This window comes from Somniosus microcephalus, chromosome 11, assembly GCF_052327205.1.
Source record: "Somniosus microcephalus isolate GS21.2 chromosome 11, FLI_Smic_1.0, whole genome shotgun sequence".
NCBI lineage: Eukaryota > Metazoa > Chordata > Chondrichthyes > Squaliformes > Somniosidae > Somniosus > Somniosus microcephalus.
This window is the reverse complement of record NC_140997.1, coordinates 62,973,818-63,045,906: the sequence shown is the minus strand read 5'-3', so window position 1 is coordinate 63,045,906 and position 72,089 is coordinate 62,973,818. Positions and strand designations below refer to the sequence as shown.

Sequence of the window (72,089 nt, the reverse complement as noted above, 5' to 3'; positions counted from 1 at the left end):
AAGTTATTGGGAAAGTTGTTCAATGTAAGAACAAGTTCAGCCAGGCGGAGGAGGATGGTGGGCGGAGATTGGCTGGGCCGCGGTTTAAGAAAGAAGCAGAGGGCTCATAGACTGTCCTGGTTGGGGCGGGGGGGGTCAGAGGCATAGAGGGACTGAATGTTCATAGTGGAAATGAGACGGTTAGTGCCAGGTTAAGAGGAAATAGGTTCTGTGTGGCAGTAGCAAGCTTTCTGGCGATGGCCACCACTTCTGGGATTTTTCGGCAGAAGTAAAGGCTGGTGTGGAATATGTCCACCTATATTTGATGGGCGTATTCAAATGATAGCGGATTGAGGAGAATGATGGGAATATGAGAATACGTCATCCAATATATTTTCCATTTCTAACACTGTAGCAATGCTGGGAATCAGGAATATCATTGTGCACCTGGAGTTCAATGTTGCTAAGGCAGTGGAGGTTCATCTGTAATATCTTCCAGTTCTAACAAAAGGTCATAAATCCTTAAACATCAACCTTTCTCCTCTGTCCACAGATGCTGCCTGTTCTGCTGAATATTTCCAGCATTTTCTGTTTCAATTCAGATTCCCAGCATCTGCAGCATTTTACTGCTGAAGGTATGAGCTGGTTCAGTGGATCAGAAGACTGTCCTTTCACTTTTAGGATCTGTAATTCAGCTTGTGATTTTCAAAACTGTTTTGAAAAGTCAAGCCGATTTTTGATTTCAGCCAACATCGGGCGGGTGGTGTGTGGACTGTTTGGGACACCCACCTGATGCCACCGGTGAGATAACCGACCAATGTTCATGATCTTGCCTCATTACCATTGTTTGTACATTCGGAGCAGCTCACTAATTGGTATCCTAGTGTTATCATAGAACCCCAATTTGCTCGGGTGAAGCCTGGACATCACAGATATGGGGCAGTGAGTTCTGCTCTGTGATTAGCAGCACACAACCTCCCTGCTCTGCCTAGCAGCAAAGCCAACAGTCGCCTCCGGTGTTTTTAAATCGGGCTCGGGAGCTGCTGGCCACGCTACGCCTGTGGCAGGACTTTTCCTGACCATACCCGAGGCATGTGACCCAGCAGCTTCACAGATATTTCCAGGAGCCCACCATCAAAATTTAAATGAGTCTGAAGATCTGTCAGTGTCGGTGCTGACAGGAATGGGTGGGCAATAAGCCTACCCTACCCAACCACCAACCCTAGGAAACAGTTTCCTAGGACACCCCTGTGCTCACTGACCTACATGGACTCCCGGTCCAGCAACACCCAAAATTTAAAATGGTCACCCTTGTGTTCAAATCCCTCCATGTCCTCACCCCTCCCTGTCTCTGTAACCCCCTCCAGCTCTACTATACTCGGAGATCTCTGCGCTCCTCCAATTCTGTCCTCTTGTGCATGCCCAATTTTCATCACTCCACCATTGGTGGTCGAGCCTTGAGTTGCCTAGGACCTAAGCTCTGGAATTCCCTCCCTAAACCTCTCTGCCTCTCTACCAATGTTCCCTAAGAACATAAGAATTAGGAGCAGGAGTAGGCCATATGGTCCTTCAATCCTGCTCCCTCATTCTATAAGCTCATGGCTGATCTTCGACCTCAACTCCACTTTCCCGCCTGATCCCCATATCCCTTGATTCCCCTAGAGTCCAAAAATCTGACTATCTCAGCCTTGAACATAGTCAATGACTCAGCATCCACAGCCCTTTGGGGTAGAGAATTCCAATGATTCACAACCCTCTGAGTGAAGAAATTCCTCCTCATCTCAGTCCTAAATGAGCGACCCCTTACCCTGAGACTGCGACCCCCTGGTTCTAGACTCTCCAGCCATGGCAAAGATCATCGACCTGAAACGGTAACTCTGTTTCTCTCTCCACAGATGCTGCCTGACCTGCTGAGTATTTCCAGCATTTACTGTTATTCTTTCAGATTTCCAGCATCCGCAGTATTTTGCTTTTGTAGTATAGAAAGGCAAGTTGTTGTCGTTGTTTTATGGGTGTAAAATGGGTACAATGATGGCCAATTTCAGGCATCAATGTCCCACACCCAAAAGACATCCAACCCAATGTTTTTCCAGGCATCCCTGGTGGCCACCTAAAACTGACTTTAGGCCCCTGACATATGTATCTGAGGGGCTTAACCTAGGAACATAGAAACAGCAGTAGGCCATTCAGGCCCTCGAGCCTGTTACATCATTCAATGAGATCATGGCTAATCTGTATCCTAACTCCATCCACCTACCTTGGCTCCATATCCCTTAATACCCTTGGCTAACAAAAATCTATCATAGAGTCATAGGGCAGGATTTTCATTGGGCTGTGGAGGTGGGATTGGAGGCGTGTGGGGGGTTAAAATCCCGAAATCGGGGGGCATGAACCCATCCCACCCCCAACCCGCCTCCATGCCAGTTTCAAAGGAGGCGGGTACCCGACCCGCACTGGGACCCGCCTCCCCGAGGCGGGAAGGGGATTAGTGCCAATTAACTGCCTGTTAACAGGTAGTTAACAGGCAGTTTTTAGCCTAATCCCTATTTTTAATGTTGAAGTGTGGGATTCCCAATGGCTCCAAACCACGCCAGGTTAGAGGAGGCGGACCATCGGGATGAAGGGCTTGGAGGGGTCGAGATGTCCGGTGTTCAGATGAGTGATGGGCGCATGGGTGCAAAGGTAAGTGTGTTTGGTGTGTGTAAAGTGTTTAAAGAAGTTTTACATACCTTTACTTACCTTTACAGCCTTCCTTCCTTCAGGTCTCGGGAGTCCCTCATCTCACCGGCACAGAAAGCAGAATGGCTGCGAGCTGTCAAAAATTGCAGCATTCAGCTTTCTGTTCTGGTGAGATCTCTAAATCATCCTGAGAGGAAGGGATTAACCTGGAGTACAGATTGTCAGTGTTTGACAGCTTTAAACAGCTGTGAAACGCTGATATTTCATCTGTCAAAGGGTCTTGACAGATTAAATATCAATCTGTGACGTCACCTGTTGCCGGGTGGTCCTTAATTGGCCTGCTGAGCCCGCTGGGCGGGCTCAACAAGGTCAATCAAGTCAAAATCGCGTGGGTTAGCTAGAACTCGATGCAAGCGGGTCTACAACCCCGAAAGTTGTAATCCTGCCTCCTGCCCGACTCCTCAATGAACATCCAGCCCATAGAGTCATAGAGTTATACAGCACAGAAAGAGGCCGTTCGGCACATCGTGTCAGCGCCGGCCATCAAGCCCTGTCTATTCTAATCCCATTTTCCAGCACTTGGTCCGTAGCCTTGTATGCTATGGTGTTTCAAGTGCTCATCTAAATGCATCTTGAATGTTGTGAGGGTTCCTGCCTCTACCACCCTTTCAGGCAGTGAGTTCCAGATCCCAACCACCCGCTGGGTTAAAAAGTTTTTCCTCAAAAACCCTCTAAACCTCCTGCCCCTTACCCTGAAACTATGCCCCCTGGTTATTGACCCCTCTACTAAGGGGAAAAGTTACTTTCTATCTACCCTATCTATGCCCCTCATAATTTTGTACACCTCAATCAGGTCCCCCCTCAGCCTTCTCTGCTCTAAGGAAAACAACCCCAGCCTGTCCAGTCTCTCTTCATAGCTGAAACGCTCCAGTTCAGGTAACATTCTGGTGAATCTCCTCTGCACCCTCTCCAATGCAATCACATCCTTTCTATGGTGTGGCGACCAGAACTGCACACAGTATTCCAGCTGTGGCCTAACTAGCGCTTTGTACAGCTCCATCATAACCTCCCTGCTCTTATATTCTATGCCTCGGCTAATGAAGGCAAGTATCCCATATGCCTTTTTAACCACCTTATCTACCTGCCCTGCTGCCTTCAGGGATCTATGTACTGTACATGCACACCAAGGTCCCTCTGATCCTCTGTCCTTCCTAGGGTCCTACCATTCATTGTTTATTCCCTTGCCTTGTTAGTCCTCCCAAAATGTATCACCTCACACTTTTCAGGGTTAAATTCCATTTGCCACTGTTCTGCCCATCTGACCAACCCATCTATATCGTCCTGTAGCCTGAGGTTTCCTTCCTTGCTATTTACCATTCCACCAATTTTTGTGTCATCTGCCAACTTACTGATCATACCTCCTACATTCATATCTAAATCATTAATGTACACTACAAACAGCCAAGGACCCAGCACCGATCCCTGCGGTACACCACTGGGCACAGGCGTCCAGTCACAAAAACAACCTTCGACCATCACCCTCTGCCTCCTGCCACTAAGCCAATGTTGGATCCATTGTGCCAAATTGCCCTGGATCCCATGGGCTCTTACCTTCTTGACCAGTCTCCCATGCGGGACTTTGTCAAAAGCCTTACTGAAGTCCGTGTAGAATACATCAACTGCACTACCCTCATCCACACACCTAGTCACCCCCTCGAAAAATTCAATCAAATTGGTTAGACATGATCTCCCCCTGACAAAGCCATGCTGACTATCCTTGATTAATCCCTGCCTCTCCAAGTGGAGACTAATTCTGTCCCTCAGAATTTTTTCCAATAATCTCCCTACCACTGATGTTAGGCTCACTGGCCTGTAATTCCCTGGTTTATCCCTACTACCCTTCTTGAATAATGATCTCAGATTTAAAATTATTAATTGAAATAGTATCTACTGCTTTTTGTGGAAGAGAGTTCCACACTTTTTTTTGTTCGTTAATGGGATCTGGGCGTCGCTGGCAAAGCCAGCATTTATTGCCCATCCGTAATTGCCCTTGAGAAGATTAAGCTGCCTTCTTGAACCGCTGCAGTCCATGCGGTGAAGGTACTCCCACAGTGCTGTTAGGTAGGGAGTTCCAGGACTTTGACCCAGCGACGATGAAGGAACAGTGTTATACTTCCAAGTCAGGATGGTGTGTGACTTGGAGGGGAACTTGGAGGTGGTGGTGTTCCCATGCGCCTGCTGCCCTTGTCCTTCTAGGTGGTAGAGGTCGCGGGTTTGGGAGGTGCTGCTGAAGGAGCCTTGTTGAGTTGCTGCAGTGCAAATTGTAGATGGTACACACTACAGCCATGGTACGCCAGCGGTAGAGGGAGTGAATGTTTAAGCTGGTGGATAGGGTGCCAATGAAGCAGGCTGCATTGTCCTGGATGGTGTCGAGCTTCCTGAGTGTTGTTAGAGCTGCACTCATCCAGCCAATTGAAGAGTATTCCATCACACTCCTTACTTGTGCCTTGTAGATGGCGGAAAGGCTTTGAGGAGTCAGGAGGTGAGACACTCGCCGCAGAATACGTAGCCACTGACCTGCTCTTGTTGCCACAGTATTTATGTGGCTGGTCCAGTTAGGTTTCTGGTCAATGGTGACCCCCAGGATGTAGATGGTGGGGGATTCGGTGATGGTAATGTCACTGAATATCAAGGGACGGTGGTTAGACTCTCGCTTGTTGTAGATCGTCATTGTCTGGCACTTGTATGGCGCGAATGTTACCTGCCACTTATCAGCCCAAGCCTGAATATCATCCAGGTCTTGTTGCATGCGGGCATGGACTGCTTCATTATCTGAGGAGTTGTGAATGGCACTGAACATTGTGCAGTCATCAGCGAACATCCCCATTTTTGACCATATGTTGGAGGGAAGGTGATTGATGAAGCAGCTGAAGATGGTTGGGCCTAGGACACTGCCCTGAGGAACTCCTGCAGCGATGTCCTGGGACTGTGATGATTGCCCACCAACCACCACAACCATCTTCCTTTGTGCTAGGTATGACTCCAGCCAGTGGAAAGTTTTCCCCCCGATTCCCATTGAGTTCAGCTTTACTAGGGCTTCTTGATGCTACACTCGGTCAAATGCTGCCTTGATGTCAGGGGCAGTCACTCTCACCTCACCTCTGGAATTCAACTCTTTTGTCCATGTTTGGACCAAGGCTGTAATGAGGTCTGGAGCTGAGTGGTCCTGGCGGAACCCAAACTGTGCATCAGTGAGCAGATTATTAGTGAGTAAGTGCCGCTTGCTAGCACTGTCAACGACACCTTCCATCACTTTGCTGATGATTGAGAGTAGACTGATAGGGCGGTAATTGGTTGGATTAGATTTGTCCTACTTTTTGTGGACAGGACATACCTGGGCAGCTTTCCACATTGTCGGATAGATGCCAATGTTTTAGCTGTACTGGAGCAGTTTGGCTAGAGGCGTGGCTAGTTCTGGAGCACAAGTCTTCAGCACGATAGCCGGTATGTTGTCGGGGCCCATAGCCTTAGCTGTTTCCAGTGCGCTCAGCCGTTTCTTCATATCACGTGGAGTGAATCGAATTGGCTGAAGACTGGCTTCTGTGATGGTGGGGAGCTCAGGAGGAGGCCGATATGGATCATCCACTCGGCACTTCTGGCTGAAGATGGTCGCAAGCGCTTCAGCCTTGTCTTTTGCATTCATGTGCTGGGCTCCACCATCATTGAGGATGGGAATATTCATGGAGCCTCCTCTTTCTGTTAATTGTTTAATGGTCCACTACCATTCATAACTTCTACCACCCTTAGGGTGAAGAAGTTTTTCCTAACTTCTCTCCTGAATGGCCTGGCTCTGATTTTACGGTTATGACCCAAAACTCTCAACAGCGGAAAAAGTTTTTCTCGATCTACCCTATCAATTCCTTTCAAAATCATAACAACTTCAATCAAATTACCCCCTTAACGTTCTATATTCCAGGAAATACAGTCCCTTATGTATGTCTTCTGGAAGTCCATATAAAGTATATCCATAGACATTCTGGCGAGTGGGTCAATAACCAGAGGTCATCGATTTAAAATAATTGGATAAAGATCAAAAGGGGAGATGAGGAGGAATTTTTTCACCGAGTTGTCGGGATCTGGAACTCTCTACCTGAAAAGGTGGTGGAAGCCGATTCCATAAATAATTTTAAAAGGGAGTTGGACAGGTACTTGAGGATGAGGAACTTACAGGGTTAGGGACAAAAAGCGGGAATGTGGGACTAAGCACGACTGCTCTTTCAAAGAGCCAGCACAGGCACGATGGGCCGAATGGCCTCCTTGTGTGCTGTAAGTTTCTATGATTCAATGATTCTATGGTTCATCTGTCTACTACTTTAGTTACTGTAATGATATCAGCAAATAGTGATGTTATTTGCCTGTTTGATTATCATGCCTTACCAGCATAATTGCATGTATTGATTACTTATGCCTGACCAGCAGAGGGCATGTGACAGAGACAAGCAGTTTAGTTTTAGTTTCGCTTCAGATGGATTTCTAGCATGATGTCTCCTGTAAATGCTGTTAACCAGAGTTGAACAAACTTTAGATTAAAAGACATTCTCTTTCATAAATGTCTTGTCATTGAACCCACAAAGAAATCAATACATGGTGTCAGAAGTGGCTGAAAGAGATGAAGAGAAAAAATCTGAAGTTAAATCAGCTCTCCACAAATTATCAAGCCAAAAGAGAACATCGTTGCTTACCATTGGAGAATAGCAAACGAAGTGAAAAAATGGAAGGTTTACACCCACTGGCGAAGCTTCAGTTGACAGGTAATGTGGCTGAAAATTGGAGGAGATTCAAACAACGTTTGGAGTTGTTTTTATCAGCAATCGGAGCTGACGAGAAAAGTGATAAACAGAAATCGTCAGTGTTCTTACATGTCGTGGGTGACGAAGCGCTGGAGGTGTATAATAACTTCACATTCGCTGCTGATGGAGACAAAATGAAGTTGGATAAAATAATGGAACAGTTTGAGGCCTACTGCATACCTAAACGTAACGTGACGTTTGAGAGGCACAGATTTTTCACATGTGTACAGAAAACGGGTGAGACTATTGATCAGTATGTGACTGAACTGAGAAACAGAAGCAAATCGTGTGAATTTGGGGGACTGACAGACTCGCTGATAAAAGACAGACTGGTGTGTGGTATTCCGAATAATGGTCTAAGGGAAAGACTGCTAAGAGAGCAAAATCTAGACCTGGGAAAAGCCATAGCACTGAGTAGGGCTACAGAGACTGTGAAGTCGCAGGCAAAGGAGCTGTTCAGTGACAGCAGCTGCAACGTGGATGCAGTGAGAAAGAACGGATACAAACCCTTTAACAAAAAGAGCACCAATGTGAAAAAAGAGGCGTGGCCAGCGAACAAAAATGAAAGGGACAATCGAAAGTCATGTAGTTGATGCGATACACAACATACACCAAGAAAGTGTCCAGCATATGGTAAAACATGCAATAGTTGCAACAAAAACAACCATTATGCCCGTTGCTGCAAGAACCAAGCGCAACAAAGCAAGGTCCATGCAGTAGATGAAAGCGAGATAGAGGAGTTCAATGTAGATGTTGTGTCTGAAAAAAAAAGAAGGAAGAGACTGGATGTTGACACTAAAAGTGAATGACATACACATTCCATTTAAATTGGATACTGGAGCACAAGTTAATGTGATATCAGAGACTGATTTTAAGAAAATTAGACCCAGACCAAAGATACATGGAATAAAAGTGAAAGTGACAGGATACTCAGGTACTGATATACCAGTGAAAGGAAGATGCATTGTCAAAGTGACACACAAGGACAGAGAGCACACGCTAGCATTAATCGTGGTGCCAAAGGATGTGCAAGCCATACTAGGTTTAAAAGCCTGTGAGAGACTGAACCTGGTAAAGAGAGTCCTCGTTGTGGAAAGTGAAGGAGAGACAGTCTATGATGAACTCATGAAAGAGTACAAAGACCTATTTAAGGGTCTAGGCTGCCTTCCAGGAGAACACACGATCAGGGTAGATAAAAGTATGCCACCAGTTATACATCCATGCAGAAAAGTTCCGTTTGCTCTTCAAAAGCAACTGAAGGCAGAGTTGGACAGGATGGAAAGCCTGAACGTGATACAGAAGATAGATGAGCCAACTGAGTGGGTGAGTTCACTCGTCATTGTGGACAAAAAGAATGGAAAGCTCAGAATTTGCCTGGATCCAAGAGATCTAAACAGAGCAATAAAGAGAGAGCACTTCAAGCTTCCTACATGTGAGGAAATCATGTCACAGTTTGCAAATGCAAAGTATTTCAGTAAGTTAGATGCATCATCAGGATTTTGGCAGATGAAATTGGACGAGGCAAGTTCAAGACTGTGCACGTTCAACAGTCCATTTGGCAGATACAGATTCCTAAGGTTACCATTTGGCATTGCCTCAGCTCCTGAAGTGTATCACAAAACTATCCATATGATCTATGAGCATCTGGAGGGAGTTGATACATCAATGGATGACATCATAGTATGGGGAACCATGAGAACTGAGCATGACGAGAGACTGAAAAAAGTGCTGGAAGCAACAAGGAAAACAAACCTAAAGCTGAATCGAGAGAAATGCCAGCTCGGGGTAACAGAACTGACATTCGTGGGAGATATCCTTAGCAGTGAGGGCATCAGACCAGATCCCAGAAAGGTGTCTGCCATTGAGAATATGCCAAAGCCACAATGCAAAAAGGACGTGCAGAGGTTTAATGGAATGATCAACTACATGGGTAAATTCATATCCAACTTCTCAGAAAAGATGGCGCCACTGAGAAGACTAACTGAAAAGAACATAGAATGGGAATGGAATCATGAGCATGAGAAGTCATGGAGCGATCTAAAGAAACTGCTCACAGAGGAACCAGTTCTGAGGTTTTATGACCCAACGAGACCCATCAAGATATCATCAGATGCATCGCAGAGTGGGCTCGGTGCCGTTCTTCTGCAAAAATATGACTACTGGCAACTGAGTGCATATGCGTCGCGCTCAATGACAGACGCGGAGACGCGATATGCTCAAATAGAAAAGGAGCTGCTCAGCATCACATACGCCTGTGAAAGATTTCACCAGTTTGTGGCAGGACAAGCAATCAGTGTAGAGACTGACCATAAGCCCTTGATTGCATTGTTCCAAAAGCCACTAAATAGCTGTCCGCTTAGAAAACAAAGAATGATGATCAGGCTGCAACGCTATACACTGAATGTTGCATACACACCGGGTAAGCTGATGTATACAGCAGACACGTTGTCCAGAGCTGTTGACCCAAGTGAGCCCGCAAACACCACAATGGATGAAAAAGTGAACGCCTACGTGGACATGATCACAAGTGCACTGCCCATAGCAGATGCAAAAATGGAGCTCATAAAGACTGAGACAAACAATGATGAAACAATGAGACGACTGAGGAAAAGCATCTTGGATGGATGGCCCAACATGAAGCAAGACTGCTCACCTGACATAGCAGAGTACTGGAACTGCAGGGCGGAACTATCACTGGTCGAAGACATCATCTACAAAGGAAGTAAAATAGTTATCCCAAAGAGTCTGAGAAAAGAGATGCTAAAAAGGATCCATGGAGGACATCTGGGAATCGAAAAGTGTAAGAAAAGAGCACAAGAGGTGATGTACTGGCCACAAATCAACCAAGATGTGACAAATGAGGTGTCAAACTGCATAATATGCCTGAAATATCGAGCAAGCAATCCAGTAGAACCACTGGTAGAACCACACTCAGCGCCAGACAGACCTTACCAGAAGGTAGGTGCTGACCTATTCGTATGTCAAGGGAAGGACTATCTTGTAGTCACAGACTATTACTCCCTGTATGCAGAGGTTTGTAGACTGCACACCACCACTGCAGATGCTGTGATAACATGTATGAAAGCCATATTCTCCAGACATGGCGTGGCAAGCGAGGTCTTCACAGACAACGGACCTCAGTTTTACAATGCAAGTTTCCGACACTTTGCCAAAGAGTGGGACTTTGTCCACACAACGTCAAGTCCTCACTTTCCACAGTCCAATGGTCTAGTGGAAAAATCGGTCCAGACAGTGAAAAGACTGATGTACAAGGCAAAAGATGGTGGAACTGACTTCTACCAGAGCATGCTTGTATACCGCACAACGCCGCTCGAGTGTGGTATGTCACCAGCCCAACTCCTTATGGGACGTCGGCTAAGGTCAAACCTACCCATCCCGGAGAAACTCCTGAAAACAAAAGAGGGGGAGAAAGTGAGGAAGTTCAAAGAGCAACAGAAAGAAAAGCAAAAGTACTACTATGACAGAGGAACACAAAACCTACCTGAACTCCACACTGGTGACCAAGTAAGGTTCAAAGACAAAACAACACATGGACTCAGAAGGGAACTGTCCTGAGTGAAGTTCAACCAAGATCATACACCATTCATACAGATGAGGGTGCTGTTCTGAGAAGAAATCGTCGAGATCTTCTCATGGGACCAGCCACAGCAGGTCAAAAGACTGATACTGTTGAACAACCTGATCACACAGCAGGTCAAAAGACTGATACTGTTGAACAACCTGATCACACAGCTGAGAAATCATCATCTGAGGCAACAACTCAGATTCAAGGACAATCAATCAGAAAATCCTCAAGACACGTGAAGCCTCCTGAGAGACTCATTGAGCAAATTTAAGGACTCTTGTTATAGAAGGAAGTAATGTTATCTTATTCTTTCTTCAAGTTCTAGTGTATTTACATATTTCATGTGAACACACAAAGCAAGGTTAAAAAACCTTGATAATGATAATGTTAATGTAAGTTCATTAAGTGTTACAGTTAAAATGCAGATTAATACAAAGAAAACGTGTTGTTAGTTAAAAGTAAAATACTTTTGTTTTAAGAAAGGGAGATGTAATGATATCAGCAAATAGTGATGTTATTTGCCTGTTTGATTATCATGCCTTACCAGCATAATTGCATGTATTGATTACTTATGCCTGACCAGCAGAGGGCATGTGACAGAGACAAGCAGTTTAGTTTTAGTTTTGCTTTAGATGGATTTCTAGCATGATGTCTCCTGTAAATGCTGTTAACCAGAGTTGAACAAACTTTAGATTAAAAGACATTCTCTTTCATAAATGTCTCGTCATTGAACCCACAAAGAAATCAATACAGTTACTTCCTCAAAAAATTCAATTAGGTTCATTGGACATGACCTACCCTTTACAAATCCATGTTGGCTAAGTGCTCAGTGACTCTGTCCTTAATTATAGATTCCAATAACTTCCCTATAGCAGCTATTAGACTAACAGGCCTATAATTTCCTGGTTTCTCTCTCTCTCACTTTTCTTAAATAATTAAGTTACATTTGCAATTTTCCAATCCAAAGTGACAGTTCCTGAATCGAGGGAGCTTTGGAAGATTATGGCTAAAGCGTCTGTAATTTCCTCACCTACTTCCTTTAAAACCTTAGAGTGGAATCCATCAGGTCCTGAGGATTTGTCAGTCTTTAGTGCCATTAGTTTTTCTAATTTACATTTACTAATGATTGATTCCCCCTGTTGCTGCTCCACCTGCCCCGGAGTCACCTTCAGGCCGCTGTTGGTGAGGCAAGCTGTCCCCCATTCATCATTTTAAAATGGACAAGCTGCCTGTGGTGGTGCGACAGGTGGCAGCAGCTCTCCCAAGTAATGCTAATGTGGCCTGAGGCACAATTTTGGGCTGGGCTTGGGCCTCCTGGTTGGGCCGTGCGCTCTATGCACGGCATTGATTTTAGGCCCGAAAGCAAGCCTAAAGGAATTTCCACTCCACCATTGCCACAGATATCAGAAGTATATGGGGGAAAAATTCAGTTGTTTGCGCCTCCCGTTAGCGCCTTAAGAGGGCACTAATAGGGCGCAAAGCAACTAGCGCCCGGGTGCAGTGATGTTTGCGCTGCTCGCGAAATTAACTAGACATTTTGCGGCAGCGCTAAACACTACCACCATGATCTCCTGCGCCGGCAGATTGTGACGTCAGTCGAGTGCGCAACGCCCCATTAGCGCCCCAGACCGGATAGTGAGTGGCACCCCCTGCCTTACCGCCTGCCGCTAGCAACGACAGGTTGAGGGGAACGTTTTGCTGTCAGGAGGGGACTGGGGGAGCGCTATTTAAAGGTGCCCGCTTCCTGCCATTTTTTGTCGGTGACATTTTTGCACCACGCATTCTGAGAGAGAGAGAGAGAGACTTCTGGAGAGATTCAACGCTGTGTGAAGGAGTTTTGAGTACTGAGCAGCACTTTGCAGGTTTATTTTGATTTGCCCTTCCTTGCTTCGCCAGCGCTCTGAGGTAGCACCTCGCTCCTCGGCCTTTGCGCCTTAAGACAGGTGTGAAGCGCCTGATTAGCGCTCCAATCACCTCCAGGGGCGATAAAAGCCAAGTTTGCTGTCGGAGACGATAATTAGCGCCAGGCGCTAAACTTTGCGCACGGCCGATAATGGTGTCCCAAATGGGGCGATACTGAATTTTTCCTCCTATATTTTTTTAATTTTAACATAAATCTTATTGCTCCATTTTCTTAAATTCTCCATGCCACAAATCATTCCCTGGGTGATAGGGGAGGCAGGTATTTCTGGTGTTACTATAGAGCCTGTCACTAATGCATAGTGACAGCAATCTGAATTAGCTTACTCATTAACTCTCCTCGGAGGTGAAATTGGGTGCCTTTGTGCCTCCCGTTAACGCCCACGGGGGTGCTCACGGGGCGCAAATGGCTTTGCGACTGGGCGCAGTGCTGACATCAACTCCACATTTGGCGGGAGCTTTGCAGCGGCACTACGGCGTTGTGCCCCGATCTCCTTCGCCCGGAGATCGTGACGTCATCGTCGTTCGCATTGCACTGCTGGTGCCATGGACCTGAAATTGACTTCCGCCCCCTGCAGCAGCGCTGGTCGAAAACACCAACAGCTGCAGGAGGCATGCATCGGGCAGCCGGCCGCTTCGGGGGTGATGATTAAAGGCGAGGTGGCCGAGGTAAGTGAAAAAAAACTTACCTTTCCTGTTCTAGTTTTTTCCGCCGGTTTCTACCCGCGATCGATCAGCCCGGCATTCTGCTTGAGTGCTGGGCTGATCGCGTGGGATCGCGGCTGCCTTGCTGGTCCAGGTAGGTATTTTTTAAATTGCAGAGCCTGCAGCGATGGCCCTTCCCTTTAAGGGAGAGAAGGAGCCTTTGAATGCGGCAGTGCTGCTCGGCCCAGTGAGCACGCTGCTGGAGTCTCCACCCCGCTCTCCGACGTTAGCGCCCTAAGAAGATTGTGTAGCGTGTGATTTAACGCTCCACTTCCCTCTTGGGGCACTAAAACTCAATTTTGGGGCCAGCCCCCAGGCGACGTTAGTGCCCCAAAATGGTCGATACTGAATTTTTGCCCCCGGGAGAAAGTTAATGAGTGAACTATGTGACACAGGACAGTTTGGGATACCACCATGTGGGCAATTCGAAGTGCATTTTTATTTTGCACAAATGTGAAATTCCTGAAAATATTCAATTTACTCAACTACATCCTGCTGATGACAACATGGCTGCCACAGATGACAGGCAGAGAGCCAGCCTTTACTTTTCACCAATCATGGTTACCATGACGGTATGTGGATATTTAACAAAGAATTATTTGTGTTTGGTATTTTTAGAGTTCAGAATGATTCAGCCAGTCTCAGGAATAACCTCTTTAGGGATTTTGATTGGCAGACAATGTGGTGGAGGGGAGGAGAGGGGGGGAGAAAAGAAACGATGGTCCTTTCATGCACAGCTTGCTGGAAAAATCAAGGCTATAAATATATCTGCCTATGAACCTCGTCCCCTCTGGGCCCAGCTCCGCGAGTCTGTTTTCTCTAGTTAGTGTAATAAACCCAGCCAAGCTCAAGCTTTGGGCTCGGCCTTGAGACTGGCTGGTGAATATTTATGGCTAAATTAATTAGCTACTTCAGCATAAAGTAACTCGTGAATTGCTTCATAGGTAGCCTGAGGTGTATTATATAAAATGAAAGTAAATTAGCTATTAACCACTGACTGTAACTCCTAGACCTTTCTCAAGGCTTGAAGCTTTCTGAGCTATAATAGAATCATAGAATCATAGAATGGTTACAGCACAGAAGGAGGCCATTCAGGCAGTGGCCAGAGTGCGACCACCGCCCACCCGATGTCATCGGCAAAACACCCAAGTTTTTTTTCATAGTCAAGCCTCATTAACATGCCGTTGGTGAACTGCCCGCACGTTTGGAGCATGGACAAGTAACTTGCTGATTGAGGGGGTGGTGGAGAGGAAAATCCAGCAGCTCCTTTGTGGAGCCAAGCCAGCCAAATTACATTAGGAGGGGGACAGGCAATAGCGCGGAGAGGGGTTATGACTGGACTAGCAGTGGGTGGGATGATTTTTATAAGGCCAGGAGGAGAACGAGAGCACACCACCCCTTCCTCAGTCTCCCTCTCTCCCCATCACCCAACCCCATTCCTCAATCTCCCTCTCTCCTCCATCGCCCAACCCCCATCCCTCAGCCTCCCTCTCTCCCCATCACCCAACCCCCATTCCTCAGTCTCCCTCTCCCCATCACCCAACCCCATTCCTCAATCTCCCTCTCTCCTCCATCACCCAACCCCATCCCTCAGTCTCCCTCTCTCCCCATCACCCAACCCCATCCCTCAGTCTCTCTCTCTCCCCCTTCACCCAACCCCCATCCCTCAGTCTCCCTCTCTCCCCCATCACCCGACCCCCATTCCTCAGTCTCCCTCTCTCCCCATCACCCAATCCCATTCCTCAGTCTCCCTCTCTCCCCACCACCCGACCCCCATTCCTCAGTCTCCCTCTCTCCCCATCACCCAATCCCATTCCTCAGTCTCCCTCTCTCCCCCATCACCCGACCCCATTCCTCGGTCTCCCTCTCTCCCCATCACCCGACCCCCATTCCTCAGTCTCCCTCTCTCCCCCATCACCCGACCCCCATTCCTCAGTCTCCCTCTCTCCCCCATCACCCGTCCCCCATCCTTCAGTCTCCCTCTCTCCCCCATCACCCGTCCCCCATTCCTCAGTCTCCCTCTCTCCCCCATCACCCGTCCCCCATCCTTCAGTCTCCCTCTCTCCCCATCACCCGACCCCCATCCCTCAGTCTCCCTCTCTCCCCATCACCCAATCCCATTCCTCAGTCTCCCTCTCTCCCCCATCACCTGACCCCCATTCCTCAGTCTCCCTCTCTCCCCATCACCCGTCCCCCATCCTTCAGTCTGCCTCTCTCCCCCATCACCCGTCCCCCATCCTTCAGTCTCCCTCTCTCCCCATCACCCGTCCCCCATCCCTCAGTCTCCCTCTCTCCTCATCACCCAACCCCCATTCCTCAGTCTCCCTCTTTCCCCCATCACCCGTCCCCCATCCTTCAGTCTCCCTCTCTCCCCATCACCCAATCCCATTCCTCGGTCTCCCTCTCTCCCCATCACCCGACCCCATTCCTCAGTCTCCCTCTCTCCCCCATCACCTGACCCCCATCCCTCAGTCTCCCTCTCTCCCCATCACCCAATCCCATTCCTCAGTCTCCCTCTCTCCCCATCACCCGACCCCCATTCCTCAGTCTCCCTCTCTCCCCATCACCTGACCCCATCCCTCAGTCTCCCTCTCTCCCCATCACCCAATCCCATTCCTCAGTCTCCCTCTTTCCCCCATCACCCGTCCCCCATCCTTCAGTCTCCCACCCTCCCCATCACCTGACCCCCATTCCTCAGTCTCCCTCTCTCCCCATCACCCAACCCCATTCCTCGGTCTCCCTCTCTCCCCATCACCCAACCCCATTCCTCAGTCTCCCTCTCTCCCTCATCACCCGACCCCATTCCTCAGTCTCCCTCTCTCCCTCATCACCCGACCCCATTCCTCAGTCTCCCTCTCTCCCCATCACCCAACCCCATTTCTCAGTCTCCCTCTCTCCCTCATCACCCGACCCCATTTCTCAGTCTCCCTCTCTCCCCATCACCCAACCCCATTCCTCAGTCTCCCTCTCTCCCCATCACCCAACCCCATTTCTCAGACTCCCTCTCTCCCCATCACCCAACCCCATTCCTCAGTCTCCCTCTCTCCCCATCACCCGACCCCATTTCTCAGTCTCCCTCTCTCCCCATCACCCAACCCCCATTCCTCAGTCTCCCTTTCTCCCCCATCACCCGACCCCCATTCCTCAGTCTCCCTCTGTCCCCATCACCCGACCCCCACTCCTCAGTCTCCCTCTCTCCCCATCACCCAACCCCATTCCTCAGTCTCCCCCTCTCCCCATCACCCAATCCCATTCCTCAGTCCCCCTCTCTCCCCATCACCTGACCCCCATTCCTCAGTTTCCCTCTCTCCCCATCACCCAACCCCATTCCTCAGACTCCCTCTCTCCCCATCACCCGACCCCATTCCTCAGTCTCCCTCTCTCCCCCATCACCCGACACCCATTCCTCAGTCTCCCTCTCTCCCCCATCACCCGACACCCATTCTTCAGTCTCCCTCTTGCCCCCATCATTTTACCCCCATTCCTCAGTCTCCCTCTTTCCCCCATCACCCGACCCCCATCCCTCAGTAGCAGCAGCCCCCAGGAGATCCATGCCCAATTCCAGGAGACACCCAGGCAATACAGGAGGGTTGGCAATTCTACACTCAGGAGAAGCCTAAAATTGCACCAGGGTCCTATGTGCATCATAGGATCCCAATATACATGGGAGCCCACAAAATGGCCACTGTCCGGACGTCAGCAGAATGGGAGCAGTAAGGTGCTGTGCCACAACTTGCAGTGAGCTACCGACCCGTTCCTATCCAGTGGAGGGGATAAAAATTGGCCTCCCAGTGGCCTCTTACGATATGAAAACATCTGCTGATGTTTTTCAATGAACTTTCACCGTGAGCAAAGCAAACCTCACGCCCAGGTTGTACTGTCTGGTTTTGGAGAAAACAAAGTGCCATTCCTAAGCTTCAGCCTTGATCTAGGGCCTAAGAATTTGGATGAATAATATTAAGCGAAACATAGGATTGTGCAGCTTGCATTTTTCCCGCAGATGAGTACGTGTTAGATCCTATGTGGAAAACAAAGTAAATTAACTCCTGCAGCACATTAGCAGTCGGGGCAAACACACCCAGTGACTCATCGGAATGTAGTCCAATTGTTTGGCACAATTTCTGGGTCCAGAGTCAGGCATACAGGTCCCAGAAATACTTATACAAAAGGCAAAGTACTGCAGATGCTGGAAATCTGAAATATAAACAGAGAATGTTGGAAATACTCAACAGGTCAGACAGCATCTGTGGAGAGAGAAAGAGAGTTAACATTTCAGGCCTGTGACCTTTTGTCAGAACTGGAAAATGTTACAGATGTAATAGGTTTTAAGCAAGTACAGATAGGGAAAGTGGGGGTGCGGGGTGGGGAAGGGGAGGAAAGAACACATCCCAGAAACACACACCTGATTTAAAGCCAAAAATGAGCAGCAATACCTGCCTAAAGAATGTAAAATGCCAAAAAGGACAAAATTCTAGGGCCTGGCTCCTAAAGCGGGGATGGCCTCCCATGGGGAAATATTGTTGGGGTGAATTGCAAAGCAGTAGAGCCAAGTAAACAGCAGAAGCAGCATGCTGTAGACAGAGCTAAGCGATCCTACAACCAATGGTTCGGATCAAAGCTCTGCAGTCCTGCCACATCCAGTCATGAATGGTGGTGGACAGTTAAACAAATAACTGGAGGAGGAGGCTCCATGAACATCCTCAACGATAGTGGAGCCCAGCACATGAGTGCAAAAGACAAGGCTGAAGCGTTCATAACCATCTTCAGTCAGAAGTGCCAAATGGAACATTCAGGCTTGGGCTGATAAGTGGCAAGTAACATTCGAGCCACACAAGTGCCAGGCAATGACCACTTCCAACAAGAGAGAGTCTAACCACCTACCCTTAACATTCAATGGCATTAGCATTATCAAATCCCCCACCATTAACATCCTGGGGGGTCACCATTAACCAGAAACTTAACTGGGCCAGCCACATAAATACAAGAGCAGGTCAGAGGCTAGGTATTCTGCGGCGAGTGTCTCACCTCCTGACACCCCAAAGCCTTTCCACAACCTACAAGGCACAAGTCAGGAATGTGATGGAATACTCTCCACTTGCCTGGATGAGTGCAGCTCCAACAGCACTCAAGAAGCTCGACACCATCCAGGACAAAGCAGCCTGCTTGATTGGCATCCCATCCACCACCTTAAGCATTCACTCCCTCCACCACTGGCGCACCGTGGCTGCAGTGTGTACCATCTACAAGATGCACTGCAGCAACTCGCCAAGGCTTCTTCAACAGCACCTCTCAAACCCACAACCTCTACCACCTAGAAGGACAAGGGCAGCAGGTGCATGGGAGTAACACCACCTTAAGTTGCTCTCCAAGTCACGCTCCATCCTGACTTGGACACATATCGCCTTTCCTTCATTGTTGCTGGGTCAAAATCCTGGAACTCCCTCCCAACAGTACTGTGGGAGTGCCTTCACCACACAGAATGCAGCGGTTCAAAAATGCAGCCCAAATTTTGCGGGAGGCGTTAGCGGCACCGCACCAGGGTGCTAGTTGCTTTGCGTCCCATTGGTGCCCCGTGAACGAATACATTTTAAAAAGCACTGAAATGAAAGTGGTAAAGATTTCAAAGCAATAGCAACTTTGTTAGCCGATTGTCATGAATCTTATCATGACCCATGGAGTAACACTGGGCGGCCAGCTGGTGGCGCTGTCCAAGGAGTATAAATACTCGGGCATGGGCCCAGCTTGCTCAGGATGTTTCTGTAACCAGGAACTAGTGATGTAACTAGAAATCTCATGGTTTTGAAACAGTTGATTAAAGCCTTGTTTAATACTCAAACCAAGTGCTCAGTAGTCTTTTTACATCACCTATGCTGCTTCCAAAGTTCCTAGCCCTGGGCATTTGGCAGGGGCTGTCTGGCATACACCCACCTTTTGGGTTTTGAATACAGGGAGATAAAGACAAAGACACAGGCGGTCAGGTTTTTAAACAGAAAGCTGTGAGAGAATGTTTCTGTCAGGCTCAGAAGGAGAATGCAGGAATGAGTAGTTCTAAGTTACTTTGTTTAAGTCAAAAGAAAGAAAGACTTGCATTTACATAGCGCCTTTCATGACCACCGGACGTCTCAAAGCACTTTACAGCCAATGAAGTACTTTTTGAAGTGGAGTCACTGTTGTAATGTCAAACAACAGTAATGTGGGGAATTGTAGTGCTTTTGTTGTTTTATATTATTGCTTGAATACAAGTTGCACTGATTGCATTAAATGAGTCTGATCATTACTGTTGCCCAGTATGTTTCCTTGCTGTGAAATAAAGCAGCTTAATGATTTGGATCTGTCCCTGACTTACTAAGTGATTCTTCATTCCGCCCCTGAAAAGATTAGAAAGGGCCATGGGTACATGTGCAAAAGGCAGATATATTCAATTCAAATTCCAAAGGGATACTATGGTTATACACCTGTATTATGTTTTATAAGATATTGGGCAGTTTGGGCATACTCCTAAATGTGAGATGCTTAAGTGGTGACTATAAGCACACTACCCGAGAGAATATCTGAGGCAAAATAACTGGGCAATGCAACACATGTAAAATTTATGTTTTGAAGACTTTAGTTCAGTTGTGATCAATGTAGCAATGCTAAATAATTATTTTAAGGGTTTGCAGAAGTGATTCTCGCAACTATAATGGCGGTGGGTATTAGTCGGGGTCATGTGATATTAGGGGTCATTTCAGTTCATGGTACAAGGCCTGTCTCATTTTACTTAGAAAGAATTCCAGTTTTGTGAATAACTGCAGCTAAAAAAGCTGCTTTATGATATACAGCTAGATTTTAACTAAAATCTAATATTTAAAACAATCTACTGATTAGATATGAATAACAAAGTGAAATTTGTCAAATACCTTGACCAAGGACTTTGGTAATCCATCATATTAATGTGTTAGGAACCAAGCATATGGGAACACAACACTTCACTAATGCTTTTCATCAGCATTTTGTTTAACATGGACTTTCGCTTCACTTCATTGACACATTGATCCTCCCTTAGGCACAAAGGCCAGCAACCTGTCTCTCAAAATCACTCACCAGTTGGAGTAGAGGTCCAGTTACAAGCTGGCCTTTCTTTCCTATTTACAGCACGTTAACAAGGTTATTGGTGTGAGTAACATTAAACAATTGGAACATGCGCATCTAGTCCTAGAGTAAACCTCCCCAAACTAATGACCAGCCAAGGTGAATAAAATCAATGAGATGGTTTATTGATTCTGTTTGGAATTAAGTTATCTGCAAATATCTTGTGATAATCAGGGAGTCAGGGGGAGTTGAAAGTCAAAGGGAGTCGAGGAGGAGAGTGTGGAGAGGACTCGAGAGTCTGAAATTGGTGGGCTCGGGAAACGAGGGGAGAGGGAGACTGGAGAATGGAGATGGTGGGAGAGGGAGACTGGGGAATGCAGTTGGGGGATAAGGGAGCGAGAGAGACTGGCAATGGGGAGAGAGGAAAACTGGGGAATGGGGGTCGGAACTGGTTGGAGAGAGGAAGACTAGGGAGTGGAGATGGTGGGAGAGGGAAGACTGGGGGATAGGGTCGGGGATAAGGGAGAGAGGGAGACTGGGAATGGGGATCGGGGGATGAAGTAGAGAGGAAGACGGGATTGGAGGTTGGTGGATGGGGAGAGAGGGAGAATGGGGAATGGAGGTTGGTGGATGGGAAGACAGGGAGACTGGGGAATGGAGGTTGGTGGACGGGGAGAGAGGGAGACTGGGGAATGGAGGTTGGGAATGGGGAGAGAGGAAGACTGGAGAATGGGGTGGACATGGGGACCAGCATTTTTTGTAGTGCTGGGAACAACAGCAGCAGCAACGTAGTAGTGAAGGGGTGGGTGAAACCTGGGACCTTACTGTGGGCGAATGGGGAACAAGTGGATGGAGACCGAAGATTCTCATTGCAAGAATCAAGGGGCAAGGGAGAAGGAATGTTCTGGAACTGAGAGCTTTTAGCCGATGGGATGCTTCACCACCAGTGGCTATTGAGGTAGTGACTAGAACATCATTTGAAAGGGAACGGGATAAATATGTTAAAAGGGGGAATATAAAATGATCTGGGCGGAATGGAATTACAGGAGAGAGCGACAGCACTGGCACAGGCACCGGGGGTTGAATGGCCTCCTCCTGTGTTGTAATTTTTCTCATTCTATGAAAAATCTCTGTTCTTAAGTCCGAGCCCAGGGACTTCCAGAAAATGCCTCCAAACAGAGGAGGCAACCCGAGAAAGGCCTTGGAAATCCATAGGCAACTCAAAGGGCTGGAGACTCAGTGTTACCAGTGTCCGGTCCCTTTTTCCAGACCTTTGCACCTGGGCAATGGGTGCTCATTGGGGGCAAAGGTCAAGACATCGGCCCAAATGTTTAAAAAAAAACTTTATCTGCTTTTAAAAATGCTTATTTCCCATGTTAAAAAGAGCCTTAAAATGCAGTGTTTGTGGGACCAACTGTGTTATTTTATCAGCAATACTTTGCGCCGTACACATTTGAAATGGTCCAGCAGGATTCTTTAAAACCCTGTAAGGCAGGAAAGCAAGAGCCAGTTGAGAAGGGTTAGTTAGTAAACTGCCACCCGTTGTTTCTCAATGTAATGTGCTACAGATGCTGTGGCTCTCCAGTTGGCAGGGGCCGCTAGTTGTGCTAACTTGATTCAATAGCTCAACAGGACAGGCCTCGCGCTGCACCTCGAGCAGCAAACCACTCGGAATTTTCTAAAGAGCAGCAACACAAGCACGGCGCTGGTGCACAATCAGACAGCCCACTCAGCTCCTCCACACACACACCATCAGCTCAGCAGATATATGTGTCAACCACAGTCGACGCAACAGAGACACTGTCAAAAGCAACATGGTGAACGTCCAGTGCAAGTTTGAGAAATCTCGCGGCTCTTCATCTCCTGTGGGCTATTTCACCTGTCTAGTGCGACGGGAGGGTAGAGAACAATTTTGGAAGGGGAACCTGCACCCAGGTTGTTGGCCTAGTGTTTCTTTTTTTTTGGTGGGGGGGGTGGGTGGGCTGGTGGATTGACTGTGTATCTAACATTTTTCTATTTTTCCTTTAGATCTCTTTCATCAGCAAGTTTCTTTTCCTCCAATATCCCCCATTTTCTTGCCTTTTTCTTTGTGACCACCTCTCCCATGCCTCTTCACTATTTGCAGATTCTTTTAACTGTGCATTCCATGCATGCAAAGCATTGACCCCATAGCCTCCCCCTCAAAGCCACTTGTATTCAAATCCCTCCATGGCCTTGACCCTCCCTATCTCTGTAACCTCCACCAGCCCTACAATCCGATTTCCTTCGCTCCACCATTGGCAGCTGTGCCGTCAGCTGCCTGGGCTATAACCTCTGGAATTCCCTCTCTAAACCTCACCGCCTCTTTACCTCTCTCTCCTCCTTTAAGTTGTTTTTTAAAACCTATCTCTATCAACCTCAGCTGGTGCCTGGGAGTGAGGAAGCAAGTGCCGCAAATGATGATTTGTCAGGGGCTGGGCCAGGGGAAGACTGGGCAGGTTGAAGCAGCTGGACAGGGAAGGATTCTCAGTTCTTAGACTTCTCTTTCTCATTATTAACATCATTGTCATATGGGACGAAGGAGAAATAACTCCCCAGATCCTCCTCCTCTTCAGCATCATCTGAATTCCAGGGGTGAGGTGAGAGCGACTGCCCTTGACATCAAGGCAGCATTTGACCGAGTCTGACATCAAGGAGCCCTAGTAAAACTGAAGTCAATGGGAATCGGGGGGAAAACTCTCCACTGGCTGGAGTCATACCTAGCACAAAGAAAGCTGGTTGTGGTGTTTGGAGCACAATCATCACAGCCCCAGGACATCACTGCAGAGCCCCAGGACATCGCTGCAGGAGGTCCTAAGGGCAGTGTACTAGGCCCAACCATCTTCAACTGCTTCATCAATGACGTTCCCTCCAACATAAGGTCAAAAATGGGGATGTTCGCTGATGACTGCACAGTGTTCAGTACCATTCACAACTCCTCAGATAATGAAGCAGTCCATGCTCGCATGCAATAAGACCTGGACAACGTTAGTGGCAAGTAACATTCGCGCCACACAAGTGCCAGACAATGACTATCTCCAACAAGCAAGAGTCTAACCAAAGCCCCTTGACATTCAACGGCATTACCATCGCCAAATCCCCCACCATCACCATTCTGGGGGTTACCATTGACCAGAAACTTAACTGCACTAGCCACATAAATACTGTGGCAACAAAAACAGATCAGAGGCTGGGTATTCTGTGGTGGTGTCTCACCTCCTGACTCCCCAAAGCCTTTCCACCATCTACAAGGCACAAGTAAGGAGTGTGATGGAATACTCTCCACTTGCCTGGATGAGTGCAGCTCCAACAACTCTCAAGAAAATCAACACCACCTAGGACAAAGCAACCACTTGATTGGCTCCCCATCCACCACCTTAAACATTCACTCCCTCCACCACCAGTGCACCGTGGCTGCAGTGTGTACCATCTACAAGATGCACTGCAGCAACTCGCCAAGGCTTCTTCGGCAGCACCTCCCAAACCGCGACCTCTACCACCTAGAAGGACAAGGGCAGCAGGCGCATGGGAACACCACCACCTCCAAGTTCCCCTCCAAGTCACACACTATCCTGACTTAGAAGTATATCACCGATCCTTCATTGTCGCTGGGTCAAAATCCTGGAACTCCCTCCCGAACAACACTGTGGGAGTGCCTTCACCTCACGGACTGCAGCGGTTCAAGAAGGCGGCTCACCACCACCTTCTCAAGGGCAATTAGGGATGCGCAATAAATGCTGGCCTTGCCAGCGGCGCCCATATCCCATGAACAAATGAAAAAAAAATCTTCCTCCTCTGCCTCCTGTTGCTGTGGTGGATCTAAGGAAAGAATGGTAGAGGGTAAGAATGGGTGAGCCTTACTCCCTTGGGATTAAGGAGACAGAGAAAGTGTTTGGAATGTTATTTCTTTGTGGTGCTTCACAGGGATGCCAGAGTGATGCAGCTGCTTAGTCACTTTAGCCTGGCAACTCCCCCTCCCTGCCCCACCACCCACTCCCTGCAACTAAGATACCATTGAACTCACCTTCTCCCATGGTACGAGCTTAGTGAGTGCCTACTAGGCGGTGAGGGGTTTAAAGACAGGGTTGCTTCTCTAGTGGCATGCATTGTGTGCCAACCTGTCCTACAACAAGATAAAATAAGTAAGGGTAAGGCAAACATTTGAGGAGTGTGTGCCAAGAGGCATGGAGAGGTGAAGTAAGCAATGTGGGGCTATGAGGCTGTTAAAGTTTTTGGGTTGTGCATGCCAGTTATTGGTGTTAGTGGAGGTGTGCAACCATAGTGCAGGGGACAGAGTTAGAGCCACCTTTAACCAGAGAGCAATGTGAAGGGTTAGTTGTGCAAATGTTGCTTTAAATGTGCTGGTGTCCAGAATGGGCAAGGAAAAAAAGAAAAGAGTGCCCAGTGTGTTACTTTGCCAGCCCTGGTGATCCCAAACAACCCGTCCTGCCTGTTCCATATCTCCATTAGGATACTGTTAGCAGTCAACCTTCTTCCTCCTCTGATTCACAACAACACGTTTCGAGTAAGCACAAGACACTTCATAGTGTAGTATACGGAACAGACATTATGGATACACAGTACAGGTGATCAGCGTAACTCTACACAGAGAGTGGCTTTTCGGCTTCAATTCTATCTTTCAAGCCCTCCAAAGAAATGTTGAAAACCATGCTCCGTTGTACACCATATTTTGCCTATATTAAAGGTAAATGTCATAGATAAGATTTCATGACGTATCTATTCCCAAATCCTTTGACGATATTCCATTCATGCAAACACTTGTATTGTTTACTCCAGATCTCCTTCCCTTAAACAAGACTTCCTGATGTAACTACAGGTATTACTAACATCTTTGAAGAATAGTCTTTAACTACTGTTATCTTTCCATATTATAGCTAAGGGATACCTCTACCGATGTTTATTTCCCTAGCCCCTAAAGTTACACTTTAATCACTCATGGCTGATGTCATTACTGTCATGTATTTCATTACAAAAGCACTTTTTGCATTAGAAGACAAGCTATGCTTTCCTCTCACAACACTTCAAAGCCATCTTGTTTATATTGGAAAATCTATTGCTCCATGAAACAAAGAAGTTCGACTGTTAATTCTTTAACTCTTCATGATGTCCAACAGAGATATATAGGTTTGGCTCCCTGATGGTTGGTGATCATAACGTCAATGTGGCTGTCACTGTTGTTGCAAAAGGTTGCTTGTTTTTTCCAGTGATGCCATCGCCTGTTAAATAACAGCAGCAATTTTTTTATCTCTGCAGCTCCTCCAGGTATTTCCTGACCCCATTGCTCCTTTTAAGTATTTTCCAACGCTCCCATCTTCATGGTTCATTTAGGGCCTCATTTTCCTATTTTCCACCCCCAGCGTATCTGCGGTGCTGCAGGCTGTATTTACGCAATCTGCACCTAGCTCACTGCCTGTATTTAAATGAGATGACCTCACAGTTTATGGCAGGGTCAATCCCATGACCTGAAGGAGGGCAGATGTTCTGCTCCACCTTGGTTCCAATGAAAGATTTCGGGCTCATAATATTTATCCAGCCCTTGGGTAAATCGACACATGCTTCTGGAGAGTGTCAAATCCATACATCTACCATTGCATGGAGGGAAAAATTATTTCAACCTCTAGTCTTGTTTGAGGCTTGGCCATCTCCCATTTCAAGTTAAATAGTTGGCCTCATCCAACTCCTCACCCATTCTGCTGAGGATTCTAGGGTTATCCCATCTAGTTTGCATTCCATGTAGACATTCCTGCAGCTTTATCATAGCATACACTTGGGCCGTAATTTGCGAGCCCGACGGGTGCTTACGAGGTGTGTATGCACCCGTAGGGGCCGCGCAAGTTCCGGGTTTAGGCATGCAAAGCGCATGCGCGAAAACACAGAACTTGCGATCTGTCAAGAATCTTCTTGACAGATCCAGCGCATCCCCGGGAAAAAGGCCTCTGCGGGCGGAGAGTTGCGCTATTTGCCCAACTTCTGCCCAGCGAACGCCCATAAAACTCTTACACCTGGTAAAAGCAGACGTATGGCCTGTTTTGAAAAATAGAAAGATAAAATTTTATCACTCTTTTATACATTAAAATCCCTGTCCAATAAGGTAAGTTTATTTTTAGCCCCATTAAAACATATAGGGGGAGAAATTTGGTATCGCCCAGTTTGGGGCGCAATTATCGGCCGGGCGCAAAGTTTAGCGCCTGGCGCTAATTATCGCCTCTGACTGCAAACTTGGCTTCCATCGCCCCTGGAGGTGATTGGAGCGCTAAATCAGGCGCTACACAGCTCTCTTAAGGCGCTAATGCTGAGGAGCGAGGCGCTACCTCAGAGCGCTGGCGAAGCTCATGTGATGTCAGTCAGCAATGGAACATAGACACACGGCCAGTTCTCAAAGGGGAGGGTCAATCTTGCTCTCCATCCACACCCTGCTCATTGCAGCCTTGAATCTCGGCCTGGAGAGACCTGTACATCAAATCTGTTGGAAAGAACAATGGAGAGACCCAGGGAAAGAGCTCAGAGTGCAGCCCCCATTGTCTCTTCTAAATCGATGCAAGGAAGATCAAATCAAAAAGAACCTGCAAATTGCTGCTCAGCACCCAAAACTCCTCAACACAACTTTGAATATCTCCAAAAGTCTCTGGCCTAGAAATTCAGTTGCGTTCGCCAGCCGTTAACGCCATAAGAGGGGTAGATTTCCAGCGCTAGGCACTTAGCGCCCGGGCACAGGCCGGTCTGCGCCAACGCCCAACTTCAGTTGACATTTAGCGCCGGGGCAAAGTGTTTGCGCCCGCTCAGCTGCGCGCGCAGCTTATGACGTCATTTCGTCGTGCAACGCTGCTTGTGCGCCCCAAACCGGAAATTCAGTGGCGCTCGCCCAATGTGGGCGTGGCGCTGTTAAGAACTGTGAAGTGGAACGCAGCAGAGGCCCTGCGGGCCTCGGGGAGCGCTAATTAAAGGGCACTTACACTGAACTATAAAGGCCAGCCATTTTGCTGCAATGACTTTAGTGCTTTGGATTTCTGGACAGAGACCAAGGAACAGACCTTACTGATTTGGGACAACATAGGAGAGGTATTTTTGGCTTCTGGCCAGAGCTTGGAAATTTGACTCTTTGTGATTTCACTGTTTGCAAGTTTATTATGGGGGCTGCATGGGGTTCCAACCCTCAGCTCCAGCATTATGTGCGAAGGGCTCGCAGATGCTGTGTGAGAGGGCCAGCCATGCCTAGACGCAGAGGGGCCATCAGGCGTCGGCAACGTAGGCCTTACCCACTCAGGGAATACCGGCAGCAGGTGTCCTATCTCACCATGACTGCCGCGCATTGTGTTAAGAGGCTGCGCTTCAGAAGGGAGGTGGTTGCAGAGATCTGCCAGCTGCTTCACAGAGATCTGCGTCCACAGCTGATGTGCAGGACGTCTCTGTCGGTGGAAGTGAAGGTCACGGTGGCTCTGAACTTTTATGCAAGCGGCTCCTTCCAAGCCGCTGCTGGGGACATAGCGAACATCTCCCAGTTCGCCGTGCATCGCTGCATCTGGCAGGTCACCGATGCCCTTTTCGCAAGGAGACACCAATTCATCTCCTTCCCCATGACCCTAGAGAGGCAGGAGCAGCGTGCAGTCGGATTTGCCAGGATCGCCGACTTCCCCATGGTGCAGGGTGCCATTGACTGCACGCATGTGGCTATGCGGGCACCTATCCACAATGCCGAGGATTACCGCAACCGGAAGGGCTACCATTCCCTCAATGTACAGCTGGTGTGTGACCACAGGCAGCGCATCCTAGCTGTCAATGCCCGCTTTCCAGGAAGCAGCCACGATGCATTTATCCTGCGCCAGACTACTGTGGCTGACATGTTCGAGGCACAGCCTCCACCAAGGGGATGGCTTATTGGGGACAAGGGCTACCCTTTGTGCACATGGCTCATGACCCCGCTCCGCGCAACCAGGACCCCTGCGGAGGAGGCATACAGCGAAAGCCATCAAGCCACAAGGAACATCATAGAGCAAACGATTGGCGTCCTGAAGCAACGGTTCCGCTGCCCGGATCGATCTGGCGGATCTCTACAGTATTCGCCGGATAGAGTCTCCCAGTTCATCGTCGTTTGCTGCATGCTGCACAACCTGGCTATCCGCAGGACTCAGGCACTGCCACCTCACATTGGGCCACCACCTCAGGAGGACGAGCAGGAGGACCATGAGGAGGAGGAGGAGGAGGAGTACCAGCCCAGAAGGGAGCCACAAGGTCCAAGGGCCGTCCGCCGGCGGCTTATTGAATTACACTTCTAGGCCCCCTGTCAGGGAATGGCTTGTGGCAATGAACACACCTGAATGCAGCCGCTCCGCAAGCCCTCAGCCGGTTAACGCAACAACCACTTGAAACATGACACCTGGACAAGCTGAATAAATAAAAAGCTTTATTTAACAAACTCAGGGCCCTTCCCACATGAAACAGAAAAACAGACAAGACCCCCAAAAAACAGTGAAAAACATATCTCACTCCCACAACCTGGGGAGGAATAACAAAACTTGTCAATCCAATTGGCCTTCATCTTCGGCCTTTCCAAAATAAGCCCCCCCCCTCCAGAACACAAACACCCCCATATAAAAAAAACAGTTGCCGACACCCTCTACTTGGTGTGCCGAGAGGGCGAGTCCTTGTGCAGGCTTCTCCGGCCCCTGCCCGACCTGCTGCTCTGCCTCAACCTGGGCCCTGTGGGTGTTGGAAGGCTGGGGAAAGGCTCCTGAGGGCCGCAATGCGTAACGGCAGATGCCCTTGGGGGTCGGCCTAGACGAGGTCCGGCCCTGGAGGGGCCGGCTGCTGACTGCTGCAGCTGTGGCTGGGCAGCATCAGTCTCTGCAGCAGCTCGTCGCACCTTGGCTGGGGGAGTGGCAGTGGCGGCTGCAGCAATGGGGGCAAGCTGGCTGATGCCAGGCGCTCGCTGGTCGCCAGAGACATTGGCACTCGGCCGGGCTGGCACTGCAGCAAGCGCAGCAATCTGGTGGAGGCCAGACCGCTGTGCTGCAGCAGGGCGGCGGGTGCCCTGTCGATGCTTCCGTGACACAGTGAGTGTGGCAGAAGTGAGTGCCCGAACTGCCCTGTTCTGTGCCCTCATCAGATCAGCCAGTGTCTGCACGGCACCACTCATGAACTCGCGACTCGTGTCCTGTGCTGCCGCGAGTTGGTCGACACCCCTGGCCTGTGCTGCCGCGAGTTGCTCGACACCCCTGGCCTGTGAGTCCCCGAAAGCGGCCACACTATGAGCCAGGGACTCAATGGCCTGAGGCAACTGTCCCACAACCCCCATGAACTCGTTGTGGTGCCGCTCGGAGGCCGCGGACATTTCATCAAGGAGGCGCACCTCCTGGGCGAGGACCGTCTCCGGACTGGAGGGCGGACTCTCCATCTGGGGAGAAGGCCGCCGAGCTGCCCGAGCCTTCCCGCGTGCCTGGACGCCACTGGGCCCAGGAGCTGCACCCCCCTGCAACACTTCCCCCTGGCTCTCCTCCAGGCAAGACGTGTCCCCTCCATTGCCATCCCCTGGCGTGGATGAGGGTTCCCCCGATGTGCCGCCTTCCTCTTGGTCCTCGTCGTCCTCCTCTTCCGAGGGACTGGCACTCTCAGCTTCATGGACCTCCTCCTCACCAGCTGAAAGCAGGAAGGCACAAGAGTAGCTTTAGAGTGAGGACAGGGCGTCAGCGAGGGAGGCATGAGTGGTGGCATTATGCGCATTGGTCGGACAGTGGCAAAGGATGTAGATCTGAAGCGCAAGGGGAACGAGAGATGTCCAAACGGTCATGTCCTTACCATTGGGGCCCAGCACAGGGTCGGCATCTCCAATAGCAACGGGGCCAACCACCCGGCCACGCATGAGTCGAGCCACGCGCTCCTCCAGGTCACTGAGCTCCTGGAACTGGCCACGGCCTCCCCCGGTGACATTCCAGCTCTTCATATTCTTGGCCAGCTTGGCCTGCAAGAGAAAGGACGGCCTCTAAGTACAGTGTGTTGCCCTGTTGTTGTCTGCACTGCCTCCCATGGTCGATTAGCATGGCCAGTGTGGTGCCCTGTTGTTGTGTGCACTGCCTCCCATGGTCGAATAGCATGGCCAGTGTGGTGCCCTGTTGTTGTGTGCACTGCCTCCCATGGTCGAATAGCTTTGCCAGTGTGTAAAGTGCAGAAAGTGCTATTGATGATCATGCCAGTGCCATAGCTGCGGGAGGAGGGATGGCCATTAGGCCTTTGAGGTCCCTTTGCCCATAATGTGAGGTGCACATGCAAGGATGAGGAGGACACTGGAAAGGGTACTCACCCTGACCATCCGAGTGAGGTCGTTGTACTTCTTGCGGCATTGGTCCGCACTCCTGGGGACATCGCTGGTGGATGACACCCTGTGGGCGATTTCCCTCCAGGCTCTCCTGTACTGCCTCCTGGGAGCCTTCTTGCCACTGTCTGGGCACAAGATCTCTCTTCTCTTTTCAAAAGCCTTAAGCAGCACCCTCAAAGCATGCTCTGAGAAGCGCTGCGCTCGTTCACGGGCCTTCTGCATGGCTTCAGGCGCTATTTGGGTCCACCAGCAGTGTTCAGGCCTAGCTGCAGGGCTCCACTATCCAGGGCGTGGCAGCAGACAAAGTCGACCCTTCCCCCTTTAAGAGCTGGCCGGCGTCAGGGTGTCTGCTGTCAATCAAAACATGACCGCACCTGCGCTGCGCCCGGCCTCGGCGTTATCAGTCCGCACCGCCGGCTTAGCGCCTAAAGATAGGAGTGCAACGCCAGTTTCAGCGCTCGCCCAAACTCCTTGGCCAAATCTACTGAATTTCGGCGAAGTGGCCTACACTTTCCGGCGGGCGCTAACTTTAGCGCCCGCCCAACTTTAGCGCCCCAGAAGTGTCGCGACTGAATTTCTAGGCCTCTCTCTATCACTCAGAATGTGTGGTGCAAAAATTTCGCCGGCAAAAAAGGCAGGAAGCGGTCGCCTTTAAATAGCGCTCCCCTAGTCCCTTCCCGACTGCAAAACGCTCCCCTCAACCTGTCGTTGCTAGCGGCAGGCGGTAAGACAGGGGGCGCCACTCAATATCCAGTCCGGGGTGCTACCGGTGCATTGTACGCTCGACTGACGTCACGACCTGTGGGCGCAGGAGATCGTGTCGGTAGTGTTTAGCACCGCCGCAAAATGTCTAGTCAATTTCGCCGCTAACAGGAGGTGCAAACCAACCAAATTTTTTCCCCATGCTTTTATCTCCCCCAAAATTAAATTTTTGTTCAAAATATTTAATTAAATGGCACTTTAATTAATTTTAAATATGTAATTTTTTTTTTACTTATTTCATGTTTTGGTGTATTTTTTAAGTGATCCATACATATGGAATCCCCATAAGTATGAATGGGGTTTCCCCTTCTTTCATTGTTTTGGCTGGCCCACGTGATCCCAGGGGCTGGGATTCTTACACTTCTATCCGCGGGTACCTGGAGAGGCCCAGCAGCGCGAATCTATGAACCTCCCGGACCACCAGGTAAATTTGTAGGTATTTTGCAAGTCGGATATATCTGCCTGCAGGAAGCCTCCGATCGCAAATTTTGGGCCACTGTGTTCTATTGAAGGGTCTCACCCCAAAACAATGTCCTGTCTTTCCTTTTTTCAAATGCTGGGCGTACATGCTGTGCACTTCCAATATTTTCTGTTTTTATTTCCATGTAGGGCCAATATCACTTCACCCACCCCTTAATTAAATTCCTCTGATAAAATTACAGAAATGTTAAAAGTGATGGAATATATGGAAAACGCACTACAGATGATTCCTTTGTGCTTCACATTTCTCAAAGGTTGCCCATCCCTCAACATATTCATCTCAGCAATTTAAAAACATGGGTCATTTTCCCACTTGAATTTTCTCCAATGAATCACAGAATTATAGAATGATACAGCACAGAAGGAGGCCATTCACCCATCCTGTCTGTGCCAGCTCTCTGGTAGAGCTATCCAATTAGTCCCTCTCCCTTGCTCGTTCCCCATAGTCCTGCAATTTTATTCCCTTCAAGTTTTTATCCAATTTCTTTTTGCAAGTTACTATTGAGTCTGCTTCCACTAACCTTTCAGGCAGTGCATTCCAGATCATAACAACTCGTTGCGTGGTTTCCTTATCTCAGCTCTGGTTCTTTTATCAAACATCTCAAATCTGTGTCCTCTGGTTACCGATTATCCTGCCTCTGAAAACAGTTTCTCCTTATTTACTCTATCAAAACCGTTCATGGTTTTGAACACCTCTATTAAATCTCCTCTTAACCTTTTATGCTCTCAGGGGAACAACCTCATCTTCTCCAGTCTCTTCACCTGAAGTCCCTCATTCTAGTAAATCTCTTCTGCACCCTCTCTAAAGCCTTGACATCCTTCCTAAAGTGTGGTGCCCAGAATTGAACACAATACTCCAGCTGAGGCCTAGTCAGTGTTTTACAAAGGTTCAGCACAACTTCCTTGTTTTTGTACTCTATTCCTCTATTAATAAAGTCAAGGATTCCATATACGTTCTTTAACAGCCTTCTCAACTTGTACTACCACCTTCAAAGACTTGTGTACATACACCCCCAGGTCTCTCTGTTCTTGCACCCCCGTTAAAATTGTACCATTTAGTTTATATTGCCTCTCCTCATTCTTCCTCCCAAAATGAATCACTTCACATTTCTCTGTGTTAAATTCCATCTGCCATGTGTCTGCCCATTTCACCAGTCTGTCTATGCCCTCCTGAAGTCTGTCACTGTCATTCTCATTGTTTATTACATTTCCAAGTTTCATGTCATCTGCAACCTTTGAAATTATGCCCTGTATACCCAAGTCCAGATCATTAATATACATCAAAAAGAGCAGTGGTTCTAATACACATGGGAAACACCACTTTATACTTTCCTCCAGTCTGAAAAAACTATCTTTCACCACTACTCTTTGTTTTTTATCCCTTAGCCAATTTTGTATCCACGCTGCCACTGTCCCTTTAAGCCCATGGGCAATTTTGCTAACAAATCTTTTATGTGGTACTTTATCAAACACCTTAAAATGTCCACCAAAATTTTCACACAATGACCCCGCTGTGATCTGCATCTGGCCACCCCAAACTTGCCCCACCGCATGTATATGAAGGCGGGGGGCGTAGCTTCATAGTATCTAGCATTTCTGTCTCCTTCCAACCAGTTTCCACCCCCAGGAAGCAGCACCATGATAAATCTGGTGATGCTGGAACCAGTGCAGCATCCCAGCGACAGGAAAGCATTGTGAATGTCAGAGGTCACTGAATTCAGCAATCCTGCTGGAAAGCAAAAAAGAAAGCCTTGCATTTATATAGAGCCTTTCATGACCTCAGGATGTTCCAATGCGTTTTACAGCCAATTAAGTACTTTTTTGACGTGCAGTCACTATACAAATGTCGGAAATGCGGCAGCCAATTTGTGCCCAGCAAGCTCCCACAAACAGAAATGTGATAATGACCAGATAATCTGTTTTAGTGATGTTGGTTGAGGGATAAATATTGGGAGAACTCCCCTTCTCTTCTCAAATTTGTGCCATGAAATCTTTTACATCCACCTGAGAGGACTGTGAAGCTGGGAAGTGACCTATATACAAATTACAACACTGACAGAGGCTTTCGACCCAACCAGTTGGTGTTGGTGTTGATCCTCCATGCGAGCAATAGTCCTAATCTCATGTGCCCATCCTGTTCCTATATCCCTTCATTTCCCTTTCCTTCAACTACCTATTTAACCTATTTTATATATTGGCATAGGGGCCATTTTTAATTACAGCGCACATTAGGCAGCTGGTGGGCGGAAGAATTGCACTGTTCACCCGATGGTACCAGCCAAAGGCCTGAACCATTTTCATTTGAATTTGCAAGTGCTCAACGGGCTAGAAAGTAGTATTTGCACAGGCAATGCTCCTAGGGTTGCCAACCCTGCAGGATTGCCCTGGAGTCTTCAGGAATTGAAGATTAATCTCCAGGACACTTCTGGGAACAACCCGGGAGCAAAATCATAGGGGCATTGAAAAATATCACTCTCTTTCAACACTTTGGTTTATTAATTAGTAGTTGGTGAAGAAAAAGCTGTTTAACTGACAGTCAATCGGGTAATGAAGAGTCAGTTCACTTTCCAATTGGCCCTGTGAGAATGGACATGTTGGGTGACCAATGGCGGGAGCGTGGGGGCGGGGCAGTTTGACGGAGGAGGTCATGTGATAAAACCTCCAGGATCACATCCAGCCAGTGTTGAACATTCTCATTGATCCCGCTGCTAAATTCATGGAGACCAGTTTTTAGGTGTCCCATTCGGAACCTTAAATATGTTAATGAGGGGGCAGAGGGCAGGGGTGGGGACCAGAAAGAGCTCACAGGTTTCAGTTGAATTTTAAAATGTATATATGGACTATGACTGATCTGCTTTTTCTTCAAAGAGACATGTAAGTGAGCACATGGCTAAATCAATGTTTGAGTTTTTTTAAACCACAATGGTGTAGGGGGGCATCCTTTAGCTGGTTTACGGTAATTTACCTGGTCAGGCAGCCTTTTCCCACTGCACTGTGACCAATTCCAATCAGCGGTTTCGAATCACTAAACCCCTCCTTCCAGTTCTGACTGGAGGAACTTAAAATTAATGATATATTAAAACGGACAAATGGTCTGGATGCAAGAAAGTCAAACTTTATTAAAAACTAAGAAACTAGACCACACAATCAAAGTAATCATGGTAAAATTGCTTAAATAGGGGAGGAAAAACAGACACAACGAGGGAAATCGACTGAAATACAATTCTAACGAAATCCCCACTTTACTCCCACCCCTAAGCCTATCCTAAGTTGCCTTATGGAAGGCCAGAAAAATATATGCTCACCACTGCAATGCCAGCTCCGTGTCCCACGAGATCTTCACTGCCCTGAAGTAAAGAAACACCCCAGTGTTTTAAAAGTAAACTGCTGGTGTTTTACTTCTTCAGACAGACTCCACACTGTAGAGGGCACACGGAGGCAAGCCAGAGAGAGAGAGATGCTCCTGAGAAGCTATCTCTTATACCCCAATTTTGGGGCTAAAATGTTCCCGCCCAGATCCAGAAGTTTCTGGGCTAGAACAAAAGGGATCCAACTGTCCCCATTGTCCAGTAATGGGTGATTCAAACCCATTCAATTTTAAACTGTTTCTTTTCTCAGTTTGAGTGTCTCTTTTCAAATATCTGTGCTGAGCCTTTTCTCAGTTTGAGTGTCTCTTTTCAAATGTCTGTGCTGAGCCTTCGAACCATCTCCATTCACCCTGATGCGTTTTGAATGGAGTTGTAATACTATGTAAACAGAAACCCATTATCTTGTGGTCACTGAAACCGCAGTCAAGTGGTTTAATCCCTTGTGCAAGCATCCTTGTAGCAGTTTCTGTAAACAAATTGATTGTCTCTGCAGGGAGGGAACTTCCCTTTGATTGACAGATTTGAATACCATCTTTGATCTTCCCCTTTTCACAGACATACACGAGCTGCTTCCAAGTCCTTTGTCCTTGGCCATGCTTTCTGATGGCCATTTTTATCCCTGGGCAATTTAAACCGCTCAAAACTCAAGAGTACATCCTTTAATAAAATGTACAATCTTAAAGTGTGCGATTTTCACAAAGTTCTCTGATTCCAGTATCCAAGCGCTGCCCAGCCCACGAGCTTTTAACGCAGCCTTTTTCTGCAGTTCTGGGTATGTTTTAAAACACTGTCCAACCCAGAGACAATTTAAATCGCACAAGTCTTCGTCCATGATGTGGATTAATATTTCCCGATCTTCGGGGGCTGAGGGGATTTTGCGAACCCCTACATTCCCCCCTTGGATACTTCCAACTTGCTTGTAGAAGTGAGCAAAATTTTCTGACCCCCGTCAAACAACCATCCCCTGTATTTACCTATAGCTACCTATCACTGATTCCCCGACCCGTCTATTCCCCTCAAATCCGAGAAAAACCGTGGTATGGTAGGCATCTACAGATACATCAATTACAAAATGTTACAATAAGGGGTCTCATACCCCTGCACCACTTGTTACATTATAACATATTACAAAATGTTGCAATCTTGGTTATACAATGTAATCAAAATTATTCCAAGCACGGAGAGGGTCCTACGCCTCTGCACCGCTTGGAACTGTAAAACAAAATACAAAAATCTCCATTAAACATTTGAAACACAATGCTGAAATAAATCCTGACCATCACGTGCCAATGATGGGTCACGAAATTCGAGTGGCTATTGCTCCTCCCACCCGGGCAGTAAATGTTCCTTCCAACCGCCCCCCCCCCCGCTTTAATGGTCTTAAACTTTTAAAAAATACAGAATGGATTTTACAGAACAGTCTGATCCACCAGCCCTGAGCCGTTCCCTTGTCCCTTTGTGGAGGCGGGGTACCCCTCATGTCTCACAGAACGAGACCGGGGAATATGGGATCGCGACTCCCAGTCCCTCACCCTCCCGTCTGCCCTCGACTGGCTGGAGAAAATGATGGGTGCCTGTGTGGCAGCTCTCACTGGCCCCACACTCAAACTTGAATCCCAGATCCGGCCACCCACTCATCCTTCCCAGCCACACTTACACTCCAACTTTGCCCGTGGGCCCCGGGTGGGTTCCTCCCTTCCCCGAACGCACCCACGTGACTCTTGGGTCTCCCCCTCCCCTTTACAATCTTTCCTGGGCCATCACCACCCACTCTCGGGGAACGCGTCCCTATCTGACAAGGCCCCCACGCTTCCCCACCATGACTCCTCCATAGCGAGGTCTCCCGCAAGTGAAATTCGGTCAGGATAGTGCTGGGGTGGGCCCAGCTGGGGCCATCTCTTCCGCGTAGGATGAGTAGGCAGGTTCCTCCGGACTCTGTTCGGTTTCTCCCGAAGGTCGCTGCGAGGTCTCCTCCTGGATTTGTCCAGTGGCGAGGTGATCCCCAACATTCTGTATAACCATATCTTCATTCGATGCCCAGCTCGGGCTGGGCGAACAGGGCTGCTCCTTTGTCCACTTTCCTGCAAAAGAACTTTAAAAGGACATGCAGCCAGGTCTCTCACTGACCTGCTGCCTTAAGTTGAGACATGGTCGGGTCCCTCGACCTCGGACCAAAATACAAGCATTTGGCACACTTATAAACTTAAACTTTAAACTTAAACTCAAAACTACTAGTTACATCCTAAACTTAAAATTTAAACACCTTAAAAGCAAGCTATAAACATTGGTAACTTAACACAAAGCTATAATACAAATGCCGCCCATCTCCAGATGGCCAGGCTAATCTCTGGTGTCACTGTCGCAGATTACTGCTGCCTGCAGCGAAGCTGGACTGCCTCCTGCTTCTAGTCCCTGGCAGCTTATGGCTGCTAGTTGGGGACCTCTGTGATCTTTTCCCTCCCGGGCTCGGGAGATTGCTCTTTGTGGCAGATACCCTGGTGACCATCTTATCTTGGGCTTGCGGACCCACTGAGACCTTCTGAGGGGCGTCTCTGTGGGGGAAACTTTGGCTGATGGACCCTGAGCCTGGGTCACAGCCCTAGCTGGCTGGGAACCTTCTCCCCCTGATGCAAACAGCCCGCACTGTTTAATATACCTGGCAGCCTGCCGGTACTCCGGGTTTGTCTCCTTTTCCCTACCCACTCCTGTACTGGGGGCAGGTGTCCCCTCACCACCCGCTGCTGGTGGCTGAAAATCTTCCTCTCCAGGTCCAAAACCTGGTGCCAGCCCCTTCCATATGTCCCCTGCAAGAGGAATTGCTATCCCTTCCTCCCCAGAGTCCAACACCATAGGGGGAACCACTCTAGAAGCGGGCTGGGAAGCTTGTCCCTTTAAGCAGGCGACTGCGCCTGCGCGAACCTCCTCCCCAGAGTCCCCTGGCAGAGGCTGTGAAACCTCTGTCTTCAAACAGGCGACTGCGCCTGCATGGGAAAACTGAAGAGGAGCCGCTGGGGTCACAGGCTGGGGAACTGCGCCTGCGCGAACCTCCTCCCCGGAGTCCCACGGCAGGGGCTGTGAAACCTCTGTCTTCAAACAGGCGATTGCGCCTGTGCGGGGAAACTGAAGAGGAACCGCTGGGGTCACAGGCTGGGGAACTGCGCCTGCGCGAACCCAGTGTTGGGAAACCTCTCCCCTCAGGCGCGCGACTGCGCCTGCGCAGGCAGCCTCTTCAAAGGGCGGCTCCTCCCTGGAGCCCCCCAAGCGATTTTCTGTGAATGAACTCGTAGCAGCCTGCAGATTTCTACTCTCAGGCTGCTGTTTCTCTGTTTCTGAGCTAGATAACTGGTTCAAATTTAAACTTTGGCCAAAACTTAGATCCCACTGGGGCAGGGAAGTGTCCCCATTGGTGGGCCGGACAACTTTTCCCTTGGAACAAGCCGCAGTGCCTGTCTTTACAGCCTGTGAACTTGAACTTGTATGGTCAGATTTATACAATTTACATTGGTTAGCGTGGAACCACTTTGTGCACCGGGGTAGTTTTACTGCATAGACCATGGGGCTGGCCCTATCAACTATACTATAGGGTCCCATGTAGAGTGGCTCTAAACTTCCCGCCCGGGCATAGTTTTTTACCATCACTAGGTCTCCTATCTCCCACTGGTGGCTCCTGCTAGGCTCGAGCAGCAGCAGGTTATTCCGATGCTGCTTCCCCATAAATTCGTTTGAGGTGTTCTAGGAGGGTTCGGTGAATTTATCTCGGTTTATTTCCTGCAGTTGTCCTTCGGTGAGGACTGGGGCAAGGACATGAGTGGGGGTCCTCATAACTCTGCCGGTCATGAGCTCATGTGGTGAATGCCCTTTACTCCTGGACTGGCTGGCCCCGATCCCCATGAGGATCAGAGGCAGGGTCTCTGCCCATTTTTGGGGCAACCCCACTGTCTCTTTCCTCAGCCTTTCCTTAATGGTCCGGTTCATGCGCTCCACAATCTCTGAGGACTGGGGATTGTAAGCAACATGCCATTTCCCCTGAATACCAAGCAGCCTGAGGGTGTTCTGCATGACTTGGCCAGTGAAGTGGCTTCCCTGGGGCAGTCCCCACCGCGAGAACACCTCCTTCACCAAGATCCTTGCAGTCCCCATTGCTGTGGCCGTCCTGCAGGGGAAGGCTTCCACCCACTTGGAAAACACATCCACCAGGACGAGGCAGTATTTGTAGCCTCCCTGGGTGGTGGGCAAGGGCCCTATATAGTTAATCTGGATCGACTGCCATGGTCCCTCCACCCTCCTAATGTGTCCCATGGGCACCTTCCTTTTGTGGGGATCGGGATTATTTGCTGCACACACAAGACAGCTAGCACAGAACTCGCAGACATCATCCCGGACTCCTGGCCACCATGCCGCCTGTTCCACCCATTGCCAGGTGGTCTCAGGCCCGGGGTGTCCTGCTTCCGGCCCCTCATGGGCCAGCTGAAGGAATTCCCTCCGGTGTTGCTGGGGTACTACCCACTGTCCCCCCCTGAACAGCATGCCTTCCCTTATGGAGAGGGAGGCTGTGCCGTAAGGGCCTTCTAACTTCCTGCCCTCCATCACTGCGCTAATTATTGGCTTTAGGACGGGGTCCTGTGCCTGGACCGTTTTAAGGTCTGGGGCCAACACTATTCCTGATTTTCCCTGTGTCCCATCCCTACCTATAATTGCTGCCACTGGCCCGGACTCATATGGGTCCCAGAAAGTGCCTGCACGTGCACCCTCCTTGGCCAGCATATCGGCTTGCTGGTTGCCCTGGCTGCGGGGTTCTGTGGAGGAATGGGCTTTCACCTTATGAATGAAAACTGCACCTTCCTCCCCCACAGCTGCCAGGATTTTCTCCAGCAGGGGCTTTACTGTCAAGGGCTTCCCGTCGGCGGAGGTATACCCACGACGGGACCAGATGGCCAAGTACTCCGTACACGAGTTGCAAGTGAACGTACTGTCAGAGCAAATCATATATGGGGTAGGGAAGATGTCGGGGTGTGTAACCACGTACATCACCGCGGACAGTTCAGCCTGCTGGGCACTCATGGTGTTAGGGAGCTTGATTGCCAAGGCAATGTCTGCCATTGGGTCAAAGATCCCACAACCCGTGAGTCAAACTCCAGCGGATATCATGCTGGAACCGTCTACATAGATCTCACGGCCCGTGGGGTGTATCCCGGCCCGTAAACCTATGTTCACTTCCCATACCCCATCTATGGAACATCGATGGGCTGTTCCAGGTATACCATATTGGCCGCAAGCTTTGGCTTGCAAAGGCCCTTTACCTTCAGATCCATCTGTGAGAGGAGAAGGGTCCAGCACGCAATGCGGATGCTGCTGACTGTCCCATCTTTAATCCTCCCATCCAAAAGCATCTGAGTGGGTGTGTGGTGTATGAGGAGGGTGATGGGAGAGGTGCCTGCGAAGATCCGGGATTTCTTCACAGCCCAATATGTGGCTAAAAGGTGCCTTTCACATATTGAGTAGCTCCTCTCTACATCGGTGAGTATCCTGGAGGAATAGACCATGGGTCTCAGCCTACCGTGCCGCTCTTGGAGCAGCACAGCACTCAGGCTATCCCCACTGGCTGCTACCTCCAGAAAAAACTCCCTTTCCCCATCTATTGCTCCTAGGACTGGTACAGTCTGCAGGTCTCCCTTTAACTTAACAAATGCTGCCTGGCACCCCTCATCCCAGGACCACTCCACCCCCTTGTGTAGGAGACGGAGCAGAGGGGCCACTGTGGCTGCATAGTCCTCTATAAATTCCCTGCAGTACCCCGTCAATCCCAGGAACGACCTCACCCCTCTTACTGAATTGGGAATCGGTAACTCCTGGACCACTTCCCTCCTTGCCTTATCTATTGCCCTCTCTCCTGTGCGGACAGTCAGACCCAGGAATTTAACTTCCTGCTGATCGATCTGTGCCTTCTTGGGGTTGACTTTAAACCCCTTTCTCTGCAGCAACTCCAGCAGCTCAGCCAGCAGTGGGCCATGCTCCCCGACCGAGTCGGTAAATAAGAGCAGGTCATCCACATACTGCAGTAACTGAGTGGGCTGACTGAACTCCTTTAAACTATCCTTCATGCATTAGTGGAAGATGCTGGGGCTGTTGTGGAAACCCTGTGGCAGACAGGTCCAGGTATACTGCTGTCCCTTAAAGGTGAAGGCAAACTTATAATTGGTCCTCCCGTTTTAAAGGGATGAACCAGAACCCATTCGAAATGTCCAGCACCGTGAATGTGTTCGCAGATGCTGGAATACCGCTAATAAGATTAGCCACTGTTTCTACCGTGGGGGCACACACGGGGATATTGCTGTTAAGCACCCGACAGTCCACCGTGGCTCTCCATGAATTGTCCGGTTTCCTAACCGGCCAAAGTGGAGAATTAACATGTGCGGCCATGGGCCTCAACACTCCCTGTTTAACTAAGGAGGTGATGGCTGCCTCCATGTCGGGTTCTGCCTCCTTGGGGAAATTGTACTGCTTCTGTGGTCGGGCCATGGGGTCCCCGTCTATTTTAACCTCAAACCCTGTGATCCTCCCGCAGTTGTGTTTATGGGTGGCAAACGCTGTGAGGTTTGCCTGCACGACTGCCTGCAGTGCCTCCGGGACACCATTTACCATGAGCCCGAGATCGTAACCTTCTTTGGGTTTCACAGTACACAAGGTCCCCTTACCCTCCTTGGCCGGGATGACCACTACACCTTCTTCCCTGTCTGTGCTAGCCCCCCAAAGGCAATGGTTGCGGAGATCCACGAGGATCACGTGGCCCACCATAAAGTCGGCTCCTAGGATCCCCTTTCCTTCCTCCTTATTCCACTTTGCCAGGATGCACGTCCACTTAGTTTGGAGCGTGCCCAGACGGACTGAGAGGGGTCTGGAGTATACCCCCGCCTGCTCCTGACCGGTGAATCCCGATAGTATGTATGGAATCCCGTCAGACAGAGGTGAAGTGGTGGGATTATCCGTATGGATCACGGTGCATGATGCCCCCGTATCCAATAGATAAGTCCCTGTAACCTTCTCTACCTCCATCTGTACGAGCGGTCTCTTCCATTCATCGTACCAGAGATTACACAGATGGACAGGCTGCGTGGGCTCCAGTCATTGTGGGGAGGCAGAGGTGGGCGAGGGGGTTGCAGCACCACTGATGGCTGCTACCTTTCCCTGATTGGCTCTGAGGAACGATTTTATCGACTCCATGACGGACTCGACTGTATCGGGAGGAGTTTCTGTCTCTGCCTTCTGAGTTGGGGCTGCGGGGGTCCTGGCTTTATCGTCTCTCCCAGGCTTTTTACAATCACTGCGCCAGTGGCCATCCTCCCCGCACCTGTAACAAGTGACCTTGTTCTGGGAGGGACGGCTCCCCTCCTGGCACCACTCTTTCTTGTGTTGAGCCCCAGGTTTAATCTCGTGGACCTTACCCTTTTGCTGGGGGGTCCCACTATTCCTACCGTTCCTATATGCTACCGTGAGCTGCCGGATTACAGTCTCTTCGGTTGCTAGGGGATCTCGGTGGTCAAACCAAGTATCAGCCTTTGCTTTTATCTGGGACAGGCAATTGGACACCAGGCAACAAAGCCATTGGGTCCGCTGCTGCTGGTTCAGGTGTGCCCTATTTTGTCCCCCTGTACACATGCTGTTGTAGACTGGCCACAGCCTGTCTGCAAATGCCTGTGGGGTCTCCCCTTCCTTCTGCAGTGTTTTCCCTATGCGATCGAACGGACTGCTGTCGTTCGCACCCATGGCTTCCAGTATTTCCTCCTTTAGGTCCTCAAAACCCTTCTGCCCTCTCTTAGCCTCATCTGAAAGGGTCTGATAGAGCTTACTATCGACAGAGAAAAGCAACATTTTGGCTTTCTCTTCGTCATCACAGCCGTTAACACAGGCTGCCTGTTCTATCCCTTGGAAGTGCACTGAGGGGTCTCCCTTTTCGGAGAGCAAGGGAATATGTTACACCAGGCCTCTGAGCTGTTGGGTATCATAGGGTACCAGATAGGTATGCTGAACAGCCCCATGGTCATTATTGTTCACGGGTGGACCGTACCTCCGTTGTCGGAGGGGGTACACTGGTCCTGGTCCCTGCCTGCCTAGCGGGACCTGCTGGCGTTCTCCTACCACCCCATTGTCCACCCCTTCTTGCTGCCAGAGCTCCTCAAAACTCGGAGCTGTGGGCTGCTGTCTTGGGATCTCTAATTCCCTATCCAGCTCTGTTCTGGGTGCTGCCTGTGGGGCGGTTTGATTTGGGCTGCTGGTACTGTCCGACGGACTTCCCTTCGGACTTATGAGACATAGCATCCCTTTAGTCCTTAATAACTCCATATCCAAACTCTCTACCTTTCTGTTACATGGGGTATGATCTGCTCCACTAAATCTTTGGTCGCAGGCCTTTACCTCCCTAACCATTTCCTCCTGCTCTGTTACTTCTGAGGTGAGGCGGGCATTCTCTTCCCGCAGTCTCATCTCGTTACTCTTTGCTTCTGTAATTTTGCACTTTAGGAACTCTATTTTGTGCCTTGCGTGGCTTTTGCCCTCACTAGCTTCTTGGGTGAGGTGTGCGTTTTCCTCCTGTAGCCTCGTCTCACTGTCCCTAGCCTCTGTGACTTCCTGCACAAGTTGCTCTATCTCTGCCTGGCATTTCGTGACCTCTAGTGTGAGGCGTGCATTTTCTTCCCGCACCCTCATCCCACTATCTCTGGCCTCATTCACCTCTCTTATGAGGCGTTCTACCTCCGCCTGGCATTTTCCAAACTCTGACTCCCGATTCTTGGCCTCTATAACCTCCTCCTGCACCCTCATCTCACCCTTCTTTACCCAGCCACCTATACCATAATAGGTCAGCTTACACGCTGCCGCTAACTTCTGCAGGGCTACCCACAGACTAAAAGCAAGAGCTGATGCTTTCTCCAGATCCAGACCACTTATCATATCAAAAACTGCCTCCAGTCCTGCCGCGATCGTCAATTTGTAGGGGGACATCCTTTACCTGGTTTACGATAATTTACCTGGTCAGGCAGCCTTTTCCCACTGCACTGTGACCAATTCCAATCAGCGGTTTCGAATCACTAAACCCCTCCTTCCAGTTCTGACTGGAGGAACTTATCATTAATGATATATTAAAATGGACAAATGGTCTGGATGCAAGAAAGTCAAACTTGATTAAAAACTAAGAAACTGGACCACACAATCAAAGTAATCACGGTAAAATTGCTTAAATAGGGGAGGAAAAACGGACACAACGAGGGAAATCGACTAAAATACAATTCTAACGAAATCCCCACTTTACTCCCACCCCTAAGCCTATCCTAAGTCACCTTGTGGAAGGCCAGAAAAATATATGCTCACCACTGCAATGCCAGCTCTGTGTCCCATGAGATCTTCACTGCCCTGAAGTAAAGAAACACCCCAGTGTTTTAAAAGTAAACTGCTGGTGTTTTACTTCTTCAGAGGGCACATGGAGGCAAGCCAGAGAGAGAGATGCCCCTGAGAAGCTATCTCTTATACCCCAATTTTGGGGCCAAAATGTTCCCACCCAGATCCGGAAGTTTCTGGGCTAAAATAAAAGGGATCCAACTGTCCCCATTGTCCAGTAATGGGTGATTCAAACCCATTCAATTTTAAACTGTTCCTTTTCTCAGTTTGAGTGTCTCTTTTCAAATGTCTGTGCTGAGCCTTCGAACCATCTCCATTCACCCTGATGGGTTTTGAATGGAGTTGTATTACTATGTAAACAGAAACCCATTATCTTGTGGTCACTGAAACCGCAGTCAAGTGGTTTAATCCCTTGTGCAAACATCCTTGTAGCAGTTTCTGTAAACAAATCGATTGTCTCTGCAGGGAGGGAACTTCCCTTTGATTGACAGATTTGACTGCCATCTTTGATCCTCCCCTTTTCACAGACATACACGAGCTGCTTCCAAGTCCTTTGTCCTTGGCCATGCTTTCTGATGGCCATTTTTATCCCTGGGTAATTTAAACCATTCAAAACTCAAGAGTACATCATTTAATAAAATGTACAATCTTAAAGTGTGCGATTTTCACAAAGTTCTCTGATTCCAGTATCCAAACGCTGCCCAGCCCACGAGCTTTTAACGCAGCCTTTTTCTGTGGTTCTGGGTATGTTTTAAAACATTGTCCAACCCAGAGACAATTTAAATCACACAAGTCTTCGTCCACGATGTGGATTAATATTTCCCGATCTTCAGGGGCTGAGGGGATTTTGCGAACCCCTACAATGGGGATGTCACTCAGCAAGAGGAGAAACGATCAGCTGTTGCAGTCTAGAACATCAAGCTCCCCAATTCCTGCCCCACCCTCACCAACTCAGTCATGGGTTCTCAGGTGCTCCAGCGCCAGCCCACATACGCCCACTCAGGATGAGAAAGTTGGTGAGTCAGGTGCGACTTCACTGGGTGAAGCACCGAGAACTTGGGAGTGGATGATAGCGTGTAAACCGATCCTCAACAGAGAGTGAATAATGGGCCACCATTGGCTGAGGAGCATAGGAATCCAGATCTCAGGTGCCCAGTCTTCAAAAGAACACGTGCTGTCAGTGGAGATGGTTTCTTGCATGTGGTTGAGAATGGTGGCCAAGTTGGAGTGGCACAATCCACACATCTGAAACATGCTGCAGGAAGTTTGCTATGCTATCCAGAACATCCTGGAGAGTCGGGGAGATATATGCGAAAACAAGGCACCAGGAGGATGTACTGGTGGCTTCCAGCGAAGTAGCTACCTCTGCTTCAATAGATGCCTCAAGGGTCGGCCTTAACATTAGCTGAGCTGTCATGATTTAAGTGGGACTATTCAGCCTGTTATCACAGCACCCAGTAACATTGCTGAGCTTGTGCGCAGCATCAGTGAGTTGAAAGGAATGGTAACAGAAGTCACTGGCCGAGGGATTCGACTTCCAACCAAAACGGGTGCTGAGTCACTGGAGCAGCTGCTTCACCCGCCCATTTGTGCCGGCGTGAAGCCCAAACCAAATCTGCGTTCGGGCCTCATTTAAATGCAGCGGTGAGCTGTGGGCTCCAGACACCAGTTTACAACCCACCAGCTGTGGGAAATCGGCTGATTCCTACCCTGAGCCATCCAGTCAATGGGGTCTGGTGGAGAGGGAGCAACCTTGGGGTGGGGAGGGCGGGGCCTCAAATTGGCCAGCAATGGGACAGAGTTTTTTTTGAGGGTGCAATTGAGCCAAATCACTCAATTGTACTGTTTTTTTTTTGCCTCTTAGCGGCCAGAAAACAGTGGTTTTGCAAAGGAACATCCAGGCCATAATCTCTTAAAATCATTAGTTTTGCTATTCATCTATTCCTGGTAAGTAGTTGGTTGTATGAATTAATCTGAGCTACCTTCACAATGCACTGTAATTTCATACATTACAATTACAATTTTAAAACAGCACCCACCATATTAATTGTTACATCTCCTTCGTGTATTCCCTGAACACACTACTGAGTCTATTCTGGAGCATGGCACATGTTCAATGCGTTGTTGAGCTATGCAATACCTGAAAGGTCCTCATACTTACAGGCTCAGCAAAAGAATAGTTTTAATAATACAATACCTTCAATTAATAGATAGCTTTCACTACAGCGATAGTCATTAATTATTAAAGAGAATTCTACCAATGTAATTAAAAACGCAGCAACTCACATATGGAACAGCACTGCGCTATCAAGGGCTGGAATTTTGAAAAGATATATTGTAATATAATTTAAAGACAAGGCTTGGCAAATACCCGTTGAATATTTCAAAAGACAGGATAAGACAAAAGGATAAAAAGTCAAAGACACGACAATACTTGATGTAAGAAAACTACTAGGCACTTGGTCTAAGCGTTAAACAAAGCTTTAATCAACTGTTTTACAACATGGAGGTCTAGTTGTGTCCTTCACTAGCTCCTGTTAAGAATGTCCTGCGCAAGCTGGGCCCGTGCCCGAGTATTTATACTCTCCCTGGACTGTGCCACTCGTAGGCCGCTCAGTATTATTTCATAAGCCTTTCTTTCATGAATGACTGATTCATGTCAATACTCATGGAATGGATATCCAAGGACACCTGGTTAAAATGTAAATGAACCAAATGTGGATGAATTGATCACAACTCCGTATAAAAGAGTAGTATTTAAACATAATAAAAGCAACTTACTATAAGTATAGAGGCAAATACAAGTAACGACAACTTAAACTGTTTACAATTATTACTAGAGCAAAATGCTGCTTGTTGGTTTTGGAAATCATTCCCATTGGTGGAATCTGCTAAATTGCTCTTACTATCCCAACGACGACAAGTTACAGAGATATTTTGGCCTGGATATTTACGGGGAGGCGGGAGGGGTGCAGGGAGGCTGAGAAAGGCTGAGGAACCTGGCAAGGCCGGGATGTGGAAGGGGAGGGAGCTCGGCAATCGGGAGGGGGAGACTGAAAGCTTACTTGCGAGGCCTGGGAGGGAGCTCTCCTGCCCCAGAATTGCCGAAAGAGGCACTTACCTTGTGGAGCCAGCAGCTCCCGACTCTCTTTCACTGCCGAGTTCCCCAACCCCTGAGAAAACCAAGCAGAAGCAGTGAATTTTAGATCAGGCTCCCAATTGCACTGTGTGAGCCCAATTTAACTATGTTAATAATGTGTCCCACACTGTTAAAAAGGCGTGCGCTGTGTGTTGGGGATGTGTATCCTGTATTTAAGTCTTTAAATGCCTGTCGCCCATCCTGACCCCCTGCCACCTGTTGTGGGGGGGTTAATATCGGGGCCCTGAACAGTCAGTGGATTCATATAAACAACGGGGGTCATTTTAACCCCCAAAACAGTTGGGTTTGGTTTGGGTGGGAGCTTAAATAGCTAAAAATCTAATACAGGAATCCCACCTCGAACCCGCCCACTTCCGGTTTTAACGGAGGCGGGATGAGGGGCGGGCGACCAATCCGCTTGCAGGAGGTGTGTCGGTCGTTGAAACGTTTAAAGGAGGTTGTGTGCCTTCATTTTAACAGTGATTCTATTTTTAGCCACAGTCGGCCGGGTTTCCCAGGCCTCGGGAAACCCAACAGGTAAAAGGAGGTGAGAAGGGCTGAATGCTTATGGGCCAGGAGGAGCAGGAGTGTTTTCCCCAGGCCCAACAAGCTTACCCCTGTACCCACCCCACGTGATTTGTCTGCTCCCCCCGCCCCCACCCCCCCCACACTGATCAGATCCCCCCCCCCACTGCCATCTGCTTCCTCCCCCCCACCATGGTTGGAACCCCCGGCCACCATCTGCTCCCCCTCCACGATCTGACCCCCCGCGATCTCTCCCACAAGCCCCCCCCCCCGCCAATCACCAGTAGACCCACTTGCTCTTAGCTCGGCTGCGGCCTTGTGTTGCAGGCTTTTCCGTCCGACAGGCAGTCTGTCAATCAGGCTGGGTGTTGGGCGAGAAACCTACATTAAAAGACACCCTGTAGTTAAAAGCTACAGGATGTTCGGGAAACCTGTACTGCTGGGTTTCCCATCCATAATTCCTCCCTCCAGCACTGACTGCACCTCGAAGATAAGATTGGGGCCAACATATTTTACCACCAACATGCCAGAGAATAGACCACATAGTGTAAAGCCCGCGCTTCAATCATACACGGACTTCGGGAGAACAGTTTAACAGGTACTTTACTGAACAAGAGGCAGCTTGAAACTGAAACTACAGAAGACTGCTAGGGCCTTTTATACAGGGGTGGTCACTGCCGGTACTGCAGTCTAAGACCAGTTATTCCCTTAAAGGTACATACACAACAATTCCTCCCCTTTTAGATAAACAGTACATAACATTCATTTAACAACTAAATAATAACTAATTACAATTACAATTTTCTCAGTAATATATACATCAACTGAAATAGTCATTTATAAGTTCAGTCTTTGAGGAGGCTTCCTGATCCTGACTGGATAGCGCCTTTCTTGAGTATCCTGTTCTGGTGGTGGAGCCAATTCTGGCTCATTGTCATTGGTTGGTTCGTCAGCTTCCAATACCCCTGCTTCTGAGGTAGACACAATCTGTACTTCGGGCTCATTACCAGGTGCACATGCTTGTGGTACAGGTTTGGCTTGTTCCTGTGACTCTAGAATCTGGTCAGCATGGCGTCTCACGATGCTCCCTCCAACGTCCACTGTGTACATTAGTGGTCCCTGCTGTGTGCATATCGTGCCTGGCTGCCATTTTTCTGTTCGGTAGTCGCGGGCCAAGACTGGTTGCCCTATCTTGAAGCTCCTGGTTGGCTTCTCATTTATGTGCTGGAACTGCTTATCCTCAACATCTCGTCTTATGTTTGGTTTGAGCAAATCCAAGCGACATCTTAGTCTCCGGTTGAAAAACAGTACTGCTGGAGTTTGGTTGGTTACTGCATGTGTCGCATTCCGGTAAGCAAACAGGAAGTTATCCACCTTGTGTTGCAGTGGTATGTCGTCATTATACATTGCCTTTGTGGCCTTTTTAAAGGTCTGAACAAACCTCTCAGCCAATCCATTTGTGGCTGGATGATATGGGGCAGATGTGTAATGTTTCACCCCATTATTCTTCAGGAACCTCTGGAAATCCTCAGACACAAACTGTGGCCCATTGTCGGAACAGATCTGCTCTGGTAACCCATTCCTGGCGAAGATGGTCCTTAGGACTGCAATAGTTTTCCCCGTGGCGGTGGAGGACATTTTAATGACCTCTGGCCATTTCGAATGGGCGTCCACAGCGATTAGAAACATTGAGTCCATAAATGGACCAGCGAAATCAATGTGTACCTGTTGCCATGGAGATGAGGGCCACTCCCATGGATGTAGCGGGGCTGTGGTGGAGCGTTTTGGACCTTCTGGCATCCTGTGCATCTCTTGGTCATATCCTCGATTTCTTTATCGATTCCCGGCCACCACACAAATGCCCTGGCTAGGCTCTTCATTTTTACCCCTCCCAGATGACCCTCGTGAAGCTCATTGAGTACTCTATCTCTCAACTTGGGTGGAATTACCACTCGGGATCCACACATCAAGGTTCCCCGGCACACTGACAGCTGTTCCCTCCTTGGCGAGAATGCTGGCAACAGTGAGTCGCCATATGCTGGCCATCCCTTCACCATCAAATCATAGACCCGAGAGAGTGTCGGGTCATTTCGGGTTTCCTTCTCAATACTTGCGTTTGTAACAGGTAAACATTCGACTATGGTCGCATGGAATATCTCCACAGGGGCCACTGCAGATGCTTCTTCTGCCGTAGGCATCGGTAGGCGCGACAGCCCATCAGCGTTTCCATGTTGTTTCGTACTTTTGTACTCTAGGTCATACTGATGTGCCCCTAGAAAAAGATGACCATCTCTGCAGCCGTTGCGCCGTCATCACCGGAACGCCCTTCTTTGGGTTAAAAATTGAGACCAGGGGTTGATGATCAGTCAGTAGGGTGAATTTCTGCCCGTGCAGATAGTGATTGAACTTCTTCACCCCCCACACCAGGCTGAGGGCCTCCCTGTCAATCTGGGCGTAGTTACGCTCGGCTGAGGTTAGCGAGTGCGATGCAAAGGCTATTGGCCTCTCTGAACCGTCACGGAATTTGTGTGACAGCACCGCTCCAATGCCGTAAGGTGACGCATCACATGCCAACCGAATCGGTAGTGTTGGGTTGTAGTGGGCCAATACTTCTTTTGAAGTGATTTGGCATTTACATTCCTGAAAGGCACGCTTACACTCATCACTCCATTTCCATGTTACACCAGTTTGAAGGAGGGCGTTCAGTGGGTGCAGAATTGTAGATAAATTCGGCAAGAACTTATGGTAGTAGTTCACCAACCCGAGGAACGACCTCAGTTGCGACACATTTTCTGCTGCTGGAGCCTTGACTACAGCCTCAATCTTGTCCGGCGACTTATGCAACCCTTCCTCATCAATCATGTGGCCACAATACGAGATTTGTCTCCTGAAGAACTCGCATTTGGGACGGTTGGCTCGTAGCCCATATTCCTGCAATCTCGTAAGCACCTGCTCCAGGTTGGCAAGGTGTTCATTGTCATTTTCGCCCGTAACCAGGATGTCGTCCAAATAACACTGGGTCCCCGGGATCCCTTGCAGGATTTGTTCCATTGCCCTCTGCCACATAGCCGGGGCCGATGCTACCCCAAATACCAGTCGATTGTACTGGTAAAGGCCTTTGAGAGTGTTTATCGTGAGGTATTTCCTAGATGCTTCTTCCACCTCCATTTGTAGATACGCTTGAGCCAGGTCAATCTTTGTAAAACGTTTCCCTCCAGATAGTGAGGCGAAAATATCTTCTATCCGCGGAAGCAGATACTGTACTGTGTGCAGGACTGGGTTCACAGTCACCTTGAAGTCCCCACAGATGCGAACCTTCCTTGGCTCCCCAGGCGTGCTGCTGAATGCTTTCTTCATTACAGGAACGATGGGTGTGGCCCACTCGCTCCAGTCCACCTTAGACAGCACCCGCGAACGCTCCAGACTCTCCAGTTCAGCTTCCACAGCTGGGCGTATCGCGTATGGCACCGGTCTGGCCTTGAAAAATTTTGGGGTTGCGTTATCCTCAATCTATATGGTTGCCTTTACTCCTTTTAGAGTCCCAAGTCCTTGTTGGAACACCTCTTCTGCGTCAGATAGAATTTGTGACAGACGTCCAGGTGTGATGTCATCATCTTTTTTGTCAGTCACAGTTAGTGCCAGAATGGAATGCCAATCCAATTGTAGTCTTCGGGTCCATTCACGTCCCAATAATGGTGGTCCTCCATCTCGTAGTGTATACAAGTATAGTTTCTGTGTTTCCTTTCCGTTATATTCAACTGGCACTCTTATTTTTCCTCTGGGGTAGACCTTTTGCCCCGTGTATGTCTTCAATACAATGGACGTGTCCTTTAAGGGTATGTGTGAGAATAGCCGCTCATAGTCTCGTCGATTCATGACAGTTAGGGCTGATCCTGTGTCCAATTCCATCTTCACTGGGGACCCTGCTATCATGAGGGTGACCCAAATGTTTCGGTGATCTTCTTTTGCGATCACGTTGTGTAATTTTAAACAACTTAGTCGCCTGCTCCCAGAGTCCTTATCACTCTCCTGACCTTTGGAACTACTATCTGTCAGTTTCTTTACTTTCCTGTACTGTTCCTTAGTAGTTCTTGTCGTGTTGGTCTTCTTTCCCGACCTGCAGACTCTTGCTATATGTCCCATTTTCCCGCATTGCCTGCATATTTTGTCTTTAAACCAGCAGTCCTTCTGCTCATGGGTTGTTCTGCCGCAGCGATAGCACATTTCGGCTCCATACGCCATTTCGTTAGCGCTGTATTCTTGCGGTTTCTGTTGTATTTCCGCAGCTCCCCGTGCTGCTGCTTTGTAGGATACTGCCACGCTGAAAGCCTGTTCTAGCGTCAGGTCCTTTTTTGAAAGTAGTCGTTTCTGGGTTCCTTCACTCTGGAGCCCGCAGACAAACTTATCCCGTAAGATGTCTGCCAGTCCTGCTCCGAACTGGCAGTGCTTCGATAACTTGCGTAGTTCTGTAAGATAGTCAGCATTGCTCTCATCTTTGTGCTGGTTTCTTTTATGGAACTTGAATCTTTCTGCTATCAGCAGTGGTGTAGGGCTTAGGTGTTCCTGTAAGATATGAACAATCTCCTCAAAAGTTTTCTCCATTGGTTTAGCTGGGGTAATTAAATTCCGCAATAGGCCGTACGTATTCGCACCCATCAGATTTAATAATACCGACGCCCTCTTTCCATCGGCCACCTCATTTGCCTTGCAGTACACTTCGATTCTTTCTACATACGTGGTCCAGTCTTCTACCTCGTTGTCGAAAGCAGTGATACTGCCACTTTTCGGCATCTTGGGCGATTTAAAATGGCGCCTCCCGCGCTTTTGCTTCTTCCCCAATGGAATAAAATGGCGCCTCCCGCGCTTTTTCTTCTTCCCCAACGGGATAAAATGGCGCCTCCCGCGCTTTTGCTTCTTCCCTTACTACCACGCTGCTCCTAGCGTTCTACGGGGTAATGGCGGCGACCCGCAGCTTCGTCGCATCTCGCTTTCCTTCCCCCCCCATTTGGTTTCTCTCCGCTGTCCTGTTCTCGAGCACCGACCGCGCCCTGTGCGCTCCACCCTCTCTCTCTTGTTTTCTTTTCCCGGCGATGCTGCGCGGCCCGATTTGTAGAGCCACTCGATCGAGCTTGAGCCCGCCGCAGTCCGGAAAGGTCAGCGCGCTACCTGCTACCAGCACGATTCGCTGGAACCACAGTCTCTCCCGCAATTCTCCAAACACCGATGGATTCTTTGGGCGGTTGCCCTCGGTCGACGCCCATTGCTCAGACTACGACCTTCCAGGACCTTCCTTTCAGGCGAGATCCCCGTGAGATGATGCCACACTGCAGGTGAGTTCGAACTTACTCGTCGCCACTATAAAGTCCGCGCTTCAATCATACACGGAATTCGGGAGAACAGTTTAACAGGTACTTTACTGAACAAGTGGCAGCTTGAAACTGAAACTACAGAAGCCTGCTAGGGCCTTTTATACAGGGGTGGTCACTGCCGGTACTGCAGTCTAAGACCAGTTATTCCCTTAAAGGTACATACACAACACATAGAACCTAGATTTCTACCTGCTCTAAAGGTTTCGGTTGCAGTGTAGGGGAGTGATGGGACAGAAGTCCTCTGAAGATTGCATCTGTTTTTGGAAAACTATAGGTCCAATTTTAACTCCTGGCCAGTTTTCGATGGGTGAGTTGAGGTGTGAGTGAGAATCTCATCCGTTGCTCCAGAAATAAGGCGCGGTGTATTTTAACTCCAGGGCCTCATTTAAATACCACTACCGACTTCCCACCTGTTCTGACCGGGAAATCAGCAGGAAGAAGTGGAAATTCACGTGGCCCGGACGCCACCTGCCGACAGTATGTCGGTGGTGGGATCAGCTGCCGGGACTGTCCGGTGGAGGTCTTGCGATCAGGAAAGGGGTCAAGTCTACAGCAGGGGAGGGCTAAGCGTTCCTTGCGTGGGCCAGAGGAGCGCTGGCCCCACAAAGAAAGTAAAAAAAAGTTAAAAACCATACCTGCTTGGGCCTCTTCTGGCCATAGATCCTTTTTCCCCACTGTCTTTACACCTGGTGGGAAAGCCACTGAGTTAAAATTGCAGTCAGCTCCCGATATTGTCATCAGGGCCTGACATGCACAAGTAAAAAATGATCCCATTGGCTTTGGGCATTGTCCTTGCCGCCTGCTCAGTTGAGCAGGTTGAAATCGGGAAATGTAGTCTCCTGGTGACTCGAAGGCGAGTAAGTTTCCTGGGCCATTTTAAATGCCGTCCCACCTGGCTTTTGTTGTGTATGTACCTTTAAGAGAAGAACTGATTCTATACTGCAGTACCGGCAGCTGTATATAAAGCCATAGCAGGCTTCTGTATTTCAGTTTTAACTTACATTCTGTTCAGTAAATACCTGTTATTATTGTTCTCCTGCAGTCCATGTATTATTGCTACTCGGACACTACACTGGCGACGGGCAGGTTTGAACTCACCTGCAGTACTGCATCACCTCACGGGGATCTTTCCCTGAAGGGAAGCTTCTGGGAGGTCGAAGTCAGAGCAACGGGCGTTAACCGCGGGCAACCGCCCAGGAATCCATTGGAGTTCGGAGAGTTGCAGGGGAGGCTGTGGAGAGCTGGGCTTGGCTCCCCAGTCGAGGTGTTCCAGCAAATCGGGCTGGTAGCAGGTAGCGTGCTGAACCTTCCGGACTGCGGCGGGCTCGGGCTCGATCGAGCGGCTCTGAAAAAGGAGCCGTGCAGCGTCGTCAGGAGGAAAACAGAGAGAGAGAGGGTGGAGCACACAGGGCGCGGTCGGTGCTCAAGAACCGGGCAGCGTAGAGAAAATAAAACGAGTGGAAGGAAAAGTGAGACGCGCCGAAGCCGCGGGTCGCCGCCATTATCCTGTAGAATGCTAGGACTAGCGTGGCAGCAAGGGGAAGAAGGAAAAGCGCGGGAGGCGCCATTTTATTCCATTGGGGAAGAAGGAAAAGCGCGGGAGGCGCCATTTTAATCCATTGGGGAAGAAGAAAAAGCGCGGGAGGCGCCATTTTAAACCACCCAAGATGCCGAAGAGTGGCAGTATCACTGCTTTTGACAATGAGGTAGAAGACTGGACCACGTATGTGGAAAGAATTGAAGTGTACTGCAAGGCAAATGAGGTGGCCGATGGAAAGAAGGCGTCGGTATTATTAAATTTGATGGGCGCGAGAACGTACGGCCTATTGCGGAATTTAATTACCCCAGCTAAACCAATGGAGAAAAGTTTTGAAGAGATTGTTAATACCTTACAGGAACACCTAAACCCTACACCGCTGCTGATAGCAGAAAGATTCAAGTTCCATAAAAGAAACCAGCACAAAGATGAGAGCAATGCTGACTATCTTACGGAACTACGCAAGTTATCGAAGCACTGCCAGTTCAGAGCAGGGCCGGCAGACACCTTACGGGATAAGTTTGTCTGCGGGCTCCAGAGTGAAGGAACCCAGAAACGACTACTTTCGGAAAAGGACCTGATGCTAGAACAGGCTTTCAGCGTGGCAGTATCCTACGAAGCAGCAGCACGGGGAGCTGCGGAAATACAACAGAAACCACAAGAATACAGCGCTAATGAAATGGCGCATGGAGCAGAAAAGTGCTATCGCTGCGGCAGAACAATCCATGATCAGAAGGACTGCTGGTTTAAGGACAAAGTATGCAGGCAATGTGGGAAAATGGGACACATAGCAAGAGTCTGCAGGTCGGGAAAGAAAACCAACACTACAAGAACTACTAAGGAAAAGTACAAGAAAGTAAAGAAATTGACAGACAGTAGTTCGGAAAATCAGGAGAGTGATAAGGACTCCGGGAGCAGGAGACTAAGTTGTCTAAAGTTACACAACGTGATCGCAAAGGAGGATCACCGAACCATTTGGGTCACCCTCATGATAGCAGGGTCCCCAGTAAAGATGGAATTGGACACAGGATCAGCCCTAACTGTCATGAATCGACGAGACTATGAGCGGCTATTCCCATACATACCCTTGAAGGACACGTCCATTGTATTGAAGACATACACGGGGCAAAAAGTCTACCCCAGAGGAAAAATAAGGGTGCCAGTTGAATACAATGGCAAGGAAACACAGAAACTGTATCTATATATACTACCAGATGGAGGACCACCATTATTGGGGCGTGAATGGATCTGAAAAATACAATTGGATTGGCATTCCATTCAGGCGCTAACTGTGACTGATAAAAAGGATGATGACGTCACACCTGGACGACTGTCAAAGATTCTAACTGACGCAAAAGAGGTGTTCCAACAAGGACTTGGGACTCTAAAAGGAGTAACGGCAACGATAAAAATCGAAGATAACGCAAACCCCAAATTTTTAAGGCCAGACCGGTACCTTACGCGATCTGCCCAGCTGTTGAAGCAGAGCTGGAGAGTCTGGAGCGTTCGGGTGTGCTGTTCAAGGTGGACTGGAGCGAGTGGGCCACACCCATCGTTCCTGTAATGAAGAAAGCATTCAGCAGCACGCCTGGGGAACCAAAGAAGGTTCGCATCTGTGGGGACTTCAAGGTAACTGTGAACCCAGTCCTGCACACAGTACAATATCCACTTCCACAGATAGAAGATATTTTTGCCTCACTATCTGGAGGGAAACGCTTTACAAAGATTGACCTGGCCCAAGCGTATCTACAAATGGAGGTGGAAGAAGCATCTAGGAAATACCTCACGATAAACACTCACAAAGGCCTTTACCAATACAATCGACTGGTATTCGGGGAAGCATCAGCCCCGGCTATTTGGCAGAGGGCGATGGAACAAGTCCTGCAAGGGATCCCGGGGACCCAGTGTTATTTGGACGACATCCTGGTTACGGGCGAAAATGAGAGTGAACACCTTGCCAACCTGGAGCAGGTGCTCACGAGATTACAGGAATATGGGCTACGAGCCAACCGCCCAAATGCGAGTTCTTCAGGAGACAAATCTCGTATTGTGGCCACATGATTGATGAGGAAGGGTTGCATAAATCGCCGGACAAGATTGAGGCTGTAGTCAAGGCTCCAGCACCGGAAAATGTGTCGCAACTGAGGTCGTTCCTCGGGTTGGTGAACTACTACCATAAGTTCTTGCCGAATTTATCTACAATTCTGCACCCACTGAACGCTCTGCTGCTAAACTGGAGTAACATGGAAATGGAGTGATGAGTGTAAGCATGCCTTTCAGAAATATAAATGCCTAATCACTTCAAAAGAAGTATTGGCCCACTACAATCCAACACTACCGATTTGGTTAGCATGTGATGCGTCTCCCTATGGCATTGGAGCGGTGCTGTCACACAAATTCCTTGACGGTACAGAGAGGCCAATAGCGTTTGCGTCGCGCTCGTTAACCTCAGCCGAGCGTAACTACACCCAGATTGACAGGGAGGCCCTCAGCCTGGTGTGGGGGATGAAGAAGTTCAATCACTATCTGCATGGGCAGAAATTCACCCTACTGACTGATCATCAGCCCCTGGTCTCCATTTTTAACCCAAAGAAGGGCGTTCCGGTGATGACGGCGCAACGGCTGCAAAGATGGTCACTTTTTCTAGGGGCACATCAGTACGACACAGAGTACAAGGGTACGAAACAGCATGGAAGCGCTGATGGGCTGTTGCGCCTACCGTTGCCTACAGTAGAGGAAGCACCTGCAGTGGACCCTGTTGAGGTATTCCATGCAACCATAGTCGAATGTTTACCTGTTACAAACTCAAGTATAGAGAAGGAAACCCGAAATGACCCGACACTCTCTCGGGTCTATGATTTGACGGTGAAGGCCAGCACATGGCGACTCACTGTTGCCAGCATTCTCGCCAAGGAGAGAACAGCTGTCAGTGTGCCGGGGGACCTTGATGTGTGGATCCCGAGTGGTAATTCCACCCAAGTTGAGAGATAGAGTGCTCAATGAGCTTCATGAGGGTCATCTGGGAGGGGTAAAAATGAAGAGCCTAGCCAGGGCGTTTGTGTGGTGGCCGGGAAACGATAAAGAAATCGAGGATATGACCAGGAGATGCACAGAATGCCAGAAGGTCCAAAACGCTCCACCACAGGCCCTGCTACATCCATGGGAGTGGCCCTCATCTCCATGGCAACGGGTACACATTGATTTTGCTGGTCCATTTATGGACTCAATGTTCCTAATCGCTGTGGACGCCCATTCAAAATGGCCAGAGGTCATCAAAATGTCCTCCACCACCACGGAGAAAACTATTGCAGTCCAACGGACCATCTTCGCCAGGAATGGCTTGTCAGAACAGATTGCTCCGACAATGGGCCACAGTTTGTGTCAGAGGATTTCCGGAGGTTTCTGAGGAATAATGGGGTGAAGCATTACACATCTGCCCCATATCATCCAGCCACAAATGGATTGGCTGAGAGGTTTGTTCAGACCTTTAAAAAGGCCATAAAGGCAATGCATAATGACGACATACCACTACAACACAAGGTGGATAATTTCTTGTTTGCTTACCGGAATGCGACACATGCAGTCACCAACCAAGCTCCAGCCATAATGTTCTTCAACCGAAGGCTAAGATGTCACCTGGATTTGCTCAATCCAAACATAAGACGAGATGTTGAGGATAAGCAATTCCAGCACATAAATGAGAAGCCAACCAGGAGCTTCAAGATAGGGCAACTAGTCTTGGCCCGCAACTACCGAACAGAAAAATGGCAGCCAGGAACGATATGCACACAGCAGGGACCACTAATGTACACAGTGGATGTTGGAGAGAGCATTGTGAGACGCCATGCTGACCAGATTCTAAAGTCACAGGAACAAGCCAAACCCATACCACGAGCAGGTGCACCTGGTAATCAACCCGAAGTACAGATTGCGTCTACCTCAGAAGCAGTGGTATTGGAAGCTAACGAACCAACCAATGACAATGAGCCAGAATCAACTCCGCCGCAAGAATAGGATACTCGAGAAAGGCACTATCCAGTCAGGATCAGGAAGCCTCCTCAAAGACTGAACTTATAAATGATTATTTCAGTTGATGTATATAGTACAGAGAAAATTGTAATTGTAATTAGTTATTATTTAGTTGTTAAATGAATGTTATGTACTGTTTATCTAAAAGGGAAGGAATTGTTGTGTATTTACCTTTAAGAGAAGAACTGATTCTATACTGCAGTACTGGCAGTGACCACCCCTGTATATAAAGCCATAGCAGGCTTCTGTATTTCAGTTTTAACTTACACTCTGTTCAGTAAATACCTGTTATTATTGTTCTCCTGCAGTCCATGTATTATTGCTACTCGGACACTGCAGTTTTCACTGGGTAGTTAGTGTTAAAATCACCCCCTGACTTTCCCCTTCATCCAATGATTTATTTTAAAACATGATAAAATATCTCAGCTCTAAAGAAATCCAGATGTTCTCATCACTTGTCCACAAAAGCATAGAATGATTGTTGATGAAGGAAAATGGTTCCATACTCAAATCTAAAATGATTTAAGGGGTAATATTATTAAGATAAAGTGTGCTAAAAAAATGCATTGTGGATGATATGTGGATAGGTGATGTAATGAAATAATTGCCCTATTGAATCTGCCTCCACTAAGTTACTATTGTTATTTTGTCTACATTTTAAAATTTCAAAAATATAATGTCTATCTTTTGTTATAGCCACATCTTTAAATAAAATCATTCTGTTTAAATACATTATTAACATAATACCCATAGAATTTATTGTACACCCTTGATTGAAGAGGATTTTTTTTTAAATTTGCATTACAAAGATGTTTGTAATAGTAAAATAGGTCCAATGAAAATTGCCTCTGACATTCCTATTATTTTTCTTAAAATCTCAGCTGAAATACGAGCCATTGTAAAGTGTGGTATGGTGCACTGACTGACACACAACAATGTCCTCTAATATGTTATTGCTTAGTCCGCGCATGAAATATTAAAACCCAGTCATATCATCTGGAGACTTGTGGAGGGTCACCTCAGCCTGTCTGCAAACCTTCTGCCAAAACCCTTTCCTTGGGGTGTAATTAAATGAGGGCAAAAAGGTAAGAACCTGTTAGTGGCTTTGCATTACCCATCAGGGACTGAATGAGTTATCACAGGCCAGACAGATGTATTAATAACAGCAGGTGCCTGACTCAGGTGTTCTTCTTGGCAGGACCACAAAATCAATGTAACTTCAGTGGCTCTCAGCTCGAGCCTGCCGTCTGATCATATTATAGGACTACCCCCCACCCCCGTAGGAAAATGTAGGAACACAATACATACCAGCACGCAGTCTCATTGATGAACAATGAGAGCAGAAAAAGGCAAGAAAAGTGCACAATGCCCTGGTCAGAATGACAATTGTGCGTGTACTGTACTTACTTTCTCGCGGCTGTCAATGGAAACGTGAATTGTATTCCAGTCACCTCCATGACCTAAGCAGCCAACACATAAGAGGTCCTGGCTAAAATGAAATTAAAAATTAAAACCCAAACAAAATCTCATTGATTTATTGCAAATGTCCGCACAGGATGTGTTATAAAAACATACTACTGAAGAAAAGCGGTCAGGGAGGATGCTACTGCGCTTATGCCCAGGATTTTCTCTTACTCCCAACACTACAACTCAGTCAATAATCTCTCGCTGAGGCTACCTAAAAAGTTGGAGGAAAAATCACTAACACTCTCTGGGTAATTTTTAATGTTGGCCCAAACGGGCAGGAGATTGGTGGTGCGTCAAAGGTGCCTGCCCACAGTCACCGTTCGGAGGCCCAAACCATTTTCAGGTTCGCGCCTAATTTGAATTTAACTGGTGAGCTGCGGGTGATGTCAGGCGCCCGGCTGGTGAGTTTTGAACGGCTGAAAATGGGCTGGCTTCTACAGAAATCCTAAAAGGTGTCAGCTTTGGCTCAGTGGTAGCACCCTCGCCTCTGAGTCAGCAGGGCCAAGTCCCACTCCAGATTCTTGAGCACATAATCCAGATTGACCCTCCAGTGCAGTGCTGAGGGAATGCAGCACTGTCAGAGGTGCCGTCTTTCAGATTAGAAGTTAGACCGAGGCCCCATCTGCCCTCTCAGGTGGATGTAAACGGGCCCCTTAGCTACAAGGACAGGTTGGAGAAGCTGGATTTGTTTTCATTAGAGCAAAGGAGGTTGAGGGGTGATTTGATAGAGGTGTACAAGATTATGACGGGTTTGGATAGGTTAGACGGGGAAAGGCTGTTCCCACTAGTTGATGGTACGAGAACTAGGGGACACAGATTTAAGGTTTTGGGCAAGAGATACAGGGAGGACGTGGGGAAAAGTTTTTTTACGCAGCATGTGGTGAGGACCTGGACCTCGCTGCTGACGGAAGTGATGGAAGCGGACACACTCAATGTTTTCAAGGGAAGACTGGATAGGCACTTGAGGGAAATAAACTTGCAGGGCTACGGGGATAGAGCGGGGGAATGGGACTGACTGGATTGCTCTACAGAGAACTGGCAGGGACTCAATGGGCCGAATGGCCTCCTTCTGTGTCGTTATGACTCTATGGGCAGGATTTTCATTGGGCCGTGGAGGTGGGATTGGAGGTGTGTGGGGGGGTTAAAATCCCGAAATCGGGGCGCACGGACACATCCCGCCCCCAACCCGCCTACATGCCAGTTTCAAATGAGGCGGGGTACCCGACCCGCACTGGGACCCGCCTCCCCAAGGCAGGAAGGGGATTAGTGCTAATTAACTGCCTGTTAATAGGTAGTTAACAGGCAGTTTTTAGCCTAATCCCTATTTTCATTGTTGACATGTGGGATTCCCGACGGCTCCAAACCATGCCAAGTTAGCAAGGCGGGCTGTCGGGATGAAGGGCTTGGAGGGGTCGAGATGTCCAGTGTTCAGGTGAGTGAGTGCAGAGGTAAGCGTGTTTGGTGTGTTTAAAGTGTTTAAATAAGTTTTACTTACATTTACATACCTTTACAGCCTTCCTTCCCTCAGGTCTCGGGAGTCCCTCATCTCACCGGCACAGAGAGCAGAATGGCCGCGATCTGTCAAAAGTCCCAGCATTCAGCTTTCTGTTCCGGGGAGATCTCTAAATCATCCTGAGAGGAAGGAATTAACTTGGAGTACAGATTGTCAGTGTTTGACAGCTTCAAACAGCTGTCGAATGTTGATATTTCATCTGTCAAAAGGTCTTGACAGATGAAATATCAGTCTGTGACGTCACCTGTTGCCGGGTGGCCCTTAATTGGACTGCTGAGCCCGCTGGGTGGGCGCAACAAGGTCAATCAAGTCAAAATCGCGTGGGTTGGCTAGAACTCGATGGAGGCGGGACTACAACCCCAAAAATTGTAGTCCCGCCTCCTACCCGACTCCTCAATGAAAATCCAGCCCTATGACTCTCTATGATACTATTTGAAGAAGAGCAGAGGAGTTCTCCCCGGTGTCCTGGCCAATATTTATCCCTCAGCCAACATCACTAAAAGAGATTATCTGGTCATTATCTCATTGCTGTTTGTGTGAGCTTGCTGTGTGCAAATTGGCTGCTGCATTTCCTACATTACAACAGTGACTACGCTTCCTACATTGGCTGTAAAGCACTTTGGGATGTCCTGAGGTCGTGAAAGGGGCTGTGTAAATGCAAGTCCTTTCTTTTCCTTAAAACCCCCCAAAACTTACCTTTTCCTGAGCAGCTTGCAGTGCCCCTGCTTAGGCTGCTCAGTACTTAGTACAACTGAGCCTAGCGTGCAGGGTGCACGGTCTGCCCCTTTGTACATGAAAATTGCAATCGAGTTTCAACAATTGGCGTGGGACCATCATTTTCCTATTTAAATGGCCTTCCATCTGTGTTGGGCAAGAGTGCTGGGTGCCCATTTAAAAGCCTGCCTGATAATTGAATCAGACGGGCCTTGGTTGTCAAAGGGATGTCCAAGGTACCCACTTGATCATCCTCTGCTGGTCGCCCATTTTTCAGGTAAGAAACGGGTGGCCAGCATTTCAAAATCACCCCCCCTGGGTCTTTTATGCCTGCAGTCTTTCTTTAGTAAAAAGTCATCATCTGTTTAATAATCTATTAATAAATATGCTTTTGGTGGGTGGTCTATTCTTTTACAGTTTTTTCTATATAAAATTCTGTTGCTGTAATCTAGTGCAACACATGCAATGTATAATGATCTAATTAGAGATGTGCATGGTTGAGTGAATCTAAATTTGGAATTCATATTCAAAGCTGTTCTTTTTCTTTATCTTTGAATTCAAATTAATCCAGCAACTTTCGACAGTGAAACTTAACATTTTTGGATCTTTCCACACTTGTGCTTAACATGGAGTTTCATTTTCCTGAAGCATTTGGCATCTGGGTCGATTTTAACAGTTACCACTGGGCAGGGAACAGGAGACGGAGCATCGATTCCGCCCCCCACCCCGCCACCTCCCCACCCTTTCACACCCCACCCGATTTCTCTTGCTGCAATGGAAAGGAAAGTCAGGCGAAGTGTAAAACGGGCGGCCGACCCACTGCTGCCCATTCCCCCACCCCGGCTCCGACGGGAACGGTTAAAATCGATCCCGTCTGATTTGATCCAAATTCAACAAAGTCTGATAACTCTAAATACAAGCAAATTGCTTACAACTGGATGAATTCACATTTTCTAACACCTTCATTGGTTAACTGGTGGGTGTGTTCGACCTAAAAGTAATCCTTCCCTGGTGTGCTTTCCATAGCTCGCCAAAAGGTACCAGAGTTTGGCAATGTTGAAGTATTTTAACGTGATACTCCATTTGATTTTTGAAAGCTTGATATTCAAAGGAAAAAAAAAAATCTTCAGCGAAAGGCATTCATGCATATTCTTAGCAAATACACGTTGGAAGACCTCATTTTGCAGTTGCTGACAGTTAAATATGTCAACATATTTCCTCGTAGATTCTTATGGTGTTATTTAGCTGCCTCATTTGACATTAATATGAATTAGCCAGCATTCCTCTCTGCTGCCCTGGGACTATTAGTGTCAATGTAATGTTAGCTGTAATTATGATATATTATAAGACAGGCAGCTTTTTTGCATATTGTTCCCATTCCTGGAAATTAGTTGGAAGGTGGGAATCACACGTTCCCTAATTAACACTTCGTTTCTGTGGTTACTAATAAGTCTGTCGCTGTTACTCCTTCAGGCTTCCTTGTCGGATTCAGTTCACACAATAAATTCTACTGGGTAAACTCGACTTTGGAAGTCGGCTTTAATTAAGAAGCTGATGACACTGGACTCATTCTAATTTTACAGTGAATATACTTTCTTTCCTTCTGAACATTAGTGGTAGGGAAAATGATGTACCCTTCGACGTTAGAAGTCGCACTCTTCAATTAAGCCTGAAGGAAAAGGTTTGGTGTCTTAAGAATAATTCATGAGCACAGTCAGTAATGTGAAGAGTCTTAACAATGAAACGCATAATAACTTCGGCCTAATTCTTCACATAACCTTTTAAAGAGTCCGTTGCACTATTTCTACATCTTGCTGTTTAATATTTTTCTAATTTTTCATGGGTTAAAAAACCCCAATATATTCAGTATATATCTATACATTGGCTTATTCGTGAGTTGCATTGGTTATCCAGAAAATAATTTTTAGATCAAAAGTAGCTATATTTCTTAAAAATTACAAAAATTCTACCTTTAAATATGATTGTAATTAAACCTATGTGAATGGTCATTAAAATGTCCTTGAAGATCATGTTTTCAAGTTATAAAAATTAATGAGTGTTTTCAACTATAATTATGGCCCTGGTTAGAACTCATGGATGATAATCCTGCTACTTCACATTTGAATATTTACTCTCTAAAGCACATCTCCAATTCATCTTCTTCATCTTTAAATACTATCGGGGAAAAATTGGGTTGCTTTGCACCTCCCGTTAATGCCCTAACAGGGCGCTAAAGGGGAGGAAAGCAATTAGCGCCTGGGCGCGGCGCCGCCCACGCCTCCCGCGAAATTCAGCAGGTGGTTAGTGGCGGTGCTAACCGGTAGCGCCCCATGGCACTGCACCGCCGGTGATGACATCATTGCCATGCTCAGCACCCTGCTCGCACCCCGGCCGCGATCTTCGGGAGTGCCTCCTGACTTACCACCGGATGCTATGTCTAACGGGGTCAGGGGGGCCTACCTGCAGCCATGGAGATGCTGTTTAAAGTCAAGGTGTGGGGTGGCCTTTTTTGTTGCTGGCCACCTGCCAGCACCTGCTTGCGCTCCTGTCCCCAGCCTCCTGAACCGCCCTTCCTGCAGAGTGCCGGCTGCGCTCCAAGAGCCCGGCACTTCTCTTGATGCCCCTCCCCTTTAAGAAGGGGAGGAAGGCTTGCAATACTGCGGCGCGACGTGCCGCAGTGCATGGCACTGCGGCACGTAGCGCCGCGATATTGACTCACAGCACCCCAAGAGGGATGCGGAGCACTTCCAGTAGCGCCCCACTTCCCTCTTGGGGTGCAACCACTCAATTTCCGGCGCAGGGGCGGTAATTTTTCCGGGGCGCTAAAAGTAGCACCCCGGCGAAGCTATCACCCCAAATGGGGCGCTACTCAATTTTTAGCCCTATGTTAACAAAGCAAACAAGGTTTGCGTACAGGAGACACCTATTCCATTGCTGAAAAGAGCATAAAAGGGGAGATTTTCCTGGATCTGCGGCCAGATGATATTCTGAGGTTGGCGTGAAGCCATATTACTGGGACAGTGCAGATAGAGTTTTACATCAAAGACAAAAACTAAAAAAATGTTCCATTACTGGATTGCCTGAGGGAAGTGGATATCAGAATATCGAGTGGATTAGACTGGATGCCTAGAAGCGTACCCGTCCAATTTTTCAATATGCACTGTGCCCAGGTGATCCACTGCATTTGGGCACAGAGCCAGGTAAATCACTCCTTAATAGCACTCTAATAATGACAACATTAAGGGGATTCCCAGAATGTTCACTACCAACCGTTGATAAGAGTTGGCCTCTTTCTAGACTATGGTTGTCTACTTAGTCTTCCCTCAGTCCATGCTGGATTTTTGTTGTGCACTCAACAGATCCAGAAACAGTCCATTTACACTCATGTCAAAGTCTGTTTTATTTTTCCTCTATAACATTAATGCATTTTTGGATGAAGTGGGTGCCTTTTCAAGGTACATTGGTGGTGAAATTGGTGCTCAGTGGCAGCGTGAAATGGGCGGCAGTGAATTGGCAGCCCATGTTACACCTCGACCAATTTTCTTTTACATTGACTTCAATACAAAAGGAAATCAAGTGGGGTGTAAAACGGGCTACTAATTTCCTATCGCCCATTTTAGAAGTAAGATTTCACTCACCCCCCACCCCCATCAGCCCCATCAATTTCACCCCCATTGTCCTTTCACCTCTTGGGACTGATTTAAATCTAGCCCAGATGATGGGATTAAAGTCCCCTCACCCTGATAGCTGAAGCATCCTATGTGAATTGAATTTGGGAAAGTCGCAACTATTTCCTAGTTGGCAAAAATGCACAGAACAAAACTGCTCATAACTCAGCATCAATTGTGATTAAATTGACAATCTCACTCAGAGAGACCCCATAATAGATGGTGTGGGCAATGGAAACATCACACTATTGCAGTAAGAGAATGATTGTCTATGGTTAAGGTGAAACCACTTTACTGGGGCCAGGTGGAGAGGTTTTTACATTAAATACAAAAACTTGAAAAATGTTCCATTTCTGAGCAGTCCTGCTTCTCACCTTCACAAGTACAAAATTAACCTCTGTGGTAACAATTTATTTTTTTAATGGATGTCATCCAGGCTGACTGATAGACTACAATGGAAATACTGAAGATAATTAAAAACTAACCACCTAGAACACATCGAGGGGTGAGTACTTTACAATCAAAGTACCAACTCATACAGTTAGTTACCTTCTCCTTCAGGTTTTCAGATTAGCAGAAAGGTCACTTGCCAAAGTAGAGGGTTTTAGGCACTTTTACATTGATAGTTTGTCATTGATGAGCACATCATACTTCCACAGCAGCATAATATAAAACAGGTGAACTCCAGGCCCCCAATGGGCCTACCTTCTTATGGATTCTCAGGGTGAAAGTTTGGAAAATATGCACCTCTTTTATCAGTCCTCCAACAGTGGGCTGGAGGGGTATAGGAGAGGGGTGTAGAAAGTGGAGCGTGGCACTCAGGGGTTGTGGGTCTCTGGCTGACTTTCATGTCTCCATAGTAACAAAAGAAATGTGCATGTTGTTTGTGCCTGGCTAAACAGTGCACGAGGCAGACAGCAGCAGGTGTGAGTGACTTGTTAACTTTAAACACACTGTTAACTGTAGCTCCCTGTGGGTTTCTCCAACACTGGCATGGAACCTTTAGACCTGACCCTGCTGCCTTTATATTGCACACTGTTCAGGGAACTGTGAACCAAAAATTGTGTTTTGCATAATGTGAGTTTTTTTTGACATACAATATTATTTATGCAGTATGAAATAAATTTAATATTTTGGTCATCCCATACAAACTGTTGTTGTGAGAAATCCCTATTGACAACACAGCTGCATCATTGCTTATGTTAGTTTAGTTTGGGAGATGCCAATTATATTTAGCTACATAATGCCAGCTAATATGATTTAACTGATTTATTCTCACACACGATTGACTTTTCATTTTGAAGGCTCAAGCAGCTGATCTGTGTCACCAACCTACACAAGCATGGTGACTGGTCGTCACAGGTTGTGAAGGAGTATACAATTACTGTGTGAACACACAGAAGTGATTAATAACCTCAACAATATATATCGTTTTAAAAGCCTAAAGAAAATAGTTAACAGCAGTGCAACAGGAGAATTTTAAACACTGGCTATAGCTCATTTCATATTCCCGCTGTCTAACTTGGCACAACTACTGTATATTTCAAATCCTTCCGGAGGATCTTTGATGAGTGGATCAAAACATGAGCTCGCACTATTTGAAATTCAATAGCCCAACTATTATTTTGGTACAAAAGCAAAATACTGCAGATGCTGGAAATCTGAAATAAAAATAGAAAATGCTGGAAATGCTCAGCAGCTCAGGCAGCAACTGTGGAGAGAGAAACCGAGTTATTATTATTTTGGTAGCCTGTGGATAAGGACTGACAGAGTATTGGGTTATTTATAAATACTGTTGGCAAAGTAGAAAAACACACACACACGATGAGAATAATTACATCATTAATAAACCACCAAATGACAGTCTTTAAATGTTGTAGTGTGGTTCTCAAAATACTGATGAGTTGTTGGATTTTAATTATCTTTGTTATCTTTGAAAATGTATTAAGGGAATCATTTTCACTATGAGTTAATTTACAATATTCCTCCTCCTCCAATTTTTTTCCCTCTCTCTTAAAGGTGTTAACTTATGCTGGGGTACAGTTACACAGGTGCTGGCAACAACAAAAACTTGCATTTATACTGCACCTTCAACATAGTAAAACGTCCCAAAGTGCTTTACAGGAGTATAATCAGACAAAAATTGACACCAAGCCAAAGACATATGAGGGCGATTTTGTGAATGGGGGCGTGTTGGAGGCGGGACTGCTGCTTGTCAGGCCAATCTCCCACCTCCATCAATTTGTGGCCAACCCACGCTATTTTCCCTTGATTGACCTTGTTAAGCCTGCCCAGCGGGCTTAGCAGGTCAATTAAGGGAAAGCCGGATGCAGAGCACGTCAACGTATGACGCTTCATCTGTCAAAAATTTTTGACAGGTGAATTGTCATCGTTTGACAGCTCTGTGAAGCTGTCAAACTGTGACATTCTCTGCAGTTTGATGAGGTCTTGAATACAGAATTGAGATGATTGTTGCATCTGTGAATGCAACGGCCATCTGTCAATCCCAACGCGGAGGTCCGAGACTCTCCGCATACAAACCGACTGAAGCCTGCAGGGAGAAACAAAGGTAAGTGCACTTTTAAAAACACTTTGCACTTACCTCAGATGCTCACCTCTACACTCTTCCACCCATCACTTACCTTCACACCACACTTTTGCACCCTGCCCGACCCCCGCAGACCCAGTACGCGCCTCGCCTCGCTGGCATGTTTTGGAGCCTTCGGGAAGCCCGCACTTGTGAGGGCAAAAAGGGGATAATCCTATTTTCTGCCTGTTAACTACCTGTTAACAGGCAGTTAATAGGCTTGAATCTCTTCCTGCCTCCAAGGAGACGGGACCCGGCGCGGAACAGCTACCCACCTCCTGGGAAGATGGCATGGAGGTGGGTTGGTGGCAGGTTGGGCACCCGCCCTCAAATTCTGCCACTTTCCCAGCAGTCCTACCTCCATACCCACCTCCTCGGGGCTGGCAAAATTGCCCCCCCTGGGAGAGGTGACCAAAAGCTTGATTAATGAGGTAGATTTTAACGAGCGTCTTAGAGAGAGGTGGAGAGGCAAAGAGATTTGGGGAGGGAATTCCAGAGCTTAGGGCCGAGACAGCTAAAGGCTCGGCCGCCAATGGTGGGACGAAGGAAATGGGGGATGCTCAAGAGGCCAGAGTTGGAGGAGTGCAGAGTTCTTGGAGAGTTGTAGGGCTGTCAGAGGTTACAGAAATTGTGAGCGCAGGCTAGAAAAAAATCACACAGATAAGTTGGGGCATGACTGTGAACGGATTTGAAAATGAGAACAAGGGTCTTCAAGTGAATGTGCTGGGGACAGAAAGCCAGTAGAACGTGGTAAAGACACAAATGGGCCGGAATTTTACCGGCGCTTAGAGTACGGGTTTAGAGGCGGGTCCGCTGTCAAATTACAAAGATTGACAGTGGGTCGGTATCCCGCTGTAAATCCGCCTCCTCGCCAGTTTCCCAAGTGTCAGGCCTGTCATTCCTGAACAGACCCGACACTAAGCGGTGGATCAGCCAATTTAGATAGTTTAAAGCTTATTAAAAGGTAGTTAAGAAACATTTTCCCATGTACTTACCATTTTGCCAGGTTTTCAATGAGGTTCCCAGAGAGCAGGTATCACATCAGGTAAGTAGGTCAGGTTCTCAATGACTCTCCATTGCTGTGAATAGGTGACAGCTGCAAAAGTGGTCTAAAACCTACCATTTCACAGCTGTACACTTCCCAATCTTAGAAGCTGGAGCCTTCATGATTTGGAACCCACTTTTGAGCTTTATGCAGTTTGGAAATGTTTGGAGTAAACTCACTATCCACTCTCACATCCTTGGAGCAAGCTCTCTCACCATTGACAGATCGCTTCTGTCATCTCAACTTCAGCTGCCATCTATTCCAGCAACATCAATGCCCTTGAAAAAATCTCACCTTGGTCCTCAGAATCCCACCACGATCAGCCTCAACACCATCACCAGGCACGCCAGCACCACCACCAACAACAACACCATCCTGCTTCACAATCACCTGATGCTGCACAGGACAGAGGGCATCAGCACCTGAGCACATTGCTGCCTGGGACGTCAGGGATGGCCTCATCATGGCCAGATTTACTTCACTTGACGCTGTACACCCTGGCTGCCACATGATGCGCCAGGTTGGCACCATCCCACACCAGCACCATAAAGCATCCCTACAATGTCCAAGCCATTCCTTTCACACTCACCACCATTGCTGGAGGTACCGTTAGGTCTCACCATTCACTGCAACTCACTAAGCCACTTCCAAAGGTGCACACAAATCTGTCCAAGAACGCATAGTGTTGAAAATAAAGATTTCAGTGTTTGACAACACATTAACAGAAACTTCACATGAACATTGGCTATACCACCCAAGTGCCTACCCTTGTGTGTTGTTAGTTGGTATGATTGGACTAGGATGAGGGTGAGTGGGAGGGGTGGCTACTGAAATGGGGAAGTGATAATGTAGATAGAGATGGATGGATGGAGATGCAAGGTAAGTTGGTATGAGTAAGGATGTGCAGAAGTAGGGTAGGGAAGACAGAGTGATGGGGATGTGATGAGTGGCAGAGCAGGATGAGGTTGAGTGTGGCTTTCTACTGAGATCATTGAAAGATTTGCATCACTGGAGCCTGGTCCTCCTGACGACATCCCTGCTTGTGTTCTCCTGTGCAATGTGCAACCAGGCTGCGTTGGTGTCCTGGGGAGGTCTCTTCCACCCATGGGAAGGGAAGAGAACCTCCCTGTATGCTGTGACACCCTCCATAACCATATGGAGGGAGTCATGGGAGAGCCTGGGTGCAGCCGTGCAGTGCTTGTCTATGTCTGCAGCACCTCAATGCTGTAGAACACTGACAGCACAACTGTCAAAATCAATTTGGGCATGGCCCCTTTAAGGAAACCGGCTGATGACCCATCATCAAATGATGTCATAAGAGCTGCTTCCTTTTAATTGGTCGGAGAACATGCAGGGCG

The 72,089-nt window shown here is 48.1% G+C and overlaps 1 protein-coding gene across 3 annotated transcripts; it reads right to left on the bottom strand.

Moving 5' to 3' along the window:
• Positions 1–35,473: 35,473 nt before the first annotated feature.
• LOC147110627 (protein NYNRIN-like) lies at positions 35,474–67,987 on the bottom strand. 3 transcript variants are annotated; one of them, XM_086000809.1, is made up of 4 exons: positions 67,649–67,983; positions 61,145–61,226; positions 48,260–48,311; positions 35,474–47,829 (listed from the first exon to the last, which is right to left on the bottom strand). In XM_086000809.1, exon 4 carries the CDS (start codon positions 39,460–39,462, stop codon positions 38,089–38,091), a length of 1,374 nt encoding a protein of 457 aa, XP_085856935.1. In that variant the 5' UTR covers positions 39,463–47,829; positions 48,260–48,311; positions 61,145–61,226; positions 67,649–67,983; the 3' UTR covers positions 35,474–38,088. The 3 variants fall into 3 exon arrangements, with proteins under 3 accessions (XP_085856935.1, XP_085856936.1, XP_085856934.1); XM_086000810.1 differs by having other exon boundaries at positions 35,474–48,311; positions 67,649–67,987; XM_086000808.1 differs by having other exon boundaries at positions 35,474–48,311.
• Between the last annotated feature and the right edge of the window lie 4,102 nt (positions 67,988–72,089).

Bases quoted from the DNA above. Each gene is read 5' to 3' on its own strand.
- LOC147110627 (XM_086000808.1), bottom strand. From the start codon at position 39,462: ATGGGGAAGCAGCATCGGAATAACCTGCTGCTGCTCGAGCCTAGCAGG.